Source organism: Hylaeus anthracinus, unplaced genomic scaffold, assembly GCF_026225885.1.
Source record: "Hylaeus anthracinus isolate JK02 unplaced genomic scaffold, UHH_iyHylAnth1.0_haploid 12002, whole genome shotgun sequence".
NCBI classification, from domain to species: domain Eukaryota; kingdom Metazoa; phylum Arthropoda; class Insecta; order Hymenoptera; family Colletidae; genus Hylaeus; species Hylaeus anthracinus.
Window position 1 is genome coordinate 5,441,440 of NW_026534349.1, and position 70,791 is coordinate 5,512,230.

The following is a 70,791-nucleotide window of genomic DNA, read 5'->3' on the forward strand; positions in this document are numbered from 1 at the left end:
ATTAAGGTAAATCTAATCTATACAAGTTCTATAATTTTCGTTTCCAATTAGTATTAGTTTCTTTGTTTATTGCTATTTTAATACGATCCCGAAATTAGGATCCAGATTCGGTCTACCGATTCCTCGCGGCTGAAGAAGATACGATGGTATTCACATGTGGACATCATTTCCCACTGTCCATGTATGAAACAGAAGTGATTCCGACAATGCAAACCGAGTTGTTAACATCCGATTCGCTGGTTCTTCCGTGTACAGCTCAGTACTTAGAGAAAATGTTATCTGAGACGTCTAAGCCAGAAATACTGTGTCCTTCGTGCATACCGCGAGCACTGGGATCGCTGGTGAAGAAGAATAATGGATGAGAAGTATGTACCTGAGATTTTATTTAAAAAATATAATTGTTATACAGTTTTTTCTTAGATACTTAAAGGGCTCAAGTTATACACGCGAAATGAACGTTTAAATTGATTGTAAGGAACTAAAACACTAAAGACACAAATTCAGCATTCATTTTAGTATTTATTAATGTAACAAAGCATTTCAATTGACAAAATACTTTTCCTTGTAATTGAAACGTTGTTCTCGAAAAGCATTACAAAGTACCAACAAGATTAAAGCTCTCTATATCATTTACATAATATTTTTTACATTATCTATATCCAAAGGGAATTTTTCATAGGCGAAACAAATTTATTGACTGCATTACTAAATGCGAATAATTATAGTGTATTAATTTTGTTATTATTCAAGACTCGCGCGGTCTTATTAAATATCAGGATTACTTCGTTACGCACACTGAAATTTAACATATTCACTGTGAAAGCAGACTCCATGTGTTCGCCAATCAAATGGTGTTGTTTCGAATATCTTTTGCTATAAAATCTTTTAAATTACAAATTGAAACAACGTTGAACTTTAACATTTCTGGTCTAAATTGATAAACATTACAAAAGTAGGGAAGTCGTAATAGAATATGTCTTTTTTAACCACTTTCCTTCTCTTCTCTTTATATGTACAAGTAGTATGACTGTCGGTCCGAACGCTAAAAACTAAAATTATACCGAATCAATATTGATGAGATTTTCATTTTTACTTTGCTGCACGTTGCAGCTGAAAATTATTTTGGCTCGTCGCAAACTGCATTTTGAAAGTTACATTGTTGTTGTTTGACGATGCAGTGTGTGTATGCACCATCGAAGGGTATATGTACATTTTTTATTATAACAATTTATTTACACTTAGCCTCGTCTGGGGCAATCAGTAAATGTGATGAATGTTAGTTGAGTTGCGGAAAGGTGATACACGCTGGTGTCCCTTTTTAAGATGAATATATGTAAGAAAGTTTCACGTAAACAAATTTTCGAAATAATTTGGATGGTAGAGATAGGTAAGTCTCAGGAAAAATACCAAGGCTGTTTGATATCCTGACGTTTTGATAATTCACTCGGGCGAAACCGGGTAACAGTGCTAGTTAGTATGTAAAATGTAGAAACGTTAGAGGCCGGGAGTATTATATTTTAAAAGTAATAAACGTTCATCATTCAGATACAACGATTTAAAATTGAAAAATACAAAATAAAGATTATTGCTTTTTATACCTTTTTTCCGAGGGATTCTTATTCACTCATTGACGTGATACTATACAAATCTTATTTTAATTAGCGAACGTCGTAAGACCAATTATTTTTAACAGTATAGTGACGTACTGTATAAATTTTGAGCTGACTTTTGCAATGTTAATTGAAAAAAATTTGTTATTAGAAATTGTTTTACATTTGACTTGTACTCTGTAATAGTTTTACCAATTTAACTATTTCGTAAAAATTGACTACTACTTACGAAGTCATTTAGTGTTTTATGATAATTACGACGTATGAACAATTTTAAATGAAAGATCAAGATGTCGAATAATATGAAAACGGCTATAAAATTAATATGTTATCCATGTATGGAATTTGTGAATGTACTTGTTAATCAAACATATTAATCATTCTAAAGATACGATATACAATTGTACAGTAGTTGTTATATCAATGTTGTAAAATAGAAAAAAAGTGGAAGTAGGGAATACATGTAGTTATTGTCTATAATTTGCAATTATAAAAAAATTGGTGCGAAATACTAACGACTGATGACAAATATATTGATCTAGTCTTCAAAGTATATGCCAGAATTGTATATTAGTAGGCGATCTTATCAGAGGTCGGGACAAATGTCTCGGTTATATATTATAAATAATGTATTATTGTTATTCTTCGTCGACGTGCGTCTAATTTTAATTAGAATATCGATGTATCGATATAGTAGAAAAAGAAAGAATCGTATTTGCATGTAGACACATTCTGTTGCATTTTAATTGTAAAAGTACACAAAGTGAAAACCCACAAATAAAAGTAGAAGTATGTTTGCATCACAGAACTTCTTTATTCCGATTAAAGAACACTAATACAATTTCAAAATAGATCGACGCAAGTAGTGGAATTAAATTGTAAGGTCAGAAACAAAATAGAGATACGAATTTTTAATAAACAATCTCGACACTTTTGTTGTATCTTGGAGCGTTTTAGTGAATCAAATTGCTTTTAAACTCAGCGTAAAACTGATATTTGCGTTTCACTGTATATGTATACGGATCGCAATAATCTTGTACAAACAGTTGTACAGTTTTGAATGTGATCGTATATGAAGTCTTTCACCGGTAGTACTTAACAAGTGAAGTATTGGCCAATAAACATGATTAGAAGAATGATTTATCAGTGTTTTATTGCTACCTTCTTTTTTAAACATTTAAACTATCACTGTGTCTCTTGTGAGTTTCCGCCATTTTCGCTCAAGTGAATAGCCATCTAGCGGTGAATAGACCGAACTAATTTTCGGAGTATGGTCAGCGCCTCTATCGGGAAAACGCTCAAGTTTATCCTCGATAGTTCCTTTTTTCACTGCTAGATAGCGCCATTGTCAGTGTTTTCTTTTTTACCGACCTATCGGTGCATTACCATGCTGTCGGTAAAAAAATTGCGTGAAAATGACGGAAACTCACAAGAGACACTGTGATAGTTTAAAAGTTTAAAAAAGAAGGCAACAATAAAACACCGATACATCGTTCTTCTAATCCTGTTTAGTGGTCAATACTTCACTTGTCAATTACACCATTTAATTGAACTAAAGTTCATTAGAAGCATTTGTAGTCTTTTTCGTATAAATTAATACACTAATCTATTCATTTTTTACTGTAAAGGACGTGTTTTATGCGTATTAGATACTTCAACCGAATAAACAATTTATTTGGATACGGATTAAATGCCTACTTTAAAAAATGGTTCGTAAGTTGTACATTGTTTTGGTACTACTAGAAGGAGTGTAAAATTCTTTGAGTTTCTTTAATATTTTATTCAGAAAAATATTATCCAAAATACATGTTTCTCTGTCACAATCAATGAATCGGTTAATTGAACATTCATTTACTCATTGTCCGCTTACACACTGTTTCTCGTAAAAGAAGTCTCCCATACATCCATGAATTCTCGTCCAGACGATAAAAACATTCAACAAATAATTTCAGTGATGAAGTTCACGCATTGTATGCTCTGGTGGGAATAAAATTCAATAAAAATTGTAAGAAATGAAAATAAAAGTTCTTGTATAACAGGAACAGATATCTTCTTCATCGATGGCGTGAAGCTCTCGATCACCTTTACATCCGTACACTTTGATAGTATTACACGTTATTTTTACAACAATAATTTTAAAATCATTTTTGTCATAGATCGTTAACGTTTGGCTCGCGTTTAAAAGACTGATCTGTTTTTTGTAATGATAAAATAGATTCGTTTAAAGCATTTCGATCTTAGTAGCGAGAAGATCGAGCTCGGATCGTATAGCTTGCGGCAAATCGGCACCGACTTGCGCGTCGAAGTATTCCCTGAGGTCCTTCACTTCTTTACGCCAGAAGCTTCTCGGTAATCTGAACAATTCCTCCATGTTCACGTTGTTCTGCATGCCTTCCAAGTTAAACGAATCTAATTTCGGCAAAAGACCGATGGGGGAGTCTACGGCGACGTCCTCGCCATCGATCCTGCGGAGGATCCAGTCCAGGACGCGAGAGTTCTCGCCGTATCCTGGCCAGAGGAACTTCCCGTCTGCGGTTTTTCTGAACCAATTCACGTGGAATATCATTGGTAGTTTGGCGTTCTCCACTTTGGCCATGCTCAGCCAATGGTCGAGGTAGTGGCCGAAGTTGTAGCCGAAGAAGGGTCTCATCGCGAACGGGTCGTGCATGATCACCTTGCCCTGATAGTTACAGACATTTGCTTTATTTAGAACAGTAACTAATTTGCTTTGCTTCTTCTAGATATACAGATGATCTATAATTTCTTTGTTTGTTACCAATAAACATTTCTTTAGGAGAATATATATACCTGATGCTCGGCAGCAGCAGTTGCCTCGGACCTCATCGAAGCCCCAATGAAGACACCGTGCTGCCAGTTTCGCGCTTCGTAAATTAGAGGAACACCCTCAGGCCTTCGTCCTCCGAAAAGAATAGCGTCTATGGGAACACCGACTGGATCCTCCCAAGCAGGATCGATGATGGGGCACTGCTTGGCAGGGGTGCAGAATCTTGAATTCGGATGCGCTGCAGGCATCTTGGATCCCTCGGTCCATTGGTTGCCTCTCCAGTCGGTGATCTACAAGTAGATCAAGGTCGCTTTTTATACCATGTATCGCAGTAGGTCACGGTAAACACAACGTCACGACTATCTAAACTAAAAACAACGTAGAACGAATTCTAACCGCGACGTTCCCGGCGATCTCCTTCTCCATACCCTCCCAGAAGACTCCACCGTCGCTGACGGCTGCCACGTTCGTGAAGATCGTGTTCTTGAAGATGGTCTTCATGGCGTTCGGGTTCGTGGCCCAGCTGGTACCTGGCGCGACCCCGAAGAATCCGTTCTCAGGGTTGATGGCGCGCAGCTTGCCCTCCTGGTCGAACTTCATCCAGGCGATGTCGTCGCCAACGCACTCGATCTTGTAACCAGGCAACGACGGCTGCATCATGGCTAGATTCGTCTTACCGCAGGCGCTGGGGAACGCGGCGGCGATGTAACGCTTTTTACCTTTTGGATTCGTGATACCCAGTATCTAGAAAAGGCAACTGATACAGAATCTTTTAGACGGATGACACGTGAACGCATGGAGAAACGATTGAAAAGATGCGAGGGGAAGAAAAGGTGAAGCTAAACGTGTAGCTAAAGATGTAGTTACTATTAGAATAATTTCCATCCAAATCTCGATTGATTCAGAGTAATAATAATAAGAATAGCGTGTTAGAATTGAAGGATTAAATAGAACGTGAAGAGCAGAAATGGAGATAAATATACATTTACGGTGAAAAGGCGAGGCGCAGCAAACAAGTTGTTATTGATCTAACCTAGTCCCTCTCTGTATTCGGTATCAAGTCCCGCAGAAAGTGTTGTTTTTTTTTTTCGAACCGTACATTTCAAAGTTCAATGTTCATTTCTCGTTACCCTAGGTTATCAAACGTCGCACATCAACATTTTTGTCTTTTGTGTAGCTGTAAAACGATGCCTATTATTAAACCTCATCGAGTCTTGTTCATCGCGTTATCGCCCCCTCTTAAAAAACGCAACCACTTTTTGCAGGACCCGACGCATCTTCTTTGAACAGGTATCTGGCCAAGATTCATATCTGTTACACGGTGTTACGTACGAGCATGTGTTCAGCGAGCCAGCCCTCCTTCCTAGCGATGGTCGAGCCAATTCTCAAGGCGAAGCACTTTTTGCCCAACAAGGAGTTCCCGCCATAACCGCTTCCATAAGAAACGATCTCGTTTTCCGCTGGTTTGTGAAGGATGATCGTCCTCTCCGGATCGCAGGGCCACGAAGAGTTCACTTGAACGCTCGAGCCCGATTTTGGGGAGCCTACAGAGTGCAAGCATTTGACAAAGTCGTCGTTTCCGAGGGTCTCGAGGATCTTCTTTCCCATCCTGGTCATTATTCTCATGGAGCAGACTACGTATGGGGAGTCCGTGATCTCTATGCCGATTTTCGAGAGCGGAGAGCCTACTGGACCCATGCTGAACGGTATGACGTACATCGTGCGATCTGTAATATGACGTTGCCATGAATTCAACACACTTCTGGATATTCTTTACGAATAAATGAGATTTACAGCAGGTACATACTTTTCATGCATCCCGGGAAACGTTCTAGGATGGCTTTGTTCATGTCCGGCGGGGAGATCCAGTTACCCAGTTCTCCAGTGACGCCTTCGCGAGGCGTGGCGACTGTGTCGTGCTTGTTGTCTGTGCTGATGAACGTGCGCTTCTCCACGCGGGCCACATCAGCTGGATTCGTTCTGGCCAGCCAACTGGAATTCGTATCGATTCGTTAGAACTAGACGAGCTCACGTTTAGATAGAATTAGCGATGTCTGATATTCATATTTGAGATTACGCTCACCAATTCTCGAATTTTGGTAAGGGCGAGATGGTGCCTTCCTTCTCGAGTAGATTCAACAGATGGATGTTCTCCGCTTCGCTTCCGTCGCAGATGTAGATGTCTTTAGGGCAGCATAGCGACGCGCACTCCTCGATGTAAGCACGAAGTTTGGGAGCCAGGGGTTCCGTAGGTGTCTTCCCTATGTAGTCGTATTTATTATCGATGGATGGGTTCTTCGCTGCGTGAGTCGCCAGCAACCTGGACACTCTGGAAGGTAACGTAATCGTTTGTTAAAAAATGACGCGCAGAGGAATTTACCTAATGAGACACAGTAGGGTATATTAGTGTCTATTCATCATGGTTTGCGTGATACCTAACATAATTGCAAAAGTGAAAGATGGAATGTAACGCGATAAGTTAATTAATCATAATAGTGAAGCTGTGTACTCATCAGAAATTGCTGAACATCGTGCAAGAAATTGCGCAAAGGATATTAAGAATAACAAATGAAATTCTCAAGTTCCACTCTATTTTTATACATTTCATTTTCATTCTTTTATAAACCAGCTTATCCTGTTAAGCCATTACTAAGAATATTTCAAATTTCTTTCCTGTTATTATACTCTCTCCAATTTATTTTTTGCGTCAAGGTTGTTCCACGCGTGGTTAAATGGATTTTCCTATAATTTGTGCTTAGGATCTATCATATGGAATTATTTACATGACTTTATATTGCCGTGCACGCGATTCTGTTCGGCAATTTCCTGCGATAATGCGCTCTAGATCGAACGGCGAATTTACAGCTGGGTAATAGTGACAGGTGGTTCCACTTATTCAACAGGACTCGATCAATCCACTCTCACTTCACTATAGCGAGACCTTGTCGAAGATAAAAATGAAATTTCATGCTACTTGCACGCGAGCAACTTTTACGCGTTCACTGTTCATTCTTTAACTGGAAAAAAAAACGCGAAGAAATTATTGTTAACGACTAATCTTCGTCTACCCATCGAATACAGGAAGAGGGAAGCTTTTGACATTCGCCTTTACCGTTATCTATATCTGCAAGGCAGTTAGTATCGAGCCTCAAAAATGATTTCTTCGATTTACAGCTCACAACGCAACGAATTAGGTCATGTGTTGGTTACTCTGCGATTACGCTGCCTGAAAAGTTTCCTCAAGATTTCCTGTTTACGCGAGAGCAGACTGGAAAGTTCGGAGGGTCCACGAACAAAACGATATTATTTGTCGTTGCAAACGAAAGCAAAGAACTCTACTCACCTTGGTAGATGAACGTCGACCGCGTGAGGCATCTTGAGGATCCTTCCGGTCGCGGGGATCGTCCGATGGCTCAGAATGGGGTATCCTGACTGTCGAGCAGCCTCGGGGACATCGATCGAATTTGCAGAACGTGGATACCTGAGGGTCGCGCTGGTCCTCCTGATTGGTCCAGTCAGCACGGGGAAACGCTTTGTGTAACGGAAGCTGACGTTGACCAGGCTCGGCCAGCGGAATAGATCGAATCTCGCGGACATGTTCCTAGCTGGAGGCTTTTATACGATCGACAAAGGTGCGCGCGGAGTCGCGGCTGTTTTATCCGCTGATTGGCCGACGGTACTTCCGGTGGGTAGAGTAGGGGCGAAGCGGAACGCCGGAGGAATCGGACGCGGGCCCTGGATCAGTCGTTCGCGTGGATCTGTTCCAAGATGGTTTCGACGGCCTTCCGTTTAACGAGCCTTTCCAACCAAGAGGGATGATGCAAAGCAGCGTGTCGTTTGCACTGAAAACACGACGATGAGCCTGGTAAGGAACGTCGAGGAACGTATTTACCGTGGACACGCGATCGACGAATTGGCCGCGACGAGTATCAGGAATTTAATTGGAACGGCGACTTGCAGTCGCGTAAAAAGTAGACGTCACGTATCGAGCCCGATATTGGCCAACGGTTAATAAGGGCCCCTGTAACGGTTTGGTCTCCGTTTGGAAGGGCCTGATCGCTTGTTGAATCGGACTTTCATGGAATTTAGATATGCGCTCGTCTCTCGATTTACGTGGTAACTTTTTACGCAGCTGGTAAAATAACAAATACTCGTCGCTGTGTGTTCTCTTCCAGGTTGTCAGAAGCTGAGGATGGTAGTATTGCGACTGGAAATGGCCATTTTAGGTGGTCGAACAAAAAGAAAATTTATTGCATAACGGAATATGAATACAGCTGCAACTGTATAATTACGAAAGGTACTTTTCGAAACCCCCAACTAAAATGGTCTTGGATGACGGTGGTTAAGATATGACCGAGGGTAAGAATTCCAACGAAAAACGCTACTCGTTTCATCCTGGCTTCTCTAACGTACACACTGCATACGATAGAACTCTCACACAACACTCATCACAGAAATATACGATACACGTTACACAATTATCATCTGGCAGATACTCTTAGCATAAAAATATACGTAGCGCAAATACGCAGCATACAAATTAGTCGCTAAATACCAAACACGCGTTGTAAGGAGAAAGATCAGTACTGGGTTAAAGAGAATGGCTACCATAAATTAGTAGTATGTGGACAGTGTCAGACCGCGCCGTCTGACTACATACTGGTCGCTGTTCCTTTCAGTATTGGTCTCTCTTTTCTTCCACGATACTCATTCTATTATCGAGCGCGTACTTACATATGCATACACACACGTTTTTCTAAATTGAGTGGTATCTATGCCCTATACATAGAAGCCACGTATTAATCTTCAAGGTTTTGCAATATACCACTCCTGAAATATAAAGCAAAACAACAGACAACATACCTACACACATTCACACTCGTGTAAACAGAATCGTGCAACCGGTTCTTCTACATTTTCGGGCTCACGGCACTCGAAAACATCAGAGAAAATAAAATGGTAGATTACTGGTAGATTTTAAAATTTGCTCGACTTCGTCTCCAGATCGTTCAACTTTACATGGAGACGAAATCGAGACACAATGAGAGTGCGATGCGGTGGGGGTAACTTCCTGACAACCTGACGGAACTGTGACAGCTTGACAGGGAACGTCGCGTACCGCATTCCTCGTGTAACGTTGCCCTGATCTCTCCAGCTGCCTACCTTATTTGCGGCAATCGTCGAGTAGCGAGTCGGAGGCGACCTGAGCAGCCAGCGAGGAAATCGGATCGGTCGAAGAGGCGCGTACAGCACTCGAATACACACGGTCGATCGGGCTGCTGCTAGTGGACTGCAGCCGGGCCACAGAACTGCGGGAAGTAAAAGCGATCGTGGCGCGATTAATCGGCCCACGAAACGAATATCTTTGCCGGTCGGGTTTTACACCGAAAGCAAACGCCTTGCTCTTCTATTTTCGCGCGAACACTTTCCCTTGCTCGCTATCTAGCTCGACGCTCGTTCGCGTGACTGACGCCTGGTGCTAGCTGTTCGCGTGTCGCGCGACTATCTACACCACGGGTTAGTAAACTGTGGCTCGCGAGCCAGACCTGGCCCGTCGGCTATTATCGCGAGACAAGAATCACCTCCTGCGGGAGAATTCTCGATTCTTTTACTAATCACATTTGACAATTGTCTTACACTTTCAAGTACGCCTAACCCACGCTTTACAAGATACTTTACATGGTTCTCGAAATAACGGATTTACAAAACTAAAGTCTACTACACTGCCTACTATAATCATCTTCACGGTAGCGGTCGTCCATAATCTTCTATGCAAATCCTAATTACGTTAAATTTGAATTCCAGAAGGAATCTCTCCAACTCTCTAAGACACGTGATGATCGATCGTTTCGATAAAGCGATTAAACAAACTCGCACTGTTCCCACAAGGCATGTTATCAAACCCGCTTTGAATAGTTCATCTACTCGCTCTAATTACTCAATCTTCTATTAGTACGTAATTGGTTCGAGTAGATTGTCAGCAAATTAATAGCCTCGCATTAAAAGCAGAGCCTGGCAGATAAGTTTTATCGATTGGTTCAACCGGCAGATCCGGGTCATAAAGCAATTGCTCTTTGTACCAAAAGTATTAGTTACTCCGTGGAAAGAAAAGGTTTTTGTAGTATAATTTGAGACTTTAAACGAGCATGGAGATTCATTTGCGATCGAGAGGTAACTGACCTCAAGCTTTACTCGATCTCTGAGTGGATTTATGCGATGGTAATCGTTGCGAAAGATCTGTAGTTATTTTCGCGGGAAAGTAACGAGCGATAGCGCTCGAGAGATACGCATTCTTCGTCCTTGAGGCTAGCGAGGTTTATCCATGGGCGATTGGCGTCGAGGAATCGCGAGTCATCGATAAGATCCGAGTCGTCATCTGTTAAAGCAATTACGTTCGATTAGACAGTGATCGCTGATAAAGGAGTATTTAAAAAATTCAAAGTCTACAAAAATAAAACGGAAATATTGACGTTCGCAGAACGTGAATATCCTTTGTACCTAATCGTTTTCGCTTGCTCGATCATGATTCGCCACTTTACGCGAAGACTTTGGCAAGCATTCTGCAGATTTCGCCAATAAAAACGATGAGAACTATGCAATAAGATCGAAAGTCTCTATTAGAAAAGGAAATAGTATGTTAGGAGAAATAATGACAGGTTTCTAACGCAAGAAGTTGCTCGATTACTGCAGGTTGAATAGTCCTGCAGTTTCGCGACTGTGTTGCGCTAATACTTTCTAATTTATGAATTGGAACCTCGTTTCGATTACCGCGGTCCAATTGGCGTAGATAATTTCACCGTGCATACGAAGCATCTATTGTAAGATTCGGCGAGGATTGGAGCTTTTTCCATCTTCAATTTTTTTTTTTTTTTTCTTTAGATTTGTGGGTTTATTTCTAATCGATAAGACCAGTGTTTATGGTATGCTATGTCTACGTTATGTATATCATCAAACTGTAAACAAAATAAACGTAGTCTCTTGTGTTTCGCGTTACACAAACTTGAATTCTATTTACTGCAGACGGATGGAGAATGAATCTCGAATGTCGCTAATTAATAAAAAAATAATCTACTCGGCGAGACGGTGGTTCAAAGTATAAGTATCGGAGAATCCCACGAAATCTTCAAAGGTGAATCAACTCTCGAGATAAGGGGAATCGTAATCCCTTCAAATTTTCTAATTGGACTATCATCCCAGATTGCATTACCTTTCTCTAATACCGTTTCCACGACATTTACGCTGTTACTATTCCATTTGTATCCACTGTTTCATTCGCAGCGTGTTAAAACAGCGCTTCGCGTATCAGCGTCCGTCAATCGTTATCTGTAAACCATAAATAACTTTTTTTAGTCAAGAGAGTAATTGGTCGAGACAATGTATCTCGCGACATCTCGAAACGAAAATGAAATGAAGTCGTTGAAAAAAAGTAACAAAACAGAGTGCATCGTTTGGTCTTCGCGACCAGAGATTCGACGGTTCGCCACGTTATCGCGCGAAATGCGGCATTCGTAAATTATCTCCAGACAGTGAACTACGGACCAAGCCAGATGCGCTTGCATCGATGCAACGTAACGAGACAGACGAGCAAATAGAAGTCACGTACCAATAACGAAGATCGCAATTATTTGAAAGCTAACAAATACGCGAATTAAATCGTACGTTTCTTAAATATTAGATCGAACAATTGATGGCAATTTTATAAATTGAAACTAGGACTCAGGGTTGTTCGTATATTTTACTGGTGATCGAACGTTACGGATACATTTTGAGTATTTCATCGTTCTCGGTGTATTGCAAAATATTCGATAAAAAAAAAAAAAAAAATTTGATAAAATAGATTAAGCATAAGCGAAGCGGATTCGCGAGCGGAAAAGAAATCGACGTTCAGATTACTCAGAGAAAGGAAACGTATTCATTGATTGTACTTTGCTCGAAGCTGGCCGGTGCGCAATACAATTTTATTGTTTACATGGATTTCTCGAACAACTTCGAACTTTGCGTTTCTAGAATCGATCGCTTTTAATCGCGGCGGCGATTAATCTCTCGGAACAAAGGACTACGTGTAATGGTAACAAGGATACGCGACTCTCCGGCGAGAAACTGTACTTTTATTAGCTGAATGTAAACGACAGGAAATATTTTTCTATTCGTTGCTTCGGACAGAAAAATTTCGTTTCGTCGCTCGTTAGTGTCACGATTTATATGCATGTGTACTCGTTTCAAGGTGACGTTCCCCTACGAGTTCATCGGTATCTAAGACTTTTCCTCACCCCAAGCTCGTTAATTAATCGCTAATTTACCAGACTAGACCGAGTGCAAAGCGTACTATGGAAATATTAAGTTGTCCCGCGAAACAGGCAACGATAAAAGGATCACGACCGAGGAGTTTTTCAGCTAAGAAGATAACGCTTTCGTGTTTCAGCTGCTGCTCTCAATACGTGCACACTTTGCTTTTTTTTTTTTCTATGCTCAATAAATTTTGCTCGGATCTCTAGCACGACCTCGCGAGTCACCCCTTAAAATGCTACGCAGCATCTTCGTATTTTCGAAACAAGGAATTATCAATGTAAACAGATGACAAATGGGAGGAAAAGTACAAAAATATATCCGGTTTATGTTTGCAGGTGCACGTTTGGAGACAAATTGGAGACAAAAGTACATGTCGTTTTCTTTTCGCTATGGAAGCTTGCATATCGCAGAGACGCAGTAAACATTTATCGCTCATTCTTTGTACCGCAGCAATCTCGCGTCCACGGTCCATAGATATATTTGGAGAACGTTTGTTCCAGCTAAGAACGATCCTGTGTCAAATGTTATCGCGATATCCAGCTTCGCAGAAACGCGGCAGACAACGATCTGAAATTCGGGTTGCTTAGCGACCGAGGATGATATCATTCGCTATTTACCTGACCCCTTTGAGTCATCCTCGAGTGTTAGAGGTTGAGGAAGCTGTGGACCTTGCCGTGTCAAGCGATCGTGTCAACCGATTCGTAGTAATCTTCTTCCTCTCGGAACTATTTCGTTACAGAATCTGGAGCAGTCCTCGAAATGTAGAATCAATCGCGCAAACACCAAAACCTGATGTATCGACGGAACATATTCAAATTCTTCGAGAATCGATGTATTACGCACGTTGCGAATTTTCAAATTATTTAACGTGAGCAAAAAATGTTTTCACTGAGAAGTTTTCATGCAATTTTACCGAGAAAAATACGAGGCCACGTTGAAGACGAGGCTCGGGACTATGGTAAATCCGGCATTGTATGGACTAACAAATGGATTTATTCACGTACAACCACACGTGCATCGCGATTTTTTCCAAAAACCTTGATCACACTTCGTCGATTGAAACGCAAAACCGTCTACATCGCGAAACAAAGAAACGTGGACTTACGTCATTACCGTAACGGACGCCTCACGATACCCCGGAAATATACAGGGTGTCCCAAAACTCGGGGAGGAGTCGGAAATGGGGGGTAGCTGAGACGATTCTGAACAACAATTTCCTTTGCAAAAATGTCGGATGGGGCTTCGTTAAAGAGATATTAAGAGAAAACCCCGACCAATCAGAGCGCGAGTATGCCGGTTGAGCGTAGGCTACGCGCTAGGCGGCCGCGCTCATTCGCTACCACGGCCGCTCCAACGACATACGCGCGCTCTGATTGGTCGGGGTTTTCTCTTAATATCTCCTTAACGAAGCCCCATCCGACATTTTTGCAAAGGAAATTGTTGTTCGGAATCGTCTCAGCTACCCCCCATTTCTGACTCCTCCCCGACTTTTGGGACACCCTGTATATTTCAATGCACGCATAATTCATACACTGCCGGTGGAAAACTTTTTCGTTCATCGATTCTCTTATCGAACATGCAATTTAATATAAAATATTCCTCCACGATACAATTAGCGATACGTAATTTTTCGTATCCGTGTGTGAAGTGTGTTAATTCCTATTTAAAAACGTTAACGCAAGCGTCATTCGAGTAAATATTTACTAAATTGATAACACAGTAATATTAATACTGATCTTAATAATCAAATTATTCGAATAAAAAAACTTATTCTTCGTATATCGTATACGATGAGCAAATGTATTTATTGCTTTATTTATGTACACCCACGCAATTCAAGTATACAATTAGGTGTTGTATACAGTACAGGTTTAGCTGGTGATTTTAATTAATAGTCACATCTGTGATGAAAATGAAAGCGATCAGAAACTTTCCGCAGACAGTGTACACGTTGCACACAGTAGACAAGAAAGTCATGCGTGGTTTGACGTTTCTGGAGGCTCGCCTGTGTGGTCCACGATACGGTTATCGTTATTGATTGCATAATGTGGTAGGCACGACCGTGCTGTATGTATATCCCAACAGCGATTTCGCAAGGCAAAAGTGTTTCTATCTCAGAATAATAACGTTTCTCTGTTGGACGAGAACCTTTGCCGTTATCTCGAGCAATTTTCGATCTCGACTCTCTTTGGGTAGATCTAACTCCCATCGACGAGGATCAGGTAAATGTTTCGGGTTGTTTTCGTGGTTCAATGAGTATCATGGATGATTGTTCAGTGATCTGCTTGGGAATTTATTTCAATTTTCTTGCAACACTCCCATCCATCAAGCAAGGGTCGAATAGATCGCGATTTCGATACAAAGTTCAAGGCAAATCTTTGACCATGAAACATTCTTATCTGACAGTGACAGAATTCGCTATCAATATAACGATTACAGTTAAGCGACACGCGTCGTGTTCGGTGGGAGGGGAGAGAGGTATTTTGTATTTTGCCCCGACTGGTTGCGTAAGTTCTACAAATTTGCGACGTTATTTACTACAAACTGTCGTTATCAATCGCTGAGTGATTTTTGGAATTTCATGCATTTTTTTCATAGTTTATTTACATGCTGCGTCATGTAACATTCTTCTCTCGATAGCGATCCTCGTCGATCCTCGTCGATCCTGGTCGACCAGTACGATAAATAAATTTCTGGAAAATTTCTAATTAAGTTCAGATGTTTCTGTACATTGGTTCGAACCGTGTTAGATCGAAGAACCCCCACGACGCGTGAACAAAAAATACAATTATTATCTGTGGTCTTTAACCCCGTCTTGCATAAACAGCAGCTCTATCGGTATTCTTGTTGTATGTTTTTGAGTCTGGTGCTAGCTGGGAAACAAGCATCCAAACTGTCTATTGTTCGCTTGAAATTACTTAAATAGAACATTAATTTATAGTTGGTATTCTTTGTCTCTCAATTTTAGATGAAAGTTGAGTCAAGTCTAGTTTAATACAATTAATTTCTAAAAGAGAAACGAATAGACAGGATAAAGTCGGGTCGAAAGGGTTACACTCGAATCTTGGCGCTGTTTACCATGACCGACGGAGCAAAGTTCGTTTGGCGACATCTGTGGAATACTGGACAAAGTTTGTCGTCGAAATATGGTATCAACTGGCGTGTAAATACACGGCCGATAGTCTCGTTCGCTTTTACGTACTCTGCGGTACGTATCAGCTGTTCGGTGACAGTTTGCCAGCCGTAGCAGAGTGTCGAGGTTTATTGTTTGGGAAGCAATATGGCTATCTGGTGATTAGTAACAGTGCGATACGCAGACAAAGGGGCAACGCAGTTCTCATGATAATTGGAGACGCGTTGTTCGTTCTGTTCTAGTTTATTTAAGTAAGAAACGAGGGAAAATTCGGTAGAATGTTGGAGCTGGAGGTGGTGCCCGAGAGATCCCTCGGCTGCGAGCAGTGGGAATTTATTTTAGGCAAGTGACGAAACACGCTCATAATGTATCGCGGCTATGTCGTATTACGCATAATTTTCCAACGATTAAACGTTTCCTACCCGATCCGCGAAATTTGCGACGAACAACGAAAAATATAAACGGAAGCCCGAGTGTCTAGTGCGTCTTATCGATGCTGCCTGTCATGCCAGCGTTCTCGCTCTGCTATTTCGTTCTATTTGTAAACACCTCGTTTGACAATCGCGCGTAAACAAAGAAAATGGAGTTTATTATGAATATTTTGTTGCATTATTATGTAATTGTTGACAACTATCGCCACTTTGTTGAAGCTTTTAGAGGGAGATAGTCGATTGCCAGACTGATTATTAAGCAGAAATAGATACATAGTTGCAATAACATCATAAATATGAATAGAACTTGGAATGAAATGTGTGGAACCTCGTTAGGTGCTTGTTTATGCGTGCTTAATGTAAAGTAACACACGAATGGTAGATAGAAAATGAACCGCAGTGCAAGTTGCTTACGGAAGATGGCTTTTTTAATGCTGGTATTATTCTAGGTATGCATTTTTCTCAGTCTGTGTCAATAATTCAATCCCAAGTGGGCATTATACGGGGAGTACAAGTACTTTATAGCGATAGTGTGAGTATACATTGATAGAAATTTATTTTTATTTTATTTATTTTTCCTCTATTGTCTTTGGTTACTAAATTAAAATATGTTTCACAGAATCCTTTAGATGTAGATTTAGTAATAAACTTACCTCACGATGGTGTACGGCTTATATTTGACCCTGTGGTGCAAAGGCTCAAGATAATTGAAATATATAATATGAAATTAGTCAAACTTAAGTACTGCGGTTTGCCATTCAATTCACCAGAGGTTTTGCCATCGATCGAACAGATTGAACACTCCTTTGGAGCAACACATCCTGGTGTTTATGATAGTGACAAACAGGTATGATGTATCTATTTTACAGACAAGTTGACATGAATGTGGACATCTAAAGATTATCTATAATTATCTTGTATTGTTTTTAGGTGTTTGTTCTAAATTTTCGAGGATTATCATTTTACTTCCCCATTGACTCTAAGTTCCAACCTGGGTATGCTCATGGTTTAGGGTCACTGCAATTTCCAAATGGAACTTCGCCGCTTGTAGCAAAAACAGCCATCTATGTCGGTAATATGGCTGGTGGAAGCGGAAGCGACGAACATAATTTAAAGGCACCACCGCCACCTCTACCGCTCGTAATTATTTTTTGTTATAGTTTAGGATATGTGCAAGCTAAGACGAGAATGATACATGTTCATCTTTTGGCAGGTCTGCTATCACAATAACTTGTATTTGGAAAAGGCAGATGTTTTGCGTGACAAAGCACGTACTCGAGGTCTCAGATTGCATCTTTTCACGGAAGGTAGCTCTGTAACAAGGGTACTACTGGAGCCGAAGAAACGCTGCTTAACCAAAGAGGTTATATTTTATAATATAATTTTGTTCTCGTACTATGGCTCGCTATGAGTATTTTTATATTTGGACAACAAAAATGTTATATTATTTTAGGTGTTATTTGGCGATACGTGCGAAGATGTGTTGAGCGCCTTGGGGGCACCTTCTCGAGTGTTTTTCAAAGCCGAGGACAAGATGCGTATTCACAGTCCTCACGCGCACAAACGTGATAAAATAAGGCGATCGGATTTCTTCTATAATTATTTCAGTTTAGGATTGGCAAGTATTTTTAACTCAACTGAATGCTGTACATTTTACAACTAAAGCTGTACGTTTAAAACTCACGTTATCGTTTGTAGGACGTTTTATTCGATGCCAAAACCCAATGTGTTAAGAAATTTGTGTTACACACAAATTATCCAGGGCATTATAATTTTAATATGTATCATCGTTGCGAATTCTCTTTATCTTTGCCGCCCGAAAATAATTCCAGTGAATCGGCAAAACTCATAGATGTTTCCCCTTCTCCAGTTATGGTATGATACACCTATTTATTTTATTTATATTTGAAATTTTGAAATTATATAAACTACTCCAAAAGAAACGTGATTCGATCAAATTGCAGGACTCTGAATCGATAATTATTTCTCAAAGTTTTACTCGAGCTACGTCCTACAATTTTATAATTAGGATGCGTATTTATACTGAAGTCAAAATAACTTCAACCTCTTTTTCTTCTTTAGATCACTGCCTATACAAAATGGGATAGAATAAGCGAGCAACTGAAGGCGAGTGCACGACCAGTGGTCTTGAACCGTGCGTCTTCGACGAACACGACAAATCCATTTGGTTGTACGTTTTGTTATGGTATACGCGACGCGATCGTCGAGGTCATGGCAAATCAACACATTGCGAGTGTAACTTTATACAGAGCGGCGTGACCTTGATAATTCACATACTATGGTGCATTATAGAGCGCTCGTTAATGAGCAGATAAAGGAATGGCATTAAAAAGATTAAAAAAAAAAAAAAAAAAGAAAATGGGCAAGTTTCAATGTTGGCAATTACATAATAACATTCGTTCGAAAGACTGTACGATCGAGAACAGAAGTGTCAAGAGTAATGCATGTAAAAACACTGACGGAGTTCTTTTTAACGCTAATGTAACCTGAAACTGTGAGGATGTTAGGTAAAATAACGTGCGATTACCGAGAAGGCGATGTGGTGTGAGGCTCAGAAACCAAGCGATATCATTTTGAATATCACATATTGTTGCTTATAACATTTTACATTTTTCCTTGGAGTTATCTATCAAGGAAGTCAAATAGAAAAAAAAACGAAAAAAAAATATGAAAAACGCAAAAAGAAATCAACTAAGGGGTACAAGTGTCTGCAATATTCGATAATATCATCTTTAATATACCGTTTTTATCATTTGATTATAAGTTTTAAATATAGTAAATAAAAAAAAAATGGTTTTGTGTGAGCAATCAATACTACGATATCTGAGCTCGATAAAAAAAAAAATAGTTCCAGAGGATAATAAGAATTTTGATAGATGATGATAAACCTACAGTGATTATAACAATAACGATTAATAACCGTAAAATATAATAATGTGCTTAGTGCAAGTAAAAGAAATATCTAACTTTCGTAAACCAAAATTTTGTAACCGGTGTTTCGGACAACAGATAACGAACAAACAATGAATGGAGCAAAAATAATGTTTGGATGTAGAAATCACACGGCGCGATAGGCACGATACACGTACGAATGACGTTGCCCATTCAATCTGTATAGAATTGAACGTAAAAATATGAATTATAGTATCCTAAATGTACCTTACATTAATTTCTTAACAAAAATAGTAATGGATTCTCTTTTGAAACAAAAAGTACTCGGACAACGGAACAGTCTACGGAGGAAAACATAAATATGTTTGTTTGTACAAGAGGAAGATGGCCTGCTTTTTACACTTCCATCTATTAAACTCTGACCATTGTGATACGCCAGATTATAAGGCCCATTAATTATATCGATTACTTGTTTGCATTAACACACAAAAAAATGATATTTAGTTAATAATATACTTTCTTATATTTCTCTCTGTGCCGTTAGGTAATATCGCGGTATAAATATATGCGCAGAATCCGATTAGTCGTTAATGTTTTAGTATTTAAATGTAACATTGAATTCCTCTATAAACCTGCTGGAAAGCAGCTACTCACGGAAAGTTTCTTTTTCTACAAATTTGAATTCACTTCGATGTTAAATTGCACAATCGTATACCCTATTCCGAACTGTTCTCATTAATTATAGGGTATTAAAAAAAAAAAGTATGTTTTATGTAATGTATAAACTTCGATAGTTGATAAATTACAATGATTATAAGATCTGTAACGAATAATAATCGTAAAATATAATAACGATTACCGTTGAATGGACATACGACGTATGAACGATAATTACTTTGATTAACACTTTTATCTGCGTAGACTCGCGATAGCTTTGTTTATCCTATTCGCTCGTCTAGGAAAATGTTACATCCACATTCTCAAAGTAAAATACTGTTACGTTGGTTTGCACAAAATTTTGAAAATTAAAGAAACCAGAAGAAACAATTTCATTCATTTTTGTAACTAAAAGTAGTTGTTATTCCTGAAGCGAAAAAGCTCTTTGACAGAATTTGTGTTCAATCGCAAAGAAGGAGTAACTGTTATGATTCTCTTTAATTTTCAAAATGAATTTTGTATAAATTCTGTCGCTTTTACCAAGTGCTGGCTTTTCTTTGCTGTTTCGAATTCGAATGCCAAGTGATCTCATCGCGTCAAACTCACGATTCGAAAACGAAATGGGGAAATAAACGGTGAACGAAAAAAGTGTTAATCGACTCGTAATTTTGCAAAGTGGGAGACGCAGACGGCGCTTGCGCAACTAGTAAATTGCGCCTGTTCTTGTTTCTCAAAATCCTATTTCGACGGAATACCTCCTATTTTGTGACGCTACGATAAACTGATTTTGCGTGGAAACTATTTCGAAGTAAATATACAGAGTATGAAATCTTTCTTACAAATTGAAACTGATCGAGTACACGATGAAAAAATTAAAAAGAAAAAAAAAACAATTATCAAATCAGCAGGAACTTTCAGAAATTACGTACTCTATATAATTACTTTCAATAATCCTCCCTGAAATCTCTCTCTATTTAATTTATACGAAAAGATAATTTTGTATTGAATGAATTATAAAATCGTGTAAAACAATTTTCGATAAATCATTTCTCTTTCGCAGCTCTGACTTCAATACTCCTCGTTAAGAAGTTTTATTCTCCGATTGGCGACATTGCTCGCGAACGACGAAAACGATATTCGAACATCAAATGTTTTGAATGTAATAAAACAGCAATTTCTGTTTATGGTTTACCTCTTTTATTTCCTTTTGCGAGGGCTTCTTAAACTGTCGAGTCCACGGGCGATGTAACTTTGCTGTGGTTCGATGCTCCGCGACAGTTTGTACCTGTTCATTTTAATTTCGTTTAACCTGTCTCCTTGTGTCATGGCTCGTGGATCGTTGTCCTTATATTTCTGCGATTCGCGTTCAGAATTCTCCGTTGCTCTGATGTTCCTTAATTTTCCTGCAAGGAAATGCAACGAGGGATTATTATCATGATAAATGAAATAAAACACAGGGTTCGAGAAGCAAAACAGTCGATTGATCAACGCAGGTAACGAACATTGAGAATTTTCTAATGGGTTGTCTGATAACTTACTCGTTTGATATTTCATTGCGAGCGGAATTAACGCAGAAACCAATTTAAAGAATCACATAAAACGAGGAGACTTAAATTACGATTGCTTTTAAACGTGCAAATTCGTTCATTGGCTCGTTCCAACTCGCGCATACGCACTGTTTTATGTGCCAGTAAAATATTTAATATGACCATAAAATTGGCGCCCTTAATCGCCCCAGAAAATAATAAAAGTATAAATGAATTAGGAACCCGCATCAATTTCTGTAGTTACGGTACTGCACCTTTAGCCATATTGGACGCGCATGCGCGATTTGGAAGTAACACTGATTTTGGCGCGACAGTTAATTTCATCGAATAAAATATTTTATTCGTAGAAAACTGCCTCATTTGACACGATTACACATATTGTACGTAACATACGACTAGTCGTTCTGCTTAGATTTCTATTTGATTAATTAGAAATCCTTGTATTTAAAGTAAATTACTATTGACCGGAGAACTATTTATCGATATTGGATGCTGCGTCGTACTGCCTCTGCGCGGACTAAAGATGTCTGCCAAGTAGTCCCATATTCATGCGCAATTAAGAACATTAATATTTTATAAATAGAAGTCTCTTGAGTTTGAGCTATGAGTTCTAAAAAATGTCTATATTTTATTCTTTCATTTTTACTCTTCCTTTTGTGTAAAAAGTTATTGAAAAATAAAAAACTTCACGTTCAATGATCAAATTAGACTCGAACCAGGATGCGCGCGCAGCCTGCCGGATTGACCGCGCAACACTGTCGGTTGAAAAGTGCAAAGGAGAAGATGGGACGTCGCAGCATCATTATAATTTCCCAATTTCTTGTGAAAAATGACCTTCAAGACATTTCCAGAATGACAAATTCGATGTGTGCCTGCTGTATGATGTGTATGTATGCATAATAATTGATGATCAATAGCTTTTCGATATGAATATATGAAATATTGTATAAGACCGATTCGACCTTGATGCAACTACAATCTAACGTTAACATTTTGCTAGAATTTTGGCATAATTATGCAATATTTCATGATAAATTAGCTCTCGGTTTTAAAAGAATCCATTATTGCGAAGTATTGTTACGAATCTATGGTTAATTAACAATCACTCGTAATAATTATCCCGTTTGCAATTATTTCGATCCCTTCGTCTGCATTTCTTTATAAAAGTGGACGTCATTTATGGATCGAATAAATTTTTGTGAATATAAAGGCGTGAAAATATTGGAATCGAATATACCTAAAATTCTCGTGAATTTCGTCTTGTTCGTTTTCTCCAACGGCCGATTCTCGTCCTTGTTGGATTCTGAAATTATTCAAAAGTATTTTCATTCAATATTTCGATCAAATATACTTTTTCTAATTTGGTGAATTCTAGATTTCGAAGAGCTTTTGTTACAGTTGCTGTTGTTATTAATCACTAGACTGCGGAACTTTATGGAAAATAAAATATTCGCGAACGTCCCTATAAAAATTGAACCTAAATAGAAATTTATTTTATTTTGCAAATATTATAAGATAAGCTTTACTTTCAATCTTTTTTATATTCTTGCATATTGTTTGCATTTTGTAGTTTCTTGCACGTTTAAATTTTTAATCACCTAACACCTTTTAATCTTTAATATCTTAATAGTAGAAGGGCCGATTTTTAATAACAACAAAATAAATTTCCCTAGCCAGGACGATTTTCCTTCAGTCCTTCCTACGGTTGTATCGTTTAAATTTTTCAGGTGCTGATAGAAACATTTACCTGTACATCCATTATCAGAAGAACCGCGCATTCTTCTTTCAAGTTTATCTGCTACCGAGTATATTCCCAATTTGTGGTGAAGTATCACGTTGTCATCGCCATAGTACTTCAATCTGTAACATAAACTCATGGTTAGGAAACCATAAACAAAGTAAGTGTCTAAAATAAATTTAAATATTATTACTAGGGTGCGGATCTTTATGCAAAATAAAATCTTTGCAAACGAAGCTAAAAAAATTAAAACTAAATAAGAATTTATTTCGCTTTAAGTATTATAATATGAATTTTACTTTCAATATTTTTTTATATTACTAACTATTAGCAATATAAAAACGTTCTAGATAATGTTAAGGTCGATTTCACGCAAAAATTTCAATTACTTGTACTGTCTGCCTGCGTGGAGCAAATTCTTTTCAATGTTCTCCAACCACGTTTGTTGGTGCCCGATAACAGAACCGGGTCGGCAAATTCTTATCCAAGCAATAGCTTCTCTGGCCGTCATTTTGTAATGTTTTATCAAGTATGCCGCAATTAGGGAACCTGTTCTTCCGAGACCAGCCTGGGACGATTGTAAATAGAAAATAAAATAAATGTACAGCAGGTAAACACACGAGTCTCGTAAAGAAGTAGGGATCGATATTACTTTGCAATGAACTGCTATCGGTCCGGTGGTGTTTTCGCTGAGCGAGAGAAACTGATTCAAAACTCTTCTGGGTGGAACGGTACCGTCTGGCATGAACATTTCGTAATGCGTGATGCCAGCTTTGGTGAATCTGTAAAATTTGTATCAGATGTAATAGAGGAACGGTAGAGCAAAGGGTTACTTTAACTCCTTGCACTCGAGCGTCGACAGTGTTTATTCGTGTTAGAGTATGTCGAACCTAGAATCGTAGACCTTCCACAAGTCTTGTAAATTTTGCATACATACCTGGACGCATCGTAAGTCTTTTTATTTAGTCTGACGACAGCGGTGACTCCGTTTTTTAAGAAATAATCGATGTAACACTCTGGAGGATTGTAAGGGGTCCCAGGTTCGGTGCTGGGACCAACGAAGCCTAGGAATTTTTGGGGCACCATCCAGTTCAAGTCACCGTTTCGCATGTCCTCGTACTTCTCGTATTCGACCAGATCAAAGTCGTTGAAATTGAAGAAACCATAGCTGCCTGCTTTCTGAAGCGCGTTCAGACAATCTGTCTCACCAAACGGGTATAAAAGGACGCGTCTGCTTATTATTTGTTATCTTTGTCGTGCATTCCTCGAAGAAAAGATATTCTTTCATTGAAAAGAATACGTTTCATTTTGCGGGGTTGTCTTCACCTAATATATGGATAGTATAGATGGAAGTCCCCATAGATGCATCTTGAAACGGTTTTATCGGTACGTCGCCTCCCATGAAGAGAGCGTTGTAAGCTTCCCTCGGGCTTTTATTTAGGTACAAGACGGCATAAGAAGCTACCAAATAAGCGGAATTGGCTCTTTTGTGATCTCGTTGCGAAGTGTAATGCACGATTTGTCTGTCCTTGTGCGCCGGACTTTGAAGTTTTTTGTTTACCTTGGAACAGTATCTGTTGGCAAATTACTTTTAAAAATCGTCGAACCTAAGTAAGCTTTACTTGCACAAAGTGCAAGATCAAGCAGTACATTAAGTTATTTATTTTAAACGAGCATGTGATCAGTTCTCACTTGTATAGGCAAGCGATATTCAAAGGGCCGAAGTCGCTGTAAAAATTGTTGTAAATCAGTTCGTCGTCGATGGTAAAGAAATGAATGGTCGAGTTACTTCTTGGATTTTTTCGGTCATTGGCCAACGTGGCGAAGTAAAATTTGTCCTTAATGTATTCGCAAATGTTTGTAACATCTGGATGCTTGTAAACTGTAGCAATTGCTGAAAATAAAAACGCAGACAAACTCGGATTTAATTGAATCAAATTCGTACAATTATTGGCCGAGTTATATTCGTACCTTCTACATCGCAGAGTCTGTGATCGTAAATATTTCGACAACTTCTTAGGAGTCTCGTAGTTTTTGTCTCGCACATCGTGCAGCGATACTTATTTTTACTTCGCAAATTGGACATTTATCATCTTTCGAGCGAATTTTCAATAGCGGTAACAAAATCTATTGCCAAGATTCTCCTGTGACTGGGTTGTGATAGCCGAACGTTGCACAATCATATCTTGCGTCAGGATTTGTTAGATGCTGTTTAATTTAACGCCGAAACGTATTGGAAAGATTAAGTTTTTAATTATTTCTACGTAGTTTCACGGAAAGCAGCTGCTCCCAAAATTGATTCACGGTTAACAAAGCACATGATTCTCTAAACCTAGAGCATAGAAATGAAATGTGATTTAACGATGTTTAAAATATTAACAAAAGTGGTGGGAGCAAAAAGGTAGTTTACTTAGAAAATATTATATAATTTTTAGATGAAAAATATTTGTTTTCAAGGCGAACATAACGGGGAAAGTATTAGAAACACGAGTTTAAACTTTTACGTACCCTAGGTAGTTCTCATTTTATAACAAAGGGAAGCCTGCCCTTAGACTTACGATAATTTAACATGCCAAATTGCTTATCTCATGTTTGACACATCAACGTGAAGTGTTTGTCGAGTCCTCGCGTTTTTCAGGTTTTTCTTTGAAATCATCGATAAGGTTTACCTCGAGGAAAAAGATGAACAATCGATACTCAAGTTCGAATAATTCCATTGTAAATTTTTAATACATCGTGAATTATTACAGGGAATAAACGCAATGAGGAAGAGGAGAATGAAGGGATTGCAGAACGGAGGACATTGGAGAATGGAGAGGGTGGGAACGAGTCGCAGATCGCAGGTATCGATCAATAAAATATTTTAATATTTTCAATAATCAAGCGTGTAAGATTACAAAATCTCACTGTATAAGTTTCTTTAAAAGTTTGAACTGCACGATTTAGACGATCAAACATAATACTTAATAATCGATTTTTACTTTTCATTCTTTGCAAAAGGTTTTTTCAGCTTTTAAATTATCGATTTACATTAAAATTAAAATTTTTATCTGTAACAGTATAATATGTGCATGCCACGTCTAGATATACATGAAACTTATATTTTACCATTTTCGTTTGATAAGTATAACGTATACACAGCATAACTCAACGAGATAAGCAATACTTTTGCGAAGTATTACCCTTAAAGAATGAACTACCGTTTGTGTTGTTATGGGAAATTTTCCTCGAAGATGCACGCATCGATGGCGGTGTCGCTCAATCGTTTAGCTCGTCACAGGCGGTGCTTTCTTCTAAATCGAGACGTCGCATACGGACGTGTTCCCTATCCAGGTTGCATAAACCGCGGCATCGGTCTGCAGTACAATTTGCGAGTGCACCGGGAAGTACTTTAACATGCAACGTGGAACCCGACCGGTAAAGCGACGAGAGGCGGTGGATATCGCGTCGGCGTCCGATCGGTATTTACGATTCAAGAGAAATCTTTTCTCGGGACAGGAGGCGGCTACGTCCATCAGTCCGTGCATCCATTCCTGCGTCCGTCAATCCGTTATAATTTCTCCGTTAATAGAATCCGAGATTTCGTAGCGAATCGTGCGAAGCATTCGAATACATCTCGTCACCATTCTCTCCTTTCTCCGCTCTTCCACCTTGTCGTCTTCCTTCGTTCCCTCTTTCACGTCTCCCCACTACTAGGACTGACCCTTTTCGCGTTATTTTCTCTCTGGCTAGGAATAGAACCCTTGGATTCTCTCTTCCCTGTCGTGTCTCACGTCTTTTTGTTCTCCAGACTGTATTGTAATTTTAGGACTCGTAGAATTACTCCCTTGAAGGGAGAATTAGATGTTACATAATATAGAGTACTCTGTAGGGAACACTCGGTAAAGTAGAACGCTTGGTCGGCAAGGCTGGTAATTTAGACAGCTGCGACCAACTTGGATTCTGATCCCAGCAGTAGCTAATCAGAGCGACCTGACTTACCGACCGTCTGTTCTGTATTACCAACTCTTTCTCGGATGCTGCCTCCCACAGGAGTGATCGATCGATTGATTTATTGTCATTGGTTTACAATTCGTGGATGTTTAGATCTCTCGCATACATCTCCACCTTTTGTTATGATCCCATAGGGATCTATCAGAAAGATTCGCCATCTACTGGCTGAAATGTCAATCCAATCGTCTTACTTCTCACCTCCTTCTACTTTGAAGTCTTCCTCCGTCTACTTCTGGCACATCTCTTATTCCTCGAAGTTCTCTTCCTGTGCTTCGGGCTGTCGTTCTCTTCATTTTTCTTTTGGCTCCTCGAAGGTATCGTAATCGTGTTCGTACACGTATGCAAAGCCCAACCCATATCTTCAAGCTGATACGGTCGCGCGTGTGCGCGCTACTAAGGCGGAACGCATGGCGATAAGGTCGAATCGAATTCGTTCGACTCGCCCTGCTTGGCAGATCTTCCAATTGGTAAACGAGTCGCGTGAGATTTCACCGGTGATTTTACGCGAAACGGGTGCGACTTGCAACACCGAATCGGTTTTCGTCTCTTCGCTGGATGCGTTCGAGGTGTTGTCTGTCAGTCAGCTCAGGTTTTATCACTCGAACAGCCGCGAGAAGCTGCACATAAAAATACGCGGTGCAAAATCCGTCCTTTCTAGGATAGCAAAACAATTTTTGTCAGTGTTTGCCCATTTATTAACCATCCTACGCGATACAAAATTCATACCGGTGCCGAAGAACCGAGCATTAACCATTTTCGAGAACTCTGATCGTTAAATCTAAATTCCGTCCAAGTTTCCCATTGTTTACAAGGAAATCCCCCAAAGATAATTTTACCAAGAAGACACGATGAGTCGTCCTGGCGAACGTTTGGGTCGTTAAAAGTTTCGAGAAGGCGTCCGCGCGAACGCTGATCGCGACCAACATCCTCTGCGGTCATCGTGTGCGGCATCAAGATCCGCTCATTGTTTCTCTAATGCATATTGACTATTAACAGCAAATCCGTTTTCCTTATACGCAGGGATATAACTACGTCACGTCCTTATTCGCTAAGCAGTCCCATCGGCTACGTTCATCTTCGAGCCGCGTCCATATTCGGCGGACCTACCCACGCGCAATGCTGGTCGCGTTCGCAGAGGTGCCTTACCTGTTTGGGGATCAATCGAAACGAAACGTCGATGGATTAACCATCCGACGGTGTCGTATTAAAATTGTAGGAAGCAATAGCGCGGGAGAAGACGCCCTTCACACTGGAGAAGATTAGAGGGAGCTAGGAAGATGGGAATAGTTACTCGATTCTGTGTTTAGTTGTCTTAGGATCTAACATATTGTAGGTTTCGAGGCCTCAAACCTCTTCGCTAAATGTATCTACACTTTCCAAAGTAAAGTTCTGTTGGTGTTGCGTCAAACTCCAACAGAAGACGAGTACTCGAGAATCGGAATCCTCTCGTCGGTATTCAACGCTCTTATCCGGCTGTAACGTTACCCGAGATACGCTCGCTTAAAATAGATCTCGAGCGATACTCGCTGTAAACGTAATTAGCAAGCGTGAACTCGCTTCCAAGCAATGGAAGGTGTTTTTTTCCTCGACCGACCTTGCTCCGATACGTGGCGATTGAGAGAGGTTGTTGATCGTCGAAAAGAGATCGAGTCTAATGTTGAATTTTCCACAAATGTTCGAGACTCGACTTTCTTGAACAGCGGGAATTAGATTAACTGTAATTATTTTATGGTAGCTGGATGACATCTTCCGAGTGACATACATCCTCCAGAGAGTAGTGACTCAAGAGATCATTGAAGAAAGTATTTACGTGTTCGCTTCGGTAACCTACGAGGAAAAGAAAAGTAAAAATTCTCCAAAAATAGCTACCACACTTCGGACTGGTAACTAGTGCCACCAGGTTGGCTAAAAATTCATCGATTCGAGACACGTATAGGAACGTTATCCTAGGAATGGCGACTTACGTAACGCTGTTTCGGGATGAGCTTAATCGACAGCTCTCAAATTCGACGAGCTTCCGCGACGTATATCGATCATACGTTCTTCAGATTCGTGTGTCATGGTATACGAAGCGTCAGGAAATAGGCTGAATGCTTTAAGTCATTGCTACGGCATCCTTGATTCGATGCACGTAGGGAAACACTGAATAGTGTCATCGATCATTAAACTTTAGCGGGGGATCGATTTCTCTGACTCTTTCGTTAGAAGACGTAGTCTTCGATACGTTTTGTGTGTAAGTGTGGCGCGGCAATTTTTGAAAATGGAAGAACGAAGAAAAAATAAATAAGCTAAAAATTCTCCCACTTTATCTAGAGAACTGGCCATCCTCCAGATTCGTCGATCAGCGTTATGGAAGCGTCAAGAAAGTAGGATCACCGCATTTGGGTCAACTCGTTGTGTCATCATTCTAGCTGAACTTAGGATAAGGCATCATGGATTCAAAACACGTAAAGAAACATCGAACGTGACCTTCGTTCATCAAACCCTATAGAAGGATTCCATCCTTTGATCAATATCCCTGTTTGGTCATCCACATCGAACCCACCGAAATATCAACGAGACGTTACTGGTTGGACGATGTCGGTTCTCGACTGCTACTTCTTTGAAGTACAGTGGATCATGGAATGCCTGAAAGAGGCGACGTCTTTACCTCGGTATCTAACAATAAGTACGAAACGAGATTCCTGTCACAAAACACACCATGGCTGAAATTGATTACTCGGAGAGCGATTGTCATTCTTCGGGTTTATAGGTCACCGTCTCGGAAGCGTCAGAAAAGAAGGCTGGCTACGTTTGGGTCAGTTAATCGTGTCATCAGATTGGTTAGGATATCTTCGATTCGAGACACGTAAAAAAACATCAGGCTAGTCCTTCGATCACGAAACTCAATAGAAGAAACCATCTCTACGAGCAGCATCGCTGTTCCAAAGAACTAATTATTAGAAGGTTAAAAGAAGACTCAACTAGGCTCAGCAGTCTAAAAATAGGAGAAGCTCTTTTGTTACACAACGACATTTTAAGTAAGAACTCAAATGCCTTGTAAAACACACGAAAACTAGTTGCTACTCTTCAATTTCACAGTCCGAGAAGGTCCATCGTGTTATCGTTGCGTCCAGAACATCCTCTATTCAAACCACGTAAGGAACCATCGAATCAGTCCTCCCACAGAACCGCCAAGACGAAGCTTTTCACCTGGAAATCGCATCGAACCGCGAGGACGATTGGAATGTGCGTCGAGAAAGCATCGGTGCGTCTCCTCCGCCCTGGCTCGATAATTTGGATGGTTGCACAGCCGCGAGCCAAGAGCGGAGTAACTGGCACATAGACACACCGGTACCAAAATACCGACGCACAAGAGAGCCAGCCTGAGGAACGTGTACGGGGACACGAGGTGTACGTGTTCTGCGAGCGAGAGGCGAGCGAGGGATAGATGCTCGCGAGCAGGCGGCTCCGCTTCCGCGTGGACTGGACAATTGCCTTTGACATGCGTCTGCTCTCTTTTCACATGGATTTCAAGTTCTGTTCTTCTTCGACGGAGAATCTTCGTTAGAACACTTGGCTTAGGATCCTCAGGTTTAGGGACGGCTACTTTCATGACAAATTCGTTTCTAATCCATGATGCATCAGGTTCTCAGCTTTGCTAAAGCCTTTCACCATATCGTGGCGTTAATTAGTCTCTCTATCTTGAATATCAAAGCCCTTCTTCATTAGAAAACTTAGCTTAGGATCTCAGGTTTAAGGATCGCTACATTTAATGCAAATTCGTCTCTGAACCATGATGCATCAGGTTCTCAGCTTCCCTAAAACATTCCTCTTACCACATCGTGTCGCTAATTAGTCTCTTCATCTCGAGTATCGAGGTAGCTAAAATGTTCTTCGATATTCTAAATAATATGAAAGCATCTCCAGTCCATCGAAAACAATTTATACCTAAGTACCGCGAAGCCTTGTCGAAGAAAGCTGTGGCTGAGACCACGCCATCGGGTTACTCTCCCGGTGTCTCTCCTCTCGTCTCCTATTCTCTCCGGATGACCGCGGTCGATACGCATGAGCATTCGAATCACGACGGGCGCGAGCGGGCACGTAACAATTTCTGTTCTCGGGACTGGAGCCACTGGATGGCGATCCTTTCCAGTTGGGACCGCGTCGCGCATCCGTCCAGCCTTGGACACGCGCGTTTTTAATCTTCCTCGTCGGCGGGGAGCCTCTCTCGAGCCTTTCGTCCCCTGCACTTGCACGACTTCCCGAGGAAGAGGTGGCGAACATATTGGGAGAGGCGCGAGGCCGTGGGGGCGCGAAATCGATTCGGAAGATAGAACGAGGGAACCGCAAGATGAAGCACCTGCGGCCTTTCCGCGTATTTAGTCGATTATGCGACTTCGGTTTTTATATACATTGTTCATCCTCGAATGCTCTAAACGAGTATCTTGCTCGAAGGTCATGAAAGTCTCGGTTGACATCAATAATTGATCGTAGCTTAGATATCTTTATAAGACTAGTGAAATTCACTCTTGTTAATACTATCCGTCGATAGTCCGCGCCTCGGTTCGAAAGCTGAGATGTAAAGATCCGCGAGCAGAGAAATTTGTTGATCCTCGTCTGCAGGTATTCCGCTCGCTGTTTTAATTTATCGCGATCCTACGTGATTCCCGTTAGGATGATGAACGTCTTGGTTCGGTCGCTGCGTCTTCGGAGCGAATTTATCTTCATAACTGTGCGCGGACGCTCCGACGGACAAAAGATTCGATTGTTATTCATAAGGTAACCTAATACGCGAAATGACCCTTTCGAAGTGTCACAGACCTACCTGGGATAGCAAAACAATTTTTATTTTCATTAGGGCGACGAGAATAGTTGAAGCTTTCGAGGGTTGGAAGGTAGACTTCCCGGTAGCTCTCTTCAGAAACTGTCAGGCCACTCTCTGATTCATTATAAGCGTACAAGAGGTTTCGATAATAAATAAACAAATACATATGATGCAAGCATGGATAGATTAATTTATCGAACGGAGAAGAGGTGATTTGAAGATACTCGAAGATGTCGACTCTGTGGTGGATTTTCTTTACCTTTATCTAGTCTGGGGAATCCCTGTTGAGGACGTGGTCGTTTTCTATGGCGTTGCGACAGGGTTCCTCTTCTCTGAAACGCTCGTCCAGGCGCTGGCTGTTCTTCCCGCTCTCTCGCGGGTCAACGTGTCCCAGGTTTCAATCGTTGATGACGATATTTCAACATTCGACTGTCGGTGGTGATCATGGTGCAAGATTTAAGTCTTGATTCACCGGGACGACCATTGATACGCGCGTCAGGTACACGCTGAATTCTTATGCTAATGCGAGAAAGGAGCCGAGAAGACAATACATCCACATCCACACGGTCGCTCCCGCATCTGTATACACTTTGCGTCCCGTATTCTGTATTCTGTCAAGTGAATTAATACAATCACGAGGACCGCCGGGTGATTTTAGATGCGGTGAGATCGTGATCGCCGCGCCGGGCTCTTTATTGGGCTTTCTCATTGGGAAACGGAGATCGGGTCGCGATCATCCTGACCTTGGGAACCCCATTTCTAATCGAATCGATATCTTCTTCTCGTCCCGAGACCAACGCGTCGATAGCTTGCGACTGAAATCGTTTCAAAAACATACGCGATGCCTTGAAATAAAAGTAATTCAAAATTGTAGAACAGAATGCCTTCGCTTGTCTTTTCCACCCCGAGGAGATCGATTCATGGTTACAAAAATATCTACCCCTACATTTTCCGTTAGTTTCAGCCTCCTCGATTCATTCGCACCTCTACCTCGCCCTGTTCACCCTCGGTTCACCCTGCTAATCAGTTTCTTCCTCGAAGATGGCGAAACCGCGCGCCGCTTCGTGTCAGTCACGTCCCCTCGAGGGGCTATGGTTGCAAAGTAGGCTTGTACTTCGTGAAAATTAATCGTCGCCGAGCTGCTGGTCCTTTAATAACTCGTCGCGCATATGCGAAAAAAACATTGCGCATACGTTTCTTTTACGTGATCGATTTATTGAGTTGTTTCGTTAAGAAAGTCACCGTGCAGACGAGTCTCCTCTGACCCCCACCTCCACGTGGGGGCCTCTCTGTAGCACACGATACACGTGGAACATACTTCCGGTTGGCTGGTACCCGAACATTACGGTATCGACAACTTCCGGTCATCACGTGCCCAACGCGAACCTCTAAACCGTCGGGCAGATCTCACGAAACGAATACGTATCTACCCGCGTGGCGTGCGCATTAAGATAACGCGGAGTTTTTAAAGTCGACGATAACGAAGCCCCTGGGGCACTTGGACGCGCTCGAAAAGTCGCGAAAACGCTGTATTGTTGTTGAGTCTACGTTCTCGAGTCGGCCATCCTCTATCTGGAGTGGTCTACGTTTTCAGCGAGCATTAGGAGTGATTGATCAGGTCGATCGAAATTGCTTCGATGCGTTAATCTCTTCAGGCGTATCGCACGTGCCGTTGGAAGTTGTAAATGGGAGTGGTGGTTGTGGGAGAATCGTTAAGAAACGTAATTTAGACGTAAAACAAACGAGAAAGTAGAATTTTAATAGCGCGCTTCGAGATTGTTGTAAGAGAGGATTTTTTTTTTTCATTTGTCAGTAGAAGTACCTTTTCGAGTAGTAATTACAGTAATAGCTTTAAAGAGATTTCTGGAAAGAGAAATCAAGCCGAAGATGCTGTTTATCGTCCACTGCATTGGCAGCGGATGCGCGCTATTAGTTGTCGGTTAATTCATAAAAATTACTGCCGTACGGTCTGGATTTTCTTTTTCCACGATTGACCATTGACGCAGAAGAGAGAATAGCAGTAAGAGCACACGATGTAACGGGTCGTTCTGCCTGGCCAGGGTGGATGAGTGTAGCATTTCCCGTATTGCCGTCGTAACTCGCGACTACTAGCCGCGAAATGACAACTGCTGAACAACAGATAGAGGTTCTCGACCGTCGCGACGAGGAATTTCGACTTTCTAGCGATTCCGTCGCCAGCGGTATTCCGTTCGCCATCGACGGAATCGAATCCTCGTCGAGCAAGAACCACGGAAATGACGTGGATCGAAATATGAGCGTTCCAAGCGTTCGGAAATTAAATTTCGTAGGATGGCGACTTCGCTGATAATTCGCATTGTTTTCAAATGGAATATTTGGGCTGAATGTTTTCTTCGTTCCGTAGATAAGAGAACTCGTGACAAATTGTAGCAATTCGTGAGAACGGAGAACCGCTGCGTTATCCGGAGAACGAGCCGAGATGGTAGTACGTAAGTTCTCAATAATGCGACGTTAATCAGACTATATAAAATTATATATTTCCAATCCAGAAATAGGCACGGAGGAAATTACGAATCGCATCGACAGTAACGGAGCGTATCTCGATTTCGTAACGAACGAATCTGTTTGTGAAGTTTGGGCGATATTCACGCGAATAATGAATTCGTACATTTAGAAACTCGTGACGCGTTTCGAAGTTGATTGAGTCGTACGATTTAAAAAAAAAAATATTCTTCACGGAGGGTACAAATACTTATGGTACTGACTGTAATATAAGTACATATTTATGTTTATATTATATATTTTCGATTATTATTGTCGTTGCACGTTTATTAATAATACCACTGGCATCAATTAACTTCTTTCTCGTCGTACTTCGCTTGAAAGTCGAGAAACGTTATAGGTAACATATTTATCGGTCGAGTTTTTCATCGTTTTGCTCGTTTCCCAACAGATGTCGCGATGTTTCAACAAATCTTGCAGGTTGTTCAATTTTCGAGAAGTGTTATGAACAAAGCCGCATTCACGCGACATTCTGACTCATAATCAGAGACGATTTATATTCACCACCGAACGTCATATTGTCTGCGTTCATTATCTTGTCATCGATTTCGTTTGATATTACGTCCTAACGTTACAAGACAGATAACGCGTTCGAGTTCGCGGTACTCGCGTTATCAACAATTTGCGCGAGATTCAATAAAACGCCATCTACAGAAACAGTGGACTGTAACAATCGAAAAGTATCCAGGGTTTAATAATTAAAAATGATCGTTTTCAATTCGTGCATACGACTTGAAAAATTGTATCGGATTCAAATTCGTACAGATTTGTATAAAGAATTGAGATTTTAAAAAAAACCTTGTCTCGTCATCAAAACGGTGTAACATGTATTTTATATATTTTCGAATCGATGGAAATCCTGAAACAATTCCCACACATTCATTCGCCAAAAATGCATAAACATCCGCCGTCTTATTGTTAACTTTCTCTAACGTCGATCGTTTTACGACCTAAATATCCCACAGAATCGTTTCGTTTTTTTTTTTTTTCATTATCAGTTTCTTTTCGTTCACTGCCAACGCGTGGCAATCATTTTCTGACTCACAGTATTCTCGTAAACGAATCGGATTATCGAAAGAAATAATCGCCGACAAATCTTCCAGCATCGAATCGTTGGAATTCCTCTTGATGGTCGCGTTCGATCGGACGAGTCACCTTGCATCGCGCGGCCCTCGTCGATTATTATCGATCGTTTATGAATCGACGCGACCGCGGCTGGTCGCGACGTAGTCGACAGAAAAGGACTGACGTTCGTCAATTGACCGGACGAGGTATCGCAAACGAAATGATTATCATCCCCAGTGGATGACGGACGAGTGGCCGTCGTGCTGTCTAGAAGAGGGAAACCGTAGAAGGTGGGAAACCTCTCGGAGTCTCCCAACTCCAAGCTAGGAATTAGCATTGCTTCTCCGGCATCTCTTCTCTCTTCTCCGTCTACCCCCGTTGTCTTTCGCCCCTGCTCTCCTCCTCCAACGGGGGGGGAAAAAAAACCTTCTCGAAAGAGCCCTGCTTCCCGCGATTATTTCGTCCTTCCTGGCCATTTGTTCCACTGCTCAGGTCGCTTCGGCCTTGGAAACGCTCGAGGTGTTACCCCTTTGCTCTCCAGAGACGACCACAGTGGCGACAGATCTTGTTTATTTTTAATTTATCGAATTATCGAGCCCTCTCAAGTCTTATATTCGAGTCTTAACGTAGTATTAGCTCACGAATAGGTTTCTAAACTCTTTAGTTATTCTCTTGGAATGAGACGTTACATCTCAAATTTGACGTCTCTGAAACCACGCCATTACCTGTTCGCCATTTTTTAATATTCACGAGTGAATTCGTTCACCATACTTCGCCTCCAGTGCAGTTTGTCCATTTATCGTTTATATCGAGAAATCTAGTTTCCAGCAGTGAACGTGGAATAAAGTAACGAATTTAGTTCCCACATACTGCACGTTTTTGTGCCGCACAAGTCGAAGCTTCTAAAGCTGAAGAGGACGTCCAGTTTGTCGATCTCTTCATCCGATTAAGCCCCATCCCGGCCATTCCCTGGGCTGTCCCATCTCCGTGATTCTTTCGTTTCATCGGCTTTGCGTTTGCATTTTCTCGTCACCAGACCAACGCAAACAAATCGCATTCAACTTTGATTTGTCTACGCTCTTTGTCACATACTTGCATAAATTATTAGAGATCATTAACGACGGTGAAGGTATTTGGTATACTGGAGATAATCGTTTAGAAGATTCAGCTCGGTTATCCGGTTGCACTGGAACTCACCTATTTTAAAGTGTACCTCGACGTTTCCTCGATTTTAAGCAATTAAACGAGAGAGCTGGGTTACGAAATCCGAGAAAATCCACGGTTCGAGCTTACGTGCGCCGCCGGGTAGTCTTGCGTGTAAATAAATGCGTGAAATGCGTCTAATCGAGTAATAGCCGATCATTCACGTTGCATCGTACACCTGCACGCCCAGTCGTTACCTTTCGAAGACGCGTTCGATTCATCGCTATGTGATACGTAACGCGAATTTCACCGAGTTTCGTGTCTCCTTTGTGCCGGTTTCCTTGTCGAGACTGCGACGCGCGGCGCATCTCGAAGGGATCCCTCGAAAAGCTAACGATGTCTCGATTGCTCGCAGATTAGGAACTCGAATTCACAAATTCTCTCTAGGAACATTGGAGAGACGTCGCGAGAATAGTTCTCTGCGAGATTTAAACATATTTATTCAGAATTTCACGGAAAAAAATTTAATCGTTATTAGCATCGTTGAAAATTTAATCGTGAATGATGAAAAAATGGATGATTTTTCAAGATGGCTCGCGAGAGAGAGAGAGAGAGAGAGAGAGAGAGAGAGAGAGAGAGAGAACTGTTAGAGGCCGGTGTATGTCGCAGGTGGCGCACACATTGTGTCCACTACATGTCAGCAATGCGCCACTTTCTTTTCTTCGAAATACAATGCAGTTCTTCGAGGTCCCCTTCTCGATGTTCGATTCGAAATTGCCAAAATTATTCAGCTAGATGAATGTACAAGTTTCGTCGTTTACAAGAACTCTGATTTTCACTGTTTTCCTAACCGTGAGAAGCATTGAAAATATGTTAAATATAAGGTGGTAGAGATTTCAATGGTTCCACAACAATGAGACGAAGGACTTCTTGAAGTTGGATATATTCTTCTCAGGCTTGATACAGCTGAGAAAGATGACCGGAATTCTTCACAATGATACGTGTTAATCGATCGACATAGTGCGCTACAAGATGGTTATGCTAATATAAATCCGCGAGAGAGAAACTTGTGATCCATACCCAAGAATATATGCTTACAAAAGGACATGAACGATCGAATAGCCAGTACAGAACCAAGATGAAAACCCTTGTGGAGCGCCCCAAGCAAACGTCCCCGACCAAGATACCAAGTTTCCGTCTAAGTCCTTCGGCATCATCGAGAAACGAGACTCCATCTACGCGTGCTTCCTGCAAACACCGAAACTGTTCGGCACGCATCAACTGCCGAGCACGCGAAAATTCGCTAGCAACTCCCAGTCTGTTCGTCGGTACCGATATCAAACCGTTTTCGAGCATCTGCGCAGACGCGTGCCCCTCCCTCGCCACGAAAACCGAATTCCCTCGGTTTCTCAGCTGATCCCGCGTTCACGGTGACCAATTTCAACGTACCAGGTACGCAACGCGCGCCAGGATACCGAGCCGAGTAGAACGAGATAGAGCGCGGCATTTGCGCGAACAAGGGGAGACCGAGCGCAGGAGGAAGGAGAGTTAAAAAAAAAAAAAAACAGAGAAAAAAAAAGAGAGATAGTGGTACCCCAGTGACGGGGAGCAGCCCATGAAACGACGAAGAGGGCCCGAGGAGGGCTTCGATAAAGCGACAACGCGAGGAACGGAGAAGGGAGAGCCAGGGAGAGACAACTGGAGAACAAGGGAGAGAAGGGGAGGGAACGGATAAGAGGAAGCGTGGGCACTCAGGTGTGACTCTCCCGCGGGTTCTCTTGCCTCTCCTTGCCAGCAGCAACAGATACGCGGACCTTGGTCTCCCCGTGCACCTCCGGAAGTGCTCTTTATCTCTGTCGGTCTGTCCCCTCGCCCGTACCACCGTGCGTGCGTGCGTGCGTGCGTGCGTGCATGCGTGCCTCTCCAGGCCGTGCAACCGCCACGCTACCACCGCCACGATTAACCGAAATTTCGATTCTACCGAACGGTATCGACCAAACGCTCGATGACTACGACTAGTCGACCATGGGACCGATATTAGGGGAGGAGTGGTCCGGTTGTTTCGATCCAAAATTTTTGAAAGAAATCTGAGTTTTTAGCGGGCATTTTTTTTGGAGGTTCGGGATCTTGTTGTTGTTGGGCCTTAAATTGAAGTCTGTATCATTTGTTTAACTTCGAGAGTGGGAGATGATGTACGAATCCCTTCGTTTGTTGCGTTACTTGTTGAGATCTTTGAATTGGGCGGTTTGAGTAAATGGGAAATAACGAAGATCTTCTTTCGGAGATTAGAGAGTCGAGAGAGTTGTGCTGAAATTTAGAAGATTGTCAAGTTTATCTTGAAGGCTACGTTTATTTTAGTATCCCACCTGTTAGGATCTTAGATTTAGTATAGATAGGCAAATACGAATAATAAGTAAGCTTTGTTATTGATAGAATAATAGGAAATGGAGGACTCTTAGGAGCACGCGTTCCATCATCTTTTACGATTCGTCGATTGAATTAGTACGAGGCGAGGTATTGCGTGGCAAGTTTGCATGCCTCTGCGTATATCACGCAATCTTATCGAGGCCGTGCTGATACCAGCACATTTTGACAGTCTCGGCTGCGAGAGATCGATGGAAACCTTCCTTGATAAATCATCCTCGGTCTCCGTGATTCTGGCACGTTTAAATTCCTCCTCGATTTCGTGGAAGCTACGCGCGAAAACTCGATACCTCCTGGGATCAAAGACGATCCCCTTGGACCCGAGGAATTCTCTTCGAGTGATCAAGGTGATACAAGGATGGGATCCACTCGAGGGGAGAGGAATAATTTTTGAACGAAAAGGAAGCACGGAAATTAAAATTACCCTGTTACTTTGCAACAATTTAGAAGTTTCCCAAACTTTCCCAGAAATTTACCAAACGTAGAACATTTGTATTTTTCATGGGAAGATCATTTCGAAGGTAATATCACATCAGGCTTTACAACAATTTAGAAGTTTCCCTGAAGAGGACCTGGTCGAGTAACATATTTAATTTCGCGTTAGTCAATCTCCACTCGAGAGAAATATTTCAATTTTCGTAGGAAGACACAAAGTACTTTCCTCCCCGAACGATCATCTCACGGATAAAATCGCAGCACGACCTTTATTTTAAATCCCCTCCAGACGGATCGTCCCAAACGCAAAATTGCCTATACAGATGGCATCGCTCCATTTGTTCCAGACGAAAATAACAGAGAGCCTAGTAGTATTTCCACGACTCGTCACGCTTACTTCTCACGATTCACTTTCTACGCGCTTCTCACGCCCTGACACGTTTAAATTCCGCTCCGTCCTCGTACGGCCACGGTTCCCGAAAAGGAGAGATTCCATCTACCGATCCGCCGGCGATCTTCCAAGAATCATCGAGATCTTTTCCTCCCTATCGGAAGGACTCCGGTGAATAAATATGCATGTGTATTCGTGCTTGATTCCACGTTTAAGCGGTAGCTCTTCGGGAATTATCTCTTGGTTCTTCCCTTCGCTAATTTTAAACTCTCTTCGATCGTTTCTTCGGGTCGAGGACGATAGAGGGTGAGACAAAGGAGCGGGTACGCCGTGACGAGGGGGCCAGAGGGGGCGGGTTCTAGAGGCAGGGAAAACAATTTGATGGAATATAAAGTCCCCATCCTCCGTTCTCCAACTTCTCCGGACGTAGTTCTCCTTAATCGAAGGAGGATGTGGAGTCGGTTAAGCCGAAGTCAGTCAGTCAGTTTCATTTGAACGTCAGCTGCCCGGATGTCTCCCCCATCTGTGGGACTCGTGTTGCAGGGAACAGAGGCACCCATGTGAGACACCTTCTCCTCCGTGCTCGCTCAGGTGGACCTACACACCGTGGCGCACGTGTGTGCGGGTAATGCGCGCGTATCTCGACGGACGTGGATACATCTGGACGAGAAACGCATCTGCGAATCGCGCGTTCCTCGACGTGCCTCGCGAAAATCCTCTAGGTCCCAGCTCGATCCGCGGTACCACGATTTCTGGATGGATCTGGCTCCTTGGGACTCGGACATCCCATCTGGTTTTCTTGAAAATTTGCTCGAAGGTGTAGGTTGACTATTGCTGATTGGCTCTTCGAACTTAGAAGGTTGTATGGATAGATAGTTGTAAGAGAAATTAGAAATGAGAGATTTTAGAAGACATAGTAGATGCTAGGTATTATTCAAACGTTAGTTAACTAACGTTAACTAATCATTTTTGTTGTTGAATTGAAGGTTGCACTGACTTTAGTACGGTACTTGTTGGAATCTTAGAGTTAGTATGCGTAGGTAAATATAAATAATAAATAACATTTTTTATTGACAGAATAATGGAAATGAAGGACAGTGTCTTAGGAGCACGCGTTCCATCATCTTTTACGAGGCAAGGTATTGCGTGGCAAGTTGAATAATTTTATGTATCGAATATTTCTATTTTCCACGCGCAACTTCGATATTCAGTTTTTAAGACTCGGCTTCCTTAATTGTTCAGATTATCTGCCTCGATAGATAATAGCTACAACTTGTGATTCTTTGGACAGACACGCGACACGATTCAACAATTAGAGCTCTCTGTATTGCTTATCGCAGGTTTCTGTTCTAATCGATTTGGTTTAACGACAGTTCAGTCTCGTAGATAAGTGATGTTGCTGAAGTTTGTTATGTAGCTTCTAAGGTGCTCGAGCAGGCCATTTCTAAGCTAGTGAGTTATAGAAACACCGAATTAAAGAAGGATTTTTTAAAATGTATTCGTTGTCGCGTGGAGTTACATTCTCTCGACGCCTCAAGCTGTCCAAGCCCTTTTTCTAATCCCTCGAGGGATGTTTCTAACACCAGTAATCGCAACTCTCGCTGTACATTCTTGCTAATTATACAACATACTCACCGCTTCGCAATTTATTATCTTCATGTCTTCGTGTCATGTAAGTACACGTCTCCACCTCAATGTCATTATTTTGCACGCACACTTTCAATCCAAATTATTCGGATCATAATTAATTCGAGTAAACCTTTTCATTTACCACAGCAACCTACTTTATTCATACCACACATTACAGATATTGATACGTATATAAAATTCAAAAGAACACAAATTAAATTTTCCAAATCACTCCAAGGTGCTCGTACCTGTTATTCTAATAAAGCTCCTATTTTTAATTCGTGCTACATTGAGCTTCCTTACACCAGGTCCTCGATATTTGACGCCTTAAAGGATTTGAGCTTCTAAATCAGTAGGAAAGAGAATTTATAGAGGAGGAAGGACGCAAATTAAATTTTCCTAATCACTCCGGAGTATTTCTACTTGATATCCACTGTCCTAATAAATCTTCTTCCACCTCTGGTTCACGCCACATCGTGTCTCCACGCCATGCCTCCAATTTTTCACGGCATAAGAGGGCTTTTGCCTCTAAATCAGTAAGAATAGTATATAAAAATGGGAAGTTATACGATAAAACATCTTTCATCTCCACTTCACGCCACATTGTTCCCTCGATCTGCCGCACCATACACACACCATCGACTCACGATTTCCCTCTCGTCCCGCACCTTTTCTCGAAAGGCAGTCGACCAACTCGCAATAAACGTCAAACGATAACGAACGACATTCGAGTAATTGCCCCTCTCGCCACCCATAAATTAGTTAATGCGCGATGTTACGCGAAATAACCTTTTCAATAGCTGCGGTTCGCGTTTCGTGAAATGTTCGGGAAGCGTCCGTGAAATATCGACGAAAGTGATGGCACGGGTTGCTCTCATAAATATGTACGTTCGATAACCCGTACGTAAACCGAGCCGCGTGTTAGCATCTGTTCGCGGTGTGTACTCTTTTACCTGCAGCTTTCGACGTAATTTACCGACCTGCCGCGCGGACGGAGCACCGACTTTGATAAAAACAAAAAGGACGAGCCGCTTTCACGTTTTAATTTCACCCACGAGACTGTCCAGCAGAAATTGCCGGTACTCGCGGTTGTTGCAAGCGGATCGTCTAGACTCTAGAGGAATCGACAGATCGCGATTGCTTTTTAGAGACTGTGATTTGGTGAAACTTTTGGAGCTGCGAGGTGTAATTGCAGAGAAAAGGCTTTTTTCTTATATATACAGTCGATTAGAACCGTTGGAACTAAAATGCATCGTATGTATTCGGTTGATACTGTTTCGAGATCGAATGTATAAACGGTCGCATTATGCGCGCGAATGACCCTTGATTGCTGACCTCTTCACCTGCGCTGGTCACGCTTGTGAATTATTCATCGAGTTTGCGCACATCCTAAAAACTCATCAGCGGGCCCAACGGAGTCTTCTCGAAACGTTAATGAATACAAGAGACGCGTTTCCTTTACGGCGATCGGAAACGGAGTCCACGTACGGCTGGCGTTGGCTTCGAACGTTGATCTTTCTTTTATTCCTCGAAATGAACGCATGTAAATTCGTAAAGTAAATTAAACTTCGCTTCGCTAATTTTTATAACGTTACATAATCGATTTAGATTTATCGCGCAATAGTATAAGATATGTATGAGTCAACTCGCAAGTGTTGTTTAAAGTTTGCATCCGTTGAAAATAATTATAAAAATCGACGGAAGTGTAGTTTAATTCGCTTTACGGACTTTACGATGAACGAAGTGTCAGGATTGATTATACCGGTAGTCTTTTCGAACTGGAAACGTCTCTGTCGTGGATCTGGAAACAATGTCGTCGAGTCGACGATTTTTCGAGCGATCGCGTTGCGTGTTACACGTGGCTGAGAAATATTAGCGCCGCATCCGTTTTCTCAGAAGCGTTCTCGTATTATAGCGACGACAACTCGCTTCGATGACACCGTTGCGAATATAGCAGATCGCGTATCACAAAAGGCAGTTGATAAACGAGAAGCATAACGTTCGCGCCGGAAGATATCCAGCGCGTGGTACCGATGTCGCGTGGAAATCTTTCGATATCAGCTCGAATGAATCGTTCCGATTTCCTTCAAAATTTGGTTAGGAACCTCCCATTACTTTGAAAGTATTTCAAACAAAAAATTATAATAGTAGTTCAACTTGAACAGTTGACGAAATCAAGCCTTCGAGTGCTTAATTATTTGATTAACTCGTAAATGACTTCCCTTGCAGGTAGTAATTTCTAGTTTGCCAGCTAGATCAGAGCAAATTATAATTAACTATAACGATTATATAATCGATTTAGGTTTATCGTGTAATAATAGAAGACTACGAATATTAATGCGTAAGTGTTGTTTAGAGTGTATCGAATGAAAATAACAATAATAATGGTGTTCCACGAGCCGAGGTATAGCATGAATTATGAACCGAAACCTATACCGCGCGATGATGGTATTCGAGAACATTGAACTCGAAATGCTGCTGACAAAAGACAAGTTTCCTACCTCTGCTTCACAGCCCGACTATAGTTCCCAGCCGCAACAGTGCGTCGATTCTTCTCCCTCGGTTACTTTCTATATTCTCAATTTCCTCCGAAGCGACGGAGAGCAGCGTCGATATACACTCTCGTTAATTAACATTCGATGCAACAGGAGCGAGGAGATTTGAACCTCTTTTAAATCTCGACGACCATGAACGCTTTTTGTTGAATGAAAATTTAAACTCAGGGACTTGTTAAGCCAAGTGAGCGGTATACTTGAGACGATGGAAGGTAAATATACTCAGTTGATAAGCTTCTAGGCTCCTCTCTGTTGTAGGTCACACTTCTAGATTGGGAAACACTGGTATACTCGACGAGATTTTCGTCTCGTTGCTCTATACAAATTTTTATTCAACGTTTCCAATCCCTTCATCTAGAACGTCGCCAATTTGTTATTTTAATTACACTTCACCACCTCAAACTACGATCTCATCTCACTGCAAGAAATTTTAACGAAGAAAATTAATTCTAATTTCTCTACCCTCCTTCCTCCTTCCCTAAAAGGAAAACCTTATTATTCTCTCAGTAACTCGATTCGTCCCGTCAACTGAATCACACTGGCAGCGAAAGAAGCCAGGATTTCCATAGCAATCTCTCGAATCGGCTTCTCAGCGTGCACACGAACGTCAGAGCTCTTACGTTCGTTATCTAGCCGCGAGAATTGATCGAGATTAGAGTGTCCGCATCCGGAAGCGTTTCTTATACAGTTTCCTTTTTTTCTTTTTCTCTCCGCGATCCACGCTCGCCCGAGACGCACGCACGTATTTTTCTCTCATCTTTCGCGCTCGCGCTTACCTTCGCGAAACGATGCACCTGCGGACCGCGAAGCGCGATTAAAGCTGCTCTAGAACGCACCAGCCACGCTTACACCTTCCGTTCTCCCCCTCGTTCCTTTATTTTCTTCCATTATTATCGCGAGGGAACGACTACGATTTGGAATATCAAAATAAACGGATGGCAATGGCTGAACTGCGAGGAAGAATCGAAAACGAACGCTTGTTGGGGTTTATGCGATGTAAGATTTGGTCGTTTCCTCTACCGCGATTCTCTACGCGAGCATTAGATTGCGTATTTAAAGATAGTTGACAGAGAAATTTGAATATCGGTTGTATCGAATAATTTCATCTTCAAGAAGTGGACTCGCTTTACGTTAGTTTCCCACTCGTCTTTCCCCTCCGTCTACTGGTCTTTGTTGTGGTTCTCACAGAATTTATTACACTTGAATTGATCGCACCAATTATACATTCTCCTTCTTCTTCGACGAAATTTTCTATTCTTGTCCGTCATTCCTAGTCCGTTGATTATTCCGTCAGAGTTACTTACTTCCTTCGAACATTTTCTCTCTAGAACAGTGTATTCTTTCGATTTCATCGCGTTTCTCGATTAAATCTTTCGATGTTCAAGAATATCCTTTACGTAGACGCATGGCTCGTCCCACTTCGATGGTAACCTATGTATTTCTTCCCCATTTCCACGTCAACGCACCACTTTTACCGTTTCTATTATTTCAAGACACAGCAGGCTACAAACTCTTCGAAATTTAGTTGCAATGGAGTTTCGAGCAGAGATGGGCAAAACCCTAGGCTTCGAATGAATCTGAAGTTCGTCGATACGTTTGTCTCATTTCCTTCTTTGGAAAATGTTCAAAAGAGGAAACAAGACAAACCAATAGGTACCAGTAAATTAGCCGTATCGGTATTTGACGTAGAAATATAAAAGAAATACCAATGTCAATTTTTTGGTACCTGATCGCACCAATTCTCCGACCATTCTCGACTAAAAGATGTTCCAACTTCGAGTGTCCTCCTCGAAAGCAAAGTTTCACCAAGTTCCAGCAACGTTCGTACGCGTCAAATGAGAGAACGGCGAACCATCGCAACGACGATTGTTCGAGCGGATTTCTAAGAGCACGAAGGAAAATCTCCATATACGACGGACGTCTAAATGCATAGCTAGACTCCTGCGATGGCGTAATCGAGGCCTCGAGTCGCGTGGCTGTCTAATCGGTAATGTGGGAGCTGGGCGAGCTCCGTTGGGAAACAGCGATGTTTAAATGGTCGCCGCGAAGTGGATCGCGAGTTGTGTGTCGCCCACGTAGGGGTAAGGAAAGTGAGCGGAAGACAGGTGAGCGCAGGTGAGCCGAGCGGCTGAAACAGAGGAATCGAGTCGCCCGCGGCCAGATCGCTCGGCTGCGAGGATGAGGGCTTTGTACTGCGTTCTTAGACTTCCCAGCGAGCCCCGATCGTTGCAACGATACAAACGGATGAATTTTTATTTATAATCATGTCTTCGCTGTAGGCGTGACAAAGTTGGGGATCGTGTCTCGCGTAGATTAGGTTTTATGGTACTCGCGGAGTGTCATTAGAGAAAAATTCATTAAAAATTCATTATGAATATTTTTTGTTCCGTTATATCGTACGTTTACAAATACATGAAATGCTTGGTATATTCATTACATAAGACTGCACATCGTGAATACTTTTCGGCCATCGGTATCAGGCCAACGCATACCTCTGTGCTTAATAATGGACTTCGAACCACATACACGAATGCAGAGATATTTTTCCGCATATAACAAGGAAACCTCGTTCACGGGAAACCACCAAATATTCAATCGAAATTTATTCACGAAGGAAAGAATCACGTGGTCCAATTTATTACATCACATTGGGTTACACAATGAGCCTCGCGTAACTCCAAATAACCCTGGAAACATGATCGATAAGAAGTTTTGAGTGGATCTCGTCCGAATCTGATGGCAACCTCGCATCCTCCGCGCGAGTATAAATCATAACGACGTAAAACGCGTCTACGAGAGCTTTACAGTACGTCTCGACGGCTCCTCGATAAAATCAGCTCGTTAAAATGAATAATTGAGCTTTCTAGTCGAAATGTCAAGACGCCGCGAGTTAAGGAGGCCCTAATGATCGCGGCTGAAGCAATGGTACGTCGGCGAACAGGCCATTAACGGATATTCCTAATATCGTGACAGATACAATTACTCGGCCAATTTCCCTAAATACCGAATTATGCGAGCTCACCTCTCAGGTTACATTCTCGAAGGTTCAACGTGCCTAGGTTAGATCAACGTTCCAGGAAATGTTTGCAAGATACGCTCTTTTTGTTTAGACATAGCAGAGCGAGTATGCTTCGACTATCGCGTTTGTATTCTAGATGTAGTAGAGTAGAGGTCGTACATGCTACTCTTGGCCGAGGATCAGCGGCCTGGATAGCTGGAAACGCTTCCACAGGAAACCAGAACAAGGACGGGGCTAAGTGGAATTAATTCGATGACGCAGCGTTCGAGCTTTGATGTTTGATAATGAGGTTGCAACGGTTTTTTGTGTCCTCACGGTGGAAGGTGCATGTTAATTCGATAGGTTTGATCAGGTACAGATAGCGGAGGTTGATGAGCGAAGCTGGAGAGAAACTGAATACAGGCGAATATCCTATGAAGGATTTCGTCGATTAGAATCCATTTTGTATTTAATGGTATCTATCACAACGATGTCAGAATGAAATCCTTTCCAACTGGTTAAAGGTATCGACCAAGTACTTTTAAACAAACAAGCTCAAGCTCTTCCCTCGTGACGTTCGAGAATTTTGCCCGTGGAATAATCGAGTAACTGGAATATTTGATCGTTTTCTCGAAACGAACCCCCTGGGTCGATCGTTCCCCCAGGTCTCCATGAAATTATCTATGAAATGGCTGATATCTCCCTTCGCGCGTACTCGTGTTCACGCGTGTTCCTTTCGTGGCGACCGAGCCAGCCACCCATTTCCGGGAACCGCAGCCAGGGGAAGCCCCGGTGTTCCCCTCTCGCTCGCTCCTCGCGGCGCTCGCAAACATGCGAGACTCTCCCGTGTCGGTGCATCCCCTGGCTCGACGGGGGCGTCCTGCTTCCTTTCCGTCGCTTTTTGACTCGATGACTGCGTTGCTTTCGGCCCCGAAGCCTTCCTTTCGACGCTAAAAGGTCAACGTTATTACGGGGGACTCCCCCAACGGCGGGAATACGTTTCGACGCGGTGTCTTGCGGTTTGTTTCTTGTTGGAGACCTGGACGCTTCGGCTCTTCAGGTTCTCTTGATGGATTTAGGGATTAGTTGCGCTGATACCCACGGAAATCGGACCCTACGTTGGGTGTCGTTAAGCAGAGATACCTCTGTAATTGGTACTCTATAGTAGAGGCATTTTTATAATTCGTACCCTACAGTGTACCCTTCGTTTCAAATGCCATCAAACTCAATCATCCACGCTTCTTCTTTTCTATGTATCGTTGTTTAAAATACTAGGTGTACCTGGACCACCAACAAAAATTGCTTCCTGCATTATTCATTACGGTTTTGAGGACGAATTGTGTTGATACCATCACAAATTAAAATTGATAGTGCTGTAGTAGATGTAGCCTTTGTACCCTATAATAGACCTATTTTTATAATTCCACCCCTATACACACTTCTTCTTTTCCGTGTATCGTTGTTGAAGGCACTAGGTGTACCTGGACCACAAGAAAAAAATTGCTTCATGCATTATTATTGATGACTTTAAAGACGAAATGCGTTGACACCATCACAAATTAAAATTGATGTACCCTTTACACCCTATTATTTTTACAATTCCACCCCTGTAACCTGCGCATGCCTCCAAAGGAGTAGTTCGAATGCCTCCCAAAACGCTGATCTCCATTTTCGAACGACTTAAAAGCGTTAGCAGCGATCGCGGCCGGTGCGCGCCGAGGTAGGGTGCCGATGCACACATCGAAAAGCGTGGATAGCGAGATACGGATGAGGGGTTAGCGGCCCGTGGTCGTCGTTAACGGCGGGAAACGGTGGATGGTGGCGTGGGTCGATGGAGGGGATCGGTGTCCTGGGTGCTGCTGCTGGCGCTGATGTGTGGCCGTCGAGGGGGAGGGAAGGGTCGGTGGGAAGGACGGGACAGGTGGAGAGCAACTCTCCACCGGTGACGTTTTAGCTTATGCGGAGGTAAGCCGGCACCAGAGGCGAGGTATTGACCGGTTGCCTCCCTAGTCGGTAGCCTGGCAACCGTTTGTAGCCAACACACCTATGAAACCTTGGAGATCTGACTTTAGCCGCCCGTCCACCCACGCTGGCCGCCTCTTTCTCCCCTTGAATCAGATTCCCCGGGTTCGTGGAAGAAGCGCCCGATCATTAAGGCTTCCTCGCAAGTTCTCGCGTTCGTACCTCCGCCCACGTCACGAATCGCGGGGGAGGGAGGCCAGATGGTTATTACCGCCACGGAATCGGCCTGGGAGGCGAAAGCTGACGTGTCGCGGCTGAATTCCCCGTTGATTCGCGAGAGCTTCGGGATCCCCGAGCTGGGGCGTCGACGATGGACTTTTTCGGATATGGAAGCTTGCACCATTGGTGGATACGCTTCGCGACGATCTTCTGGTGCATTGTCTACGACGTGGATATCATATTTGATGCTGCAGGGTCTGAATCGTAGACGGTCTAGATTTCGAACGAACTTAGCTTTTCTATGTTTATCGTGGGATCCAAATTGTAGGGGTATCTCTGCGCTAATAGATAGATAGGATACAAAATGTAAAAGCACCCCTACTCTACTGTATCTACTGCATCGTCTACTGTTATCTCCACTCTATGACGTTCACTATGGCGCACGATATAGGTATATCTACTCCTCTATTACGTCCTCCGTACACCTTGACTCCGCTATCTCCAGCATGGAGTCCACACAGCAAAGCCACCCCTGCGTTACTATTCGAAAAAGTCTGAAAACTAAAGTAATACCACGAACGCAACCAATATCCGTGCTTTCTCCAAAAAATTTCTAAAATTATTAAATCGTGGAACATCTTCAAATCAACCGACTTCCTCAGACGTATCTTCGAGATAAGCGATTCCTTCAACTACAATTTACCAGTACCCCAACTGTAATTGAATTCTATTCAAGCAATGGATCTTCTGCGTTCGATAGAGCCTCCGCCACGGTTTCCACGTTCCGCAGAAAATATTTGAATGTGAGTGTTATCGATCCAGCCGGCCAGCGGGCTATCGGACGGCTAATTGAAAGCGAGAGAGTATCAAAATCTAGGTTATCCAAGCGGGAGCCCTGCAACGTCCCAGGATACCTCGGTCTAGAAGGCGCCACATCAGAATCACACACTGCGGCGCACAGTAGCCGACGGTTGTTAGATGAGTAATAAATTGGTCAATCGAGGGTGTGGTTACGGCTCGAACTAGCCCAGGTTGCCTGGATACGAAACCACCTACCTGGGATCCTCGACTCCACAGTGGCGAGCTCGCAGCCCTCGATGTCTGCGTCATTTCCCCGCAGGCCTGCAATAATAATCTTTCCGTTCGCTAGAACAAACCAGAAAAATCATCGAAAACGTGTCCATCTTGAAAATTGTACCATTGTATATTCTACCCTGCATCCTCGCGGATTATTTCTACGAGCTGAAGGTTACAGTGTCTTGAAATGCAAAAGCGACGACAATAGTAAAAATGGTAAATCAGAAATGTCATTAATATGCAATCGAAATCCTGACTTAGATGTGGTGTTTCTTACAAGAGCTTTCTACTATCGGGCCCTCACCCTGGACGTTACCATCGTAACATTCCACTCTGCATCAGCACAGATTACGTAAACCTTTCTACGAGTAAACAAACTGAATATAGCACGACGACTAACGAGCTTACGGGTGCATATACTTTCCAACTTTGGTCAGATGGATAAAAGGATTATCTTGTTCCAGACACGTCGCATTCCAGATACACAACCGATGCGTAAGGCCTGCATCGATCTTCCCTCTCGAACCTCAAAATTCCCAATTTCTCAAGTACTGAATCTTAGGGCCCCAGCAACTCCGAATCCTACAAAACTTGCTAACTCTGGTCAGATGTTCTAAACAGGCAACCAATGATAGGTCTGCAACGATCCTCCCACTCGAGCCTAAAAATTCCCAATTTCCCAAATACTGAATCTTAAAATTAACTCCCAACCTCCGAAATCCTACGAAATACCTAATTATCGTTCTCACGTGAGAAAGTAATTTCGTCAACGTTTCATTCCGAACGTATAAATTGTAATATTCAACGTCGTAGCATCTAGGCAGAGTTTAATCGGTATCTGCGTCGTTCCCTCGTGCAACCAGGCTTACGTGTAGCTTCGCCAGGCAGGTGTGGGTGTACCGCGTAGGTATAGGCGACCATTATATCCATACCACATCCAGTATGGTCCTTCTCGGGCCGGGAGTAAAATCAACCAGCGAGTCAGCCAGCCAGCCAGCCAGCCAGCCAGGCGATCAATAACCAGGGACCTCGGTAGCTCTGCGAGCTGTCTTCCGCGGAGTACACACCTTTCATGGAAATTGCGTTAACGGCGCAAGGTTTACACGTGAAATCGACCATTCGACCGTTATCCAGTCGCAAACGGGAGATGACCTCTGCTCTGTCACCTCTACGAATTGTAGAGCCACTTTGCTTTACCGTAACCGAGCACCTGTAACCGAGGTATACTCTATGTCTAGAGTAAGATTCTGATAGCAGACATCTGTATTCAAGGAGGCATTTATATTGGCAAGAGTGTTACTCGAATATGCTTCAGTTGGAGGGTATAGTTTAGGAAAAGGAGCGATTAAGAGCTTGGAGTTCTATAGAGCGATGAGAAGGGCATTTTTTAGCGTGGAATATAGAAACCTTGTCGCCGACGGAATCTTCTATAATAAAAGTTGCTCGGCAATTCTGTTGTGCAGGATTCATCACGTAATCCGTTGGCGAGATGGGAACGCTTATGATTTCATTGATGGCCACTTGTAGAAGTGGGGGGACCACCTTAGTCATCCGAAAGTGACAAAGCTACACTTAGAACAGTAGCAACGGGCTGCTGATGATCTTGGGAGCAGCAACGCGGAACGGCCACCGACAGTCCTGTGCATTGTTCTGCCCGCTGAATAAACACTAATACTGCTAACCCACGCTCTTGAAAGATACTACACCAGTTCCCACGATCCGCGAACACGCGAATTCAAGGTACCAGTATTGTGTGATTACAGGCATCTTGCATGACGCTCATCCGAGATTCGAGACGCCGTAATAAGGCTTTGGAAAAACACGTTTATCCCTAGTTCCACGAACGTCCGAGACCAGGCCGATATTCGTGCAACTCATTCGAGATCAACGTGTCTATTAGAAACTCTTAGCTCGCTCTGCATCGAAATGAAAGAATGGTAAAAATGGTCGGTTCGAGGTATCGTTGATAAGCTAAGGTACGAACAGGTATTCGTTGGGCTTCGATTGGAAGAGAATTCGATTCAAAGAAAATAAATTCCTCTTCGTCCCAAATTCGATGCACGCGTAAGAAAGATCTTATCCAACGCAAGGTAACTTCGTCGATCGGGGTTTAACGTTTCACGCGGCCCTACGTGTGATATAAATAATCTCGGGCGCGTGTCGTGTCGATGCAAATCTCGAGGCGCCCCATTCAGCGAAAGTATTTAGCACGATTCGATGTAGGTGGTCCCCAGCGACGTTTAGGGAATGATTCCGACGATTTCAAATGACGCGTGAAGCACAGCAACCCATTTCTAAGTAATTTCGTACAACTCGTAAATAATCTTCAAACCGCAACAAACATTGTTAGCGAAACATTCATCTTTCTTCATTGAATTCAAAGAAAGAAGCTTCGACCAAGCTATTTAACCGATAGGTGCAGAAATCAAAATTACAACGCACATCAACTAGAACAAAAATAATAGAATTCTTCTTTAATTCGAACAAAGTAGTGTTCGAATCTTCTTCCTAATTTAACTACATTTTCTATCGATATAGCTGAGGTATCGTACCTTAGAAAAAAAAAAAATATATACATGTCGAATCGAGTAACCTCCTCCTTTTCGAAGTCGGTTAAAAAACACCAAAGTTCTCTCTCTGTTAAAACGCTCTGTAGTCGCCATCGTGGGCACATTAAAGACGACTCGCGATCGTCTATCGACTCCGTGAGATCGAAATCACAACACGAGCTTCTGTCTTCAGCTATGCAGTGTTGTATAGGTCTAAGACATCGGCGGTGAGTCAGGCAACAACGTGGAATGTCGCTAATGAGTCGTGCAGGTCGTGAGTCCGAACGCGAGAAACTTTGTGACGCCGACAACTTTTCATCGTTTCACAAGGGCACGCGTCCTCTTAACTTTCCTAAGGGGTACCAAAATTAAGGGTACCGCAAAAATAGATTTTCGCACGTACACTGCGGCAAATTCTACCTGGCGCTCTTTAAACATGGGATCGTGACTTCCAGGGAGTAGGAAAATAATACGTTTAGAAAACGAGCTCGAAGAGTCGGAAAATTTAAACCATTCGGCACTTTCGCTTGAATATTCTCGAGGGAGGGCGAAGAGAAAAATAAATTCGATCTCGATCGAATCCACATCTTTCGACGGAAGCCATCGCCTGTTTCTAACGATTCCTGAAACGGCAGCTAATATCGCGGCTATCATTTTTTTTCTCTCGAGTTAGTTTTCGCGAGGCGATCCAGCGTTCTGTAGTAGGCCGAATAACAGGATATACGGTGTCCGATGAACATCCTACAAGTCTGCGGAGTCTCTGCCCGTTATCGACCACTCGCGGACACGTTTGCACGCTGATAGGTGCACGCTCCTTTCGATACGCGCCGCGATTGTGTGGGTGGCCGTCTCACACGCGAGGAAAAATGCGACACTCGAGCGTGCATGCATGAAACGACAGTCTCCTGTCTCTGGAAGACGTTCGAAACGAATGGAAACCACGGATGGGCGGAACTCTCGTCTGGATGAACGCTTCGATCGAAACAGAAGATACGAAACTCGGTCGAAAATGGGAATTTTAATTGTAGAACGGAACATTTCGCGGCGAGATAACGATATTAATCGAGGCTTTCTCGTGACTCGGGCATAGCTTGAAATGATCCAAGGTGACCAGTCGAATAAATCATTCTTAGCCTAAGGACGTTTATGGAAATTTATTTGTTTACAAATTCAGATAAAGATTCGTGATTTAAACGAAAGTATGCCTATCTTCTAAACCGTGTAACATGTACTCGTGTATTTTCCATCTTTATACATTTTCACTTGCTATAAGTGCCCGAACATCCACGGCTTTAATTTAATTCTGCTTTAATTCGAGTGCATTCTCTTCGTCGATATTGTGCAATCGGTTCCACGTTTCATTATCGACGAAAGTCGTCGTTTCACGGCACAGGAACGCGGCGTACAGAACAAAGGCGCTTCTCACAAACGACACGAATGCTTCGTGGGTCCTTGCTTTCTTCTCTTCTCGAAATTTAAAAGGCGTCTCCGAACCGTGACAAAACACTGCGTAAACGTGCTCGAAAGCCTCCACCCACATCCATCCGTACGATCCACGCGACTACGTCGGAATAATACCACCGTCGAAACGATTAAATGTGGATCAGGCACATGACGTTAACGTTTAATTTAACACTTCATGTATCCATTTATATATTCGTGTAGATTGTAACATACAAATTACATCCACATAAACTTTACAATTTGTCCTATTAGACGTTTAGCAAATTGTTTCATCGTTACGTACTATAATATCCCAAAAATGACATGTCCAGCGAGGTGCGTATATCGGTGGGAATATCCTAAATTAATTTGTACTTAATCAATTTTGGTACGCACAAGGTTCGTCTGTCCTCGACTCGAGAGACGACATCGAACCGTGACAAAGTGACTCGATGAACTATCCTGTAGGTCGAGGTATATTGGTACCAGCCTATTAGAGGGATGCTGCTCTGACATTTTAAGAGCGTGGCATTTCGAGGCTCTCATCGGGTCCTCGTCCCCCTTCGTTAAACATCCCTACACAATTTCCTATCTGATCACACAATATCACCCGGAGAACGTTTCCCGCCTTTCTGGATGACATAATGCCATCATCCCCCGCCTCTCCCCTTCTGTGTGCTCTTCCCACACTCGGTTTAGGTGGCACGCGCGCTACGAAGCCGCTATGGTCCCGACACGATACGTCAGAGGTACTCAGATCCTCTGCACGAAAGAATGTAACTCGTTTTACCTGACGAGAGAAAATGGTTGCGCGCCACTGAGATACACGCTCCACGGATGAAATTGCACACTCTGGCTTGGCGTTCGGTGCGTCAAATATTTGCTTTGCTTCGGTCGGGGAGCCGGGTATATTTGTTGCTCGTTAGCGATAATCATTTCGCTGGTGGTCCAACGCCTGGTGGCCGATCGGGCCAGGGACGATGGGTCCTCTTTCGGCCGGCATCGAACGACCGATCATTTCCAGGATCCACCGAGGTCAAGGTCTCGCGTTTGAGTCTATTCTTGGAAGAATTGCACCGTCGAGGGGTAGATTAGGGTTGCGGAGGAGTGGCTGGGAGCGGAATTATGTTCTCAATAGGATCAGTGTGGTCGAACGAGCAGTGCAGTTTTAGAATAATTTTAGAAACTTTTAGGACAGTTGAATTTTAGGTTTAGAGAGTCTTGAAAATTTTAGAACTCTCGCGTAAAAGTTTTCTTCGATACAAAAAATCATAGAATTCTTCTTTAATTCGACCAAGGTTCGAATCTTCTTCCTAATTTAACTATATTTTCTATCGATATAAAGGTATCGTAGCTACCTTACAAATATTATAGCGATACAGTACATGTAGAGTATAGTAGAACAATGTTTTCGCGTTCGCCATCTCCACCCCAACGAGAACGTTTAATCTTGGTGGCACGCGAGGCATCAGCGTGTTTTTTTTCGCTGGCATCATCCAGCGCGTTGATCAGCACTCCTCTCGGAGTCAGCTGTCTCCTGAGTACCCACCTTCGATGACGATAATAAATATCCATTAATGCGGTCGTGGCGAGAAGGGGGAATAGTTATCGCATCGCGAGCTACACGGGCAGATGACTCGAGGAAGGTCCAGCTGCCTTCGATCAGGAGGTTATTGTCAGTCCCATCCGTCGGCCGAAGATGCGAACGCATATGGGCAACGAGTTTTAAAAAAAGGTCACGAACGAGAGCCACCAGCGAGCGGCCAGTTGCTCAACCGTTCTCAGCGTTTATTCTGCGAACGCGACAATTAAAACAGCCGCGGTTCGTCGCCGACTGCTGCTTCCAAACGGTTCTCTTTGGTTCAGTCTTCAAGTTTCAACGCTTCATTTCTTCAAAAATAATTACGCGCAATTTGCTATTTATATTTCACGTTAAATTCGAATTCTCGGAAGTTTCTCGTTTCCTAATTGGTGAACATTCAGGAATTAATTTGTTCGGCTGTGCTGAAATTTATGACAATTTCTTGTCATTTCTAAGCTTTCGAGTCGAGATCTAAATCGTCTTGCGTTCATACAAACGAATCGTAAAATAATTTTCCCAACTACCTACCTGCCTACCTTTTATGGAATCTATCCACCGTGTGAATCGAGGCCTGGAATCGATCTGCTCGCGATAAATGATCGTGCAATTTATCTTGCGCTACTTGCTCCGTTTAACGACTCAAGGACAGCGTTTGCACACGCGTGGACCATTTTTTAAACGCTCTGCCCGTATCGAGGATCTCGGTAGGACTGTATTAAGCCCAGAAGAAATATGGCACAGGTGTTTTCGCGTTCTTACTTTTTACGACTTCGTCCTGCTCTCCTTTCTTGCGTCTTTACTTTTGGTTTCCTCGACGATCTGTAAATATCGTGCCGCGGGAGATCCGTATCGTTGTTACAATTAATTGAAACGACTGTCGTACCCTCGGCACATTATACACCAATGTACTAATTAAGGGACACTTAGGCAACAATTTTGTTACTTTTACTCAACATTCGAATACCATGCGATTTATTCAGTTTGGAGACGAAATCTGAATGGAAGTATTATTGCACGAATGAAAGTATTATATTTCAAAAATAGAATTTTGTAGTTTATTACTGGACTGCTTAGATTGCATCTGCTATCGCATCTGATACTTTAATGAAAAAATAAAGCAGTAGTAACAAGTAGAGACTGAAAAACGAACCAGTAGAAGGAAGTCCAACGTAAATTGCAATAATCTATCCAACCCCAGTTCCCCTCGACTGATATCTCGACACCCAATTCCAATATTTTGGCGTGGCACATTTTAATTCCAGTCATATCTTCTCAGCCAAGATCACATCTCTCGTGTAGTCGGTACCGCTATCGCCGGCACTGCCATTTAAAATTATTACACAACATTTTAAGCTTGCTCCCGTTATAAAACGAAAGCGTACACAAATTTTACATTGTAGTTGCTCGGCTACTTTCGAGACAGCGGCGCGTTTGGTCTCTCTGGTCGTCTTAATTAGGCGCGCATTGGAAATATTATCACGATCGACAACGCGTGATTATGGCGCCGGTACGATGATGTATAGCGAGCAAAGGGAAATTCGAGACCGATTCGAGACAATACCACCCTGTCGTCGAGAGTCGATACGCATCTTCACGTGTGTTGCGCGGTACAAACTAAAAGCCACCTCGAGTGTTCTCGAGGCAGCAGGTGACATCCATGAATTTAAACGGACGGTTCGGAGCCACGAGCCATGATGCAGGTAGCACGATACCAAAGGAGCAGATGAGAGATCCGATCTTATCTGGATCTCGCGCTCCGCGGATCCATACTCCCTTCGAAAGGTCAATCGACGACTTCTTAGCTCTTCGTGGATAAATAAAGAATTAACTCGCTTCAGATGTTGCAATTGTACCGATCGAATCGATTGGGAAGAGGTGGGAAGCATATCTGAATTTACTTGTCTCGTTAATTATACTCCACTCTTTGGAATTACCCTTTTATGTCCGTTACATGAATTGACTTTATTGGTCGATAAGCGTACCTAGAGTTTTATGGAGATGTCTTTATTAAAAAATGGATATTTCATGTTTCACTCCAAGGAATCGTTTTATAGCTAGCTCAAACTCGTACGCAACATTTTCTGCGTTTTTCCGCGGTTCACATGATATTCCCAACCTGGGAAGCTATTCTCGTTGAAACAGTTTACTCTGATTGGTTCTTTGCAAGTCTACCGCGGAAACGAGTGGAGCCGAGTGCGCTTTATCGCCGGCAATTTTCTCAAGCGAAATGTGAAATCAATAGGAAAATGACGATGGTTAACGCACGCACGATTTAAATAATAATAGTTCGCCTAAACGTTTCGACCTTTGTCTAAGCAATCGTCAACTTTAAAAAAAACCTTGGTGTGCGATAAATTAAAATACCGAAGCGAAGTAGTCGAATGCCAAGCATTTACTCGAAATTAATTATAACTTTTATCCTGGTACGAGATACATTTCATTCGACTGAAACGTCAACTCGGGTTCCTTCGAATATTCTGCCAAGTCGAAATTAATCAATGATCAAATTAAGGTATCAACAAGGGCAACGTATCGCTTCTACCTTTCGACCCCAAGCGTGAATCTTCTCCACACCGAAAGTTGTTGCACCTGCGAATAGAACCGTGTCGCAAACATTTCTCGTCCCAGTGATTATCATCGGTCTTAACGAACTCGTTAGTATTACTCCGAAGAAAAAACAAAAGAAAAAAAAATGACCGAGCGCCGAAATTACTTTGAAAGTCAATGGACGACAATGGACAGGGCGCATCTGCGAATGCGCGTAACGTAGCGACCATCTTGCAGATGCGGGACCCGTGTTTGCGCATGTGTAAGAGTCAGCTCCAGTTGTATATCGCGAGTATTCATCCCGGAGCATGAAGGGTAGCACCTGCTACCTGAGCCAACAATGCGCGCTCGGATGAAGATCCTCGAATACAAATTTCTTTTTCCTTTTTATCACTCGACGCACCGACGACGCGATCGCGAGTCGAGACCGGGCTCCTCGACGTTCCGTTAACCCAGATACGACCGCGGATATTTTCAGGTAATTTCTCACTTTTACTTTCACGCTGGACGAACCAACGCCGCCTTCGAGCGATGGCAAGCCTCTCTCCTCGCGTCCAATCCTCCTATTTATTTTATTCTATTTATTTGAATAGGCTACTGGAGATAGAGGCTGAGGTGCTAGGTTACAAACGTAAGAAGAGTTTCGAATTTTTATTTTCGAAGCTAAACGTGGCACGAGCTGGCCGTAAATATAAAAAACTTTCGTCTTATCACTCTCTCTCTAAGATGATGTTTTTTTTTTTTTTAAATTAAAAACATCGACTTCCAATGAAAGGGTTAACGGAAGAACCTGTATAACGGAAGTTTCGGAACGAAACAGCGACCAACGGTTTCCGTATCCTCGAAAGGCTCGCCAGGTCCGATTCCTCGAGATAGAAGGGCAACGGCCAGACTTACCGAAGGATCTCGGTATTCACATCTTGAAAGCTGCCGGCACGCGTCTGCAGCAAGGTGTGCCTCTCACTTTATTCATCCACCTCCGGTGTTCGGCACAGGAGCAGCTGTTGCCTGGACGGCGCGTGCCACCAGGTACCTATATAATAAACCGGGAGATAATGTCAGGGTGCGTGGCTCACCACGCTACCAAAGGGCCCTCTCGAACGTGAAAGGGGACCGAGGAGAGGAAACCAGCCCGAGGAACCTTCTTTTTTTAGTCCGAGGGGAGATCGGTTGTTTATCCTTCTCCCCGTATCGTAGGTGGATCCTCGTCCTTTCCCGCCGCGCTCCCATTTTCGCCTGATCGATCACCGACTTTTTGCTTTAATTGGCTTCCTGGGAATCGATCTACGCTCTCTTCCTGTCCGTCGAATCGTCGACGCGGTTGTGGGTGTTCCTTGCTAAACTGGAGCTCGAGGATCGTCCAAACTCCGCGCGAACACGGGAGATGGTTTCATTTATTTTCGAAACACGGGAGAGAGTGACGGTGAACCTCGGTTTACGCAAAAAAAAAATGTTTAATTGCAAAAACGACGGAAAAAGCGTGAAAATGAACGAAACGTGTCGACCGTTAATTTGCGATAACTTTATAATATAATGATAATAATTCATTGGGAGTTGAGGTTCATCCGCGTATAAACTTAATTATCTTCAATTTAAGATTTGAATCGAGTGAATCGGAGAAAAATTCGATGAGCTGTGTCTTTCGCAAATTTGGTAAACGTGTGGTTTTGAGAAAAAACTTTAGGAAGATTTTTGAGCAAAAAGAAAAAAGTCGATTTTCTAGACCTGCTGGCTCACCAAAGAAACGTTTCACCCACAATTCGAATGAATTCACGACAAACCCCGCTTAATTATCTACCTTCCCAACCCCAAAGTTCTTTGTGTGGCAACGGGGTTTGCTTTTCACACGGGATTCCTCGCGGTAGATTTAGTTATCCGCAGCGCGTTGAACCGAAATCACGGGAGACGGGCAGAGAGGGGGAGGGGGTACTAAAAGGGCACGAAGTCAGGGGTCAACCGCCCCCTTCAGCGACGACCTAATAAAACTAGACGCGCTCGATAATCATCTCTCCACGCCCGACTCTCGGGATCCTCTCCGTCGGGGCAGATTAATTATCTAATGCGGCCGGAACATCTGTCATCGCTTTATCCTCGCGGGCGCAGCTTCATCGGGTCTTCGAGACCCTCCCAAAGGCAGACTCTCAATTTTCTTACGCCTGTGTAATTATTTTTTGCCATTTCCTTTTATTTTTGCGAACGCCAATGATTTATCGCGAACGCTTCGTGTCTCGATATCCAGTATCGCGAAATCGTAGATCGCTGTACCGATAGGGCGGAATTAATTTGATTCTGGAAAGATACAATTATCGCGTCACGTATTATTCGCCGGATGCCTGTCGCTCGATGCGATTTCTGCGAAGTGTAACACGCGAATCGGTTGTTTGAGAGCGCGCGCGCGGATCGAGAGGTCGACGGGGCTGAAAAGAAAACGCGACGACAAAAAGGTCACGGATTCGAGTGAGTCTGAGAAATAGCGAGGAGCAGGTTGGCCAATTGCGAGGAGAAAGAGACGTTACAGTTAGCTCTAAGCAACGGGCTTAGGCTCGCCGATGCACCCGCGTATAATACGAGATCCACGTACGCCATATAATATGAGAAAATACCTCGTTACTTAGATTCCGCTAACAGAAACGATGCCCGCACGAAATCTTCAGTTGGATTCCTGCGTTACGGCAATTTATTAGCGTAACCCTCCATGATTAGATCGCGGTCTAATAAATAGCCGAGCAGAAACGGCGAATTAAACGTAATAAACCACGGCTACGAGCCCTGGCATAACTTTACCATCTTCGTACGTACACATCTATGCGTTTTTTTCTTCTCGAGTCATTTCACGATACATTTTACATTTACTCGACGAGATTCTACGGGTAAAATTCAATTTTTCTTCGGGTTCTTAGGATTGTACAGCATTTTTTGTCGGAGATCGACGAAGGCGAGCGTGGTCTATCAGGAGTAGTGAAATGTAGGAGCATTCCACGATGTCGAGCCACATTAATTTTCTCTTCCATTTAATCCGACTGACCCGTTGACCAAGAATCGATGGATCGATTGGCCAAGAGACTTCCGTTAGTGTCACGAAGTAGGCCTGCAGTGACAGCGTTCACCTTCTAAGTCGTGATTTTTATTACCAGGCCCCCAATGCCAGCCGAGATCTAACGACATCAAACCTGTTCGATTGTTGCGGCTTATAGCTGCGTACTATCGTAACTTGAAATAAAAAAAGAAGCCATGCGACAAATGAGAATCGTGTCTTCAATTTTTATTCTGTCATTTTGTTCTTGTCAAGTCTGCAATACTTCCGATTCTCTTCGGGATCCCTGTTTTAAATAATCGATTCCCGATACCATCGACAGTCCGATTGCATTAGAAATAAAATGAGCAGGTGTCGCATGGTTCCCCCGTAGGAAAACTAAGTTATAAGAGAGGGGTAGAGGTCGAAAGTCGGAGATCGGTCTTTAAATCCCGTTAGTTTTCGTTTCCACCGCGTTGTTTACCGGCGACGGGGGCGTCGTGACGCGTGCCGCGCTTGCTTATGCGGGCGCCGACGTTCGACGACGCGTCCGATACACTAGGCGTCACCGAACTATGCGTGCACGCGTCCGAAAATAAACTGCTAACGTTCTTAACACGTGCTTACGTGGACGTCTTACAAATTGCGCTGCGGGGGTACTCGAGTGGAATTTATTGCTCGACGTATCGAGAGGTTTCCTGAAATCATAATTCCGAGGGGGGCTGGTGTAAAGCACGCGGAAAACCATAACCAAGGGACGTGTTCTTTGCATTATTCCGAGATGGGTTCCATGGTAGTCAAGAATGGTAGTAAACGAATCTTTTTGTTTGCCAAATAGTGTAGAGGAACAAGAGACTCCTAGAGTTAAGTATACTTATGTGTCAGCGTCGTCGTCTTTTAGGAACCTTTTACGGTAAATGGCTCGTCGCATTTTGGAGTGCGACTGTTTTATGGCAGGGTCAGGACGACCGAGCGGATCCTTGATGAAAACCAAGCGGTCTACACGGACGGTCGGTCGGCGAGAGACGATGCCTCGGTTACGTAGATATCGAATGACGAACGCATGTTTGTTTATTATTAACAGACGAAGGATTGACAGGGACGATATGAAAGGGGCGACAGTGAATGTGAGAATCTTGAAATTAAAGGATCTTGGGACTTTTATTTGAATCACGAGAATCAAAGAATTCCAATTATGAGTTTATAGATATTATTTAACTCCAGGTATTCCTAAGCACCTAATATGCTGAGTAGGATAATAGAGCTGTCCTCTTCGTGAGCTCTCCACCATAAACCTCCAGGTTCAACCACGGTTCAGGTAATAGAGGCTCAGCCATGAGTTCAACTAGATGACTATAAACGAGGTTCTACTGTTACCAGTATCCACCACGGTTCAGGTAAAAGATAAATCGAGGATCCCCTGTATCCAGTCCACATCGTGGCCACATCCCTCGAATCGCGAAGGACGAGTCGACGACCCCGTGGTGTCCTTCGAGGCCCGCCGAAAAAATCGGAAGATCAGTCACCTAATAAGGACGAGCCCGCGACGATAGTGTAGGTAGGTGGTTATAGGTTAGCGAGCAGGCAAGCAGGCAAGCGGGCTAACAGCGAACAGGCAGGCAAGCAGGCAGGCGGGCGAGCGGGTGAACAGACAAGCAGGCAGGCAGGCAGGCAAGCAAGTAGGCAGGTGCAACGCTGATGTTGCCTGAGGACTGAAACAGCTGTCGTCTTGCCCTGCCCTACTGCAGGCGCACGCGCCAACCGCGTCCGCATTTACATTACGTTGCGTTACCTTTCTCCCTGTTCTCGGTTTTAATCGGCATCTCCTGCCCGTAACGGTCAACGATCCCGCGCAGATGAAAATATCCGCGCGAAACGGACCAATGGCAGACGACCTGACACACTGGCTGACCGCACTGTCGCACTTGTCACACTCCGCAGCAGCCTGGGGAACAATAAACGCGTGGCAGTTGCGGTAATTTTCGTCAAAAGCGAAAGTACGACTTTTACTATCGGGACGATGACGATCTTTGCAGTGAGAAAATGATGGCACACTTCCGAGTGTGTCAACGTCTTGAAGATTTAATTATGGGGTTACGTTATTGTTTGCGGGTGCTTGAGAATTATTTTTTTGGTTGGACAATATCTTAGTTGGGGGGACTGAGGCGAGCTTTGGTGGTGGTTTCTGTATTGGCAGGCTGAAATTAATTTCATGTTGAGAAGGTATCGAACGGATAAGCTAAAATTAATTTCATATCGAGAAGGTGTCGAATGAGCAGCTTAAAATTAATTTGATATTGAGAAGGTATCAAATGGATAAGCTAAAATTAATTTCATATCGAGAAGGTGTCGAATGAGCAGCTTAAAATTAATTTGATATTGAGAAGGTATCAAATGGATAGGTTAAAATTAATTTCATATCGAGAAGCTGACGAATGAGTGGCTTAAAATTAATTTGACATTGAGAAGGTATCAAATGGATAGGTTAAAATTAATTTCATATCGAGAAGCTGACGAATGAGTGGCTTAAAATTAATTCCGCATTGAGAAGACATCGAATGAACAAGTTAAAATAAATTTCATATCGAGAAGCTGACGAATGGGCAGGTTAAAATTAACTTCACAACGAGAAGTTATCGAATGGAAGATGTCCAATTTCGTTATTCAATGAATTATTTTGTTCGCTGAATTTTCACTTCACCTTCCAAAGGATTTTGCGCACCCCCATGGGACCCCACCAATCAACAGCCTATGAACAGCCACTTGGGTAATCAATGAAACCGATGATGGGAACACATCGTCGCAGGAAAATGATTCCTGAATGGGTTCATGAGCGCTCGTTGATGAATTATTGATGGATGGAAATTGACGTTGCACTTGCGTACGTCAGCGGAAAAATGATCTACGCGAAAAGTGTAAATTTGTTCAGACGCCGCCGTCGACTTGTCGGCCTGGAAAACTGCGACAATGTATCAATAACGCGATAGGAGAACATAAAAGTTTTCATTTTCACTTAACGGAGAGGCTCCGCCAGTTGTGGAAATGTTATTCAATTTTTTGTTCTGTCTTCGCCTCGACATTTTATTCCAGGAAACGGCTAGGTAAATAAAGATGTTTACGCGGCTATTAGCGACTATCTCTTCTGTGGCAGTTTATTGCCAATTCGGCTTTCGATAGTGCCGCAGAAGGTCATTTTATCGTTGCTGCGTTGGTACGCTAGTGGCGAAACGTAACGATTGACGTCTCCGATCTCGAGTCCAGGCTTTGTTGATCTATTTCGACGCCGAGAAATGATTTAAGACGTGCTCGTTTCTGTTTCAGAAAAGCTATTTTATTTCTTCGCCTTAAGAAACGTTAGAAACCAAACATCGTCATAAACAATATCCAAATTAGGTGTGATTCGATCCACCTCGTACTTACATCGTCGAACATCTTCAAGATCGAAAAGGTCCTCACCTGTTCGCCTGAATATTATATTCATTGTTCATTCTACGTCTACATCTCTCTTTACTTTCCTTTTTCGTTATTGTAGATTAATCATGAATTATTTAATTCGTTCCTAAATGAGGGCCTGGTGTAATGTAGATAGTCTGATAAACGCTATGGCGTACGTAACATAGTGACGACTTAATTAAATTCGCCCAGGACATTAGAAACGCCAACGTTGAAAAGGAAAACGGTTTCTGCGCTTCTACGTTTCTTCGTTCGAGAACGTTACTCTAATGGAAGCGCATTATCAGCGACACAATGACAAATACGTTCGCCTTCGTTCCGCATAGAATTTGCATGGATTAGAGAATCATTAGATGGATTCGTTTTCATGAGAAGTTGTTGGGGTTCGAGGACGATTCGTCGAACATAATAAGTCCTCTTCTCGATTATCGAATTCGTACTCGAAACAGCGAGTTAAAAATCTACCGAATAATCGCAGAGTAGAGGAATACTTGAGTTTCTACTTTTGCTATTTAGGTCACTCGTACGCAGGGTGTGTCTTCGTCAATGGAGCTCGCCAGCTGATTTCATTAATCGAAGAAAATAATGAAAATTTGATATAAAGACAGCGTACTTAACCTTATTCCTGAGTTCAAGATATTTTCGTCTTCGGCAAGTTTGTGTGCGTCCTATTCTCGTACTGTGCGCTAAAAATGGCCGCCTTGTAAACTTGCAAACACAGGATTATCGATCTTAATTTTTATTCCCGGGTGGTTCGTCATTCTAACAGCAGGTGCCAATAATAAATGTTTCCAGAAAACTAGAAAAACGATCCCCAGCGTCTTCATCTTCAACTCTCGTCAGGATCCCGAACAAATCTATTTAATTAAAGAACCGAGGCTAAGCCAAATTTCTCTTTACCATGTTTCGCATATAACAAAGTACACAAAGATAAAAACTATTCAGAGACCCTCACGAAATTACAACATTCCTTCGCAAAGAAGAAATCCTACAAAGCACACCCGAAACCGCATAAAAATCCCGCATTCTCGAAAATTCAGGTTACGCAACCCACGTGGTACGTCGATAACAGGCTGCCATGCTACAAAGTCGCGTGTCGTTGGACCCGTAGAAAAATTCGAATCCCCGCACGGTCGGGATCGTCGATTAAATTCGAGAAATCTCGGCGCGCTCGATTCCAGGAAAACTTCGCAACAGATCAAGGCTCGACGAAGAGGTGGAAGGCCACGTCGATGCATTATGCGATCCGACGACAATGGAGAGCTGTTCGTAACAAGGGACGAAAGGAAAAAGGGGGACTCCCGCGGCCCGATACGACGTTTATCGTTATCAGAAGCGTTTCTTTTTCTTCGCCGCTCCTCCGCGGCCATCGTTCCTAGGCGCGAAGTCGTCCAACGAGAATACGAGCCGAGCATCAGCGATATCGATGCGGAGCTCCGCGTTTTCCATCGCGCGATCGCTCGAACGGGACATTTCCAACCCAGCAATGGCCGCCGGTATACAAATTTTTATGAGAATTCTTCGAGATGGGCGATCGGAAGTCGTGGGAGGTTGAAAATGAGATTTTGGAGGAGAATCTCGAGCATCGAGGATGAATTTGGTTATTTCTATGGGTAATGAATTGTATCAGGTTCCCGTGATTTCTTCGATTTTTGTAGCTTCCTGGTGCGAAAATAGGAAATTGTGGATGGAAGTCCATGGGTGACCATGGAAGTTCCTGGAGACATCAATGCCTGCGTCGAGTAGTTAAAATATCAACCTCTCTTTCTTTACTCGCAATTTATCTTGAAATATATTGTTACGTAATAAATCTGAATGAATTCTAATTCTATTTAATAAATAAATTAAAAATTGCTACCTCTAAGCATGACTATTTCTTACCTGCGCCAGATCATTTACGAATCGACCCAACATTTCACTGAAAAATTACACCAACTCTTCTCGTCCAGCACAAAGTATCAAAACTTTTTTTTTTTTTTTATCAGGAATCGCTGCAAAATTATAGTTGCTCCGTCCAGCGCACAACGCATGAACCATCCTGTATAATTGGATCGTAATGGTTCGAATATGGAAATAGCCAGTGCATATGATTGACAGTAGTAAAGTATTAATAGTAAAATGAAGTGTGTCAAGTATACATACATACGTAAGGATCTAGATTTCGCGATGAGACTGAAATAAATCTCGTCGTTTAGAATTGATTGCGATTACAGTATTTTCGAGCCGGGAACGACTAAGGCCAGTTTCTCCTACAACGATTCGTTAAATAATAAACATTCCTGCCGCAGGTTTGAGCGACGCTCTTCCAGAAATGTACCTAAATGTAGGTATCTTTAAACGGTTTCAAAATAATCGCTTCTGTTTGATCATCGAGGAAGCCTCTCGCGCTTTCGATCGTTCCACAAAGGCGAGTACTAGCGCAAGAGGAGGCGTTTACGACGACTTTCCACGTCGCGGTGCGCACACATCATCATCGGTGCGCGACACCACAGATAAACCTAAACGCACACGCGGACCTTACGAAGGCGTCGCGCGAACACTGTTACGTGATCCGCGATTGTTATGTAAATATGGCTGCCCGGGTACGGAAAACGTCGTTTTCCTCCGACATTTCTCTCTCCCTCGGTGTACTCGCGATTTTCACTGGAATCGACCCCTCCTACTCGCGAAACCAGCGCTACGAGGTTTTCCTCAAATTCGTTAAAAATGCACCCTCTCGCGGCAGGTGGAAATTGAAGTAACGCGAGGGTTACTAGCTAAAACTTATAGAATGGAAAAGAAATAATTGATGGGTTGTGAAAAATCCTAGAGGTCGAAGAAAATTGTTTGGAAACGAGACGGAAGATGATGGAGGAGAAATAACAAACATGTTACCTAAAGGGTGCGATTCAGGGTTGTAGAAAAATACGTGGTTATGAAATCGTGCTCCCTCGAAATCCATTAAATTCCAACAAAACTTTTTTCTAATAAATATTCCGTTGTTTTCCTTTTCACGTGAATTTTTGTTTAATTGAATAGGAAATCTTGGCGCGGTTAATTACGGAGAAATGATTTTAAGGGAGCATTTCAATTAAATTCAATTTTCAACCGAATTCCAGCGCCGTGCCGAAAGAAACTTCGCGAGGAGTTTTCGACTTTATCAAGTAAATAGAGCCGCGTGCCCGTGGCGTGTGAGCTTGAACTTGAGATCGTTATACCTAAACGTGCACGTGGTAACGCCTAAATACCTGAATACGACGCTTATGCGTTTGTTGCACGAACGGCCAGATACTATACAGGACGCGCGGAAAAAATATCGATGACGGAAGGGAAGACTCTTCTGTCGATAAAAGAAACGTGAGAAGCTAAGAGGATGGAATGTCGAGAACGGAGAATTAGTTTCTAGGAAAGTAATAATAATAGCGACGCTAATGATAGCGTGTTTATCGTAGGGAAGGAAAACGTGTGTATAAAGAATTAAAATAGAAGGAAAGAGGTACGAGAAATGTGCGTATACGGAGGTACTTGGATTAAATTGAAAAAAAGTGCTGGAAAGTACGAGAGGAGTGTTACAGGAAAAAAAGGGGAACGAAAACGAAGCCGGCGAATATCAAGATATCAAGAAGTTGAAAGTAGTCTAATTCTTGAAATGGCAATAAGACACGGAACACCGGAGTAGCTCAGAATTAAAGTAACGCGAGGCGAGAGGGTTACTTACGAGCTAAAACTTCATGGGAGTCAAATTCAAAACCTTTTCGGTGCATCTCGAAACTTCATAAAATTTTACAATTAGTGTTATACAAACCAAAGTTCAATGGCACAAAAGCTGTGCCACGGAGGGTTGCGATGTTGTGGTATCTATAGAATAAACGTTTAAATTATTATGTAAATATACGACGCCATAGACGTCATCACCCTTCGTGAGCTCGGCACCCTGTAAGACCCCGTAGCTGAGTCTAGGACCTTCTAGATTCCCGTAGCTGAGCTCAGTACCATCCAGGCTCCCGTAGCTGAACCTAGCTACCCTCTAGCTTTTCGTAGCCGAGCTCAGTACCACCTAACCCCTCGTAGCTGAGCCCTGTACCCTCTAGACTCTCCCAAATAGCTTCTCTTCCCTAATCCATAACCAAGCGTGGAAGGAATACCTAGTATTCCATTATCCGAGGTACTCGGTCTTCTTTTTGCAAAACTCGTCGAAATTCAAGAATCCTGGCCAACATTTACCTCCCTCGATCGCTCACCTCCAGAATTAATTTATTCCTCGTCGAAAATGCCTGTCACCCACATATGACGTGGCGATCGGGACGTCGAGGTTCGGAAATGAAGTACAGAGGATAATCCATCGCGGTCGTCGCATGGGAGGAGGAGGAGGAGGAGGAGGAAGAGGGGGGGGGGGAGGAGGAGGACGACGTTCGGCCCCCGTGGGAGGGTTGAAATTGATTCCAGCGCGGCATCAATGGCCCGAAACAAATCGTCAAAGTGGCGATTTTATGTTGTGCCCTGGTATCGCGATGGCAACCAGGCTTGGCGGCCATGGTAACGCCGCTGGCTCATTCGGGCTCTAATTCACAAACGTAGGAGACGGGTCTACGCTCGGCTTGGAGATATTCAGCGTGGGCGAAAGAGGTCGGAGGGCGAGGGCGAACGCTGTGAAAAAGCACGGGCGCGCCTAAGCGAGAGGAGAGGCCGCGAGGGCGGGCTGATAGAGGAGGATCGACGAGCGACGGCGAGACGAGGAGAGACCTAGTCCGCGGCCAGAGGGGGAGAGAAAAAACGGGAGCGAGCTACTACAACCCCACGTGTGTGTTTCTCCACGGGTAGCCATGGCGACGCTTCGGTGTTCGTTATAGTAATGGGTTGGGAGTCGCGCTGGGAGGCGCTCGACTCTCCCACGCTCGTCGGGGACACCTGCTTTAACGATTATCCGCTGAAAAAGAGGAGAATGAATAAAAAAAGAGACATGGGGGAGGAAGAGACGGCTCTATCGAGGACGGGCCGCTCGAATCGTGCTGGCGACGACGACACCTCTGGGGCCTGGGGTGCCTGCTCGTCTGGGTGGGCGGTGGAGTTCCTCGGATTCGGCTCAGATTCGGGGCTATGACGAACCTCGATGTGCTTGACACCTCCTCTCTTACGGTCGGGTCTAAGCAACCGACGTATTGGTTTCATCGTTAGGTTTTCGCATCGCTTCCGCAACTGCGAAGACTGAAATCACCCAAAGGTTATACATTGAAATTAATTTGGTTTTGAAAAAGGAGCTTTCATTTAGTGAGTTTCTTTTTTTAACGCGTTCTTAGGTGAAAAACGGCGCAAAAATAAGGCAAGGTATTACCTATCAGAAAATTCAAACATCGACAGCAACTCGATGCATAACATGTTCACGAAAAGTGTGACTCGAAGAATATTCAGAAAAGAATCGGTAAGGGTGTACGAGGAGAGCCACCTGAAGTAGCTCAGCCTAATCAGACCTAACCCAGCAGTCAGTATTCAAAAACCAGTATCCAAGAGTTAGTTTACAGAAGAGAATCTCGAGAAGTTAGTCGTCGGATTATTGTGACCAGTGTCGTAGTGATTAAGTTCATTTTCGAAAAATACTTTCATGTTTTCCGTTGGTTACCTGACACCCGAATGGATTAGTGAATCTTTCAGTAGCTCCATTCGGTTGTCACGTCTATCTGGGGGACCTGAGGCCCCTGAATCATTTATTAGGAATGAGAGGACACGTGGGAAGCGTGCGAACGTAGAATACGAGGTCAGATGGTACGATTAATGTATATTAGTTGTTAGGAAAGCTTCTATCGATCGTCAGCCTAAGTTCAATTCTGTGAAACGAGAGGATACTCGTCTCCTCGATATTTATTTGCGACAGCCGAGAGATTCTCG

General features: G+C 42.9%; 5 protein-coding genes and 1 long non-coding RNA gene across 8 annotated transcripts in view; 3 read left to right on the plus strand and 3 right to left on the minus strand.

Moving 5' to 3' along the window:
• Positions 1–2,410, plus strand: part of LOC128891992 (uncharacterized) — a 9,753-nt gene extending 7,343 nt beyond the window's left edge. The window contains exons 19-20 of the mRNA XM_054152015.1: positions 1–6; positions 99–2,410. The exon at positions 1–6 is cut by the window's left edge and continues 173 nt beyond it. Of these exons, the coding sequence (XP_054007990.1) occupies positions 1–6; positions 99–362 (270 nt within the window). The 3' untranslated portion in view covers positions 363–2,410. The remainder of the gene's footprint in view (positions 7–98) is intronic.
• Positions 2,411–3,375: 965 nt separating this feature from the next.
• On the minus strand, positions 3,376–11,476 carry LOC128891995 (phosphoenolpyruvate carboxykinase [GTP]-like). The gene is made up of 8 exons (XM_054152019.1): positions 9,559–11,476; positions 7,739–8,237; positions 6,479–6,724; positions 6,203–6,387; positions 5,728–6,122; positions 4,792–5,139; positions 4,419–4,685; positions 3,376–4,290 (listed from the first exon to the last, which is right to left on the minus strand). The coding sequence occupies exons 2-8, from the start codon at positions 7,990–7,992 to the stop codon at positions 3,832–3,834; spliced, it is 2,154 nt and encodes a 717-aa protein (XP_054007994.1). The 5' UTR covers positions 7,993–8,237; positions 9,559–11,476; the 3' UTR covers positions 3,376–3,831.
• Positions 11,477–15,893: 4,417 nt separating this feature from the next.
• Positions 15,894–21,004, plus strand: LOC128891997 (PHAF1 protein CG7083). 2 transcript variants are annotated; one of them, XM_054152022.1, is made up of 8 exons: positions 15,894–16,159; positions 16,698–16,780; positions 16,868–17,095; positions 17,179–17,388; positions 17,462–17,611; positions 17,702–17,866; positions 17,947–18,123; positions 18,331–21,004. In XM_054152022.1, the coding sequence occupies exons 1-8, from the start codon at positions 16,096–16,098 to the stop codon at positions 18,526–18,528; spliced, it is 1,275 nt and encodes a 424-aa protein (XP_054007997.1). In that variant the 5' UTR covers positions 15,894–16,095; the 3' UTR covers positions 18,529–21,004. The 2 variants fall into 2 exon arrangements, with proteins under 2 accessions (XP_054007997.1, XP_054007998.1); XM_054152023.1 differs by lacking the exon at positions 15,894–16,159 and adding an exon at positions 16,236–16,626.
• LOC128891996 (dual specificity protein phosphatase CDC14C-like) lies at positions 21,004–44,879 on the minus strand. The gene is made up of 11 exons (XM_054152021.1): positions 44,033–44,879; positions 25,612–25,772; positions 25,075–25,435; positions 24,796–24,997; positions 24,430–24,677; positions 24,041–24,302; positions 23,756–23,885; positions 23,493–23,671; positions 23,113–23,225; positions 22,603–22,668; positions 21,004–21,221 (listed from the first exon to the last, which is right to left on the minus strand). Exons 3-11 carry the CDS (start codon positions 25,187–25,189, stop codon positions 21,016–21,018), a joined length of 1,521 nt encoding a protein of 506 aa, XP_054007996.1. The 5' UTR covers positions 25,190–25,435; positions 25,612–25,772; positions 44,033–44,879; the 3' UTR covers positions 21,004–21,015.
• LOC128892003 (uncharacterized) lies at positions 22,138–25,939 on the plus strand. Its single transcript, XR_008460985.1, has 3 exons — positions 22,138–22,251; positions 23,093–23,263; positions 25,854–25,939. It is a non-coding gene; the product is annotated as an uncharacterized LOC128892003 (long non-coding RNA).
• A 17,810-nt stretch (positions 44,880–62,689) lies between the features above and the next one.
• On the minus strand, positions 62,690–67,168 carry LOC128892002 (uncharacterized). 2 transcript variants are annotated; one of them, XR_008460984.1, is made up of 4 exons: positions 67,072–67,168; positions 66,811–66,967; positions 63,269–63,421; positions 62,690–62,965 (listed from the first exon to the last, which is right to left on the minus strand). XR_008460984.1 is itself a non-coding variant. In XM_054152030.1 (2 exons), exons 1-2 carry the CDS (start codon positions 66,841–66,843, stop codon positions 63,050–63,052), a joined length of 405 nt encoding a protein of 134 aa, XP_054008005.1. In that variant the 5' UTR covers positions 66,844–67,106; the 3' UTR covers positions 63,028–63,049. The 2 variants fall into 2 exon arrangements, 1 of the variants encoding a protein (XP_054008005.1); XM_054152030.1 differs by lacking the exon at positions 62,690–62,965 and having other exon boundaries at positions 63,028–63,421; positions 66,811–67,106.
• Positions 67,169–70,791: the final 3,623 nt, after the last annotated feature.

Coding starts and splice junctions, on each gene's coding strand:
- LOC128891995 (XM_054152019.1), bottom strand. CDS start 7,992: ATGTCCGCGAGATTCGATCTATTCCGCTGGCCGAGCCTGGTCAACGTC. Junction 6,725..7,738: donor GTCGACGTTCATCTACCAAG/GTGAGTAGAGTT, acceptor GTTACCTTCCAG/AGTGTCCAGGTTGCTGGCGA. Junction 4,291..4,418: donor CTGCTGCTGCCGAGCATCAG/GTATATATATTC, acceptor TGTAACTATCAG/GGCAAGGTGATCATGCACGA.
- LOC128891997 (XM_054152022.1), top strand. CDS start 16,096: ATGTTGGAGCTGGAGGTGGTGCCCGAGAGATCCCTCGGCTGCGAGCAG. Junction 16,781..16,867: donor AAGTACTTTATAGCGATAGT/GTGAGTATACAT, acceptor TATGTTTCACAG/AATCCTTTAGATGTAGATTT. Junction 18,124..18,330: donor TTTCCCCTTCTCCAGTTATG/GTATGATACACC, acceptor TTTCTTCTTTAG/ATCACTGCCTATACAAAATG.
- LOC128891996 (XM_054152021.1), bottom strand. CDS start 25,189: ATGTCCAATTTGCGAAGTAAAAATAAGTATCGCTGCACGATGTGCGAG. Junction 23,886..24,040: donor AAGACTTACGATGCGTCCAG/GTATGTATGCAA, acceptor CAAATTTTACAG/ATTCACCAAAGCTGGCATCA. Junction 23,226..23,492: donor CACGCAGGCAGACAGTACAA/GTAATTGAAATT, acceptor TTTATGTTACAG/ATTGAAGTACTATGGCGATG.
- LOC128892002 (XM_054152030.1), bottom strand. CDS start 66,843: ATGTTGGGTCGATTCGTAAATGATCTGGCGCAG. Junction 63,422..66,810: donor TCGTAAATGATCTGGCGCAG/GTAAGAAATAGT, acceptor ATTGTTCCCCAG/GCTGCTGCGGAGTGTGACAA.